Consider the following 72,089-nt stretch of genomic DNA (forward strand, 5'->3'; position numbering starts at 1 on the left):
GATCTTTTTTCTCCATTTGAAAATACCTCACTTAATTTACAGTACAATGCACATACCAGGCACCACCATGAAAATCATTCCTTATTACTTCTGTCTGCTACAACCAATACCGTTTAATTTCCTAACATCCTCTATCTGCAACTGACAAGCCATATCAGTACCCAAGAATCAAAATGTTGGAAAAGAAGCAGATAAACTAAGACAGATAAGGTTATTAATAACTGTAGAATTAGACATCCTTGCTGAATAAAAAGGATGGAGTTGGCAGTTTCGTAGGTGCCTCTGATTGATATGACAAATGTGACAACAGCAGATGATGTACAGCAGAGCTCCAAACAGCAGTAAGTTAAACATACATCAAAAGAGAGCAGCAGACAGTCGTTTGCATTCTTTTTAAATTTTAGCTTAATACTTGAAAGTTTATCTGATTTACTGACCTTAATGTCTGATTTTTCTTCTCTAGAACAGGAGTTTAGCTTGAGCTATGGGAGTCATGCAGGGCTGGAAAGAGGGTCTCTTGCCTAGAGCAGTGGGTGCTGTCATTGCCAAGAATCCCATGGGTTCAATAGTAAAAATATAAGGTGGACAGAGCCAAAGTTAATGACCTTATGAAAAGGGACCAAATGAATCCGTAACTCAATAGGAAATCTGTAGCAGAAGTTGGGACTTGGAGAACAGAATCAAGGGTTGAAGGGACAGGGAGATGAAGTAAGGAACCTTTAGTAAAGGCAAACCAGGAGTCAGGTAAGTGAATTCTGAAACAGGAGCCATTGGCCTCTGCTGTCTCAAAGGCCTAAGGCCATCATGGCAGGGCCTGGATGTTTAAAAAGCCAAAGAGCCAGAGGACACAAATTTGAACTAATGATATTCTGTAATGCCCAAATTGAAGTGCCAGTGGAAGATCCTTCGTAGGAGAGAAATTTTAAAATAATTACCAAAGTTAATTTCTCAATTACTCATCTATGAAATTTAAAATAGTGAATAAAGAATATGCTTTGGGGCCTCCCTGGTGGCGCAAGTGGTTGAGAGTCCGCCTGCCGATGCAGGGGATACGGGTTCGTGCCCCGGTCTGGGAGGATCCCATATGCCGCGGAGCGGCTGGGCCCGTGAGCCGTGGCCGCTGAGCCTGCGCGTCCGGAGCCTGCGCGTCCGGAGCCTGTGCTCCGCAACGGGGGAGGCCACAACAGTGAGGGGCCCGCATACCGCAAAAAAAAAAAAAAAAAAGAATATGCTTTGGAATTCTGCAGACTTGGTTTGAGGTTCAGGCTTTTTCTCTGACTTTGAGTGCTGTGGTTAGTAACTTTGCTTATCTAAAACTCAGCCCCCTGAGAATAATACTAGTGCTTACCTCATGAGGTTTTTTTAAAAAAAAAAAACAATCCACAGAAAGTGCTGAACATATTACCTATTTTATAAAAAGTGATATGTACTTTAAAAAAAAAAGACCAGCTTCCTTCAGGTATAACTGACCTGTGTAAACTACATATATTTAATTTGAACAATTTGGTAAGTTTTAACATATGCATACATTTACTGAACCATCTCCATAATTCGGAAAATGAACACACCCATCATCCACCAATGTTCTCTCATGCCCCTTTCTCTACTTCCTTCCTTCTGCTCTTCCCACCATCACCCCACTAACATTCCAAGAAACAACTGATATTTTTTCTGTCGCTATAGATTAGTTTTTATTCTTTAGAATTTTATACATATTTATATATATATAAATGAATATTTTTAGATATTTTAAATAAATATATGATAAATATCTATATCTATCTATATATATCTATATATCTATATATCTCTCTATATATAAAATTGTGTAGTATGTACTCTTCTGTTTGAGGGGGGAAAGACTAGCTTCTTTCACTCAGCCTAACATTTTTGAGATTTATTGTGTCAGGAGTCCCAGCGTCACCCTTAGGTTTGATGATTTGCTAGGTGCAATCACAGGATTCATCTAGTCATTCTGGTGGCTATGGTTTGCTGCAGGATAAAGGATACAAAGTATAATCAGCAAAGGGAAAGGAACATGAGATGAAGTCCAGAGGAAAACAGACACAAGGTTCCAAGAGTCCTCTCTCACTGAAGTCACAGAGGATACACTTAATTCTCACAGCAACAAGTTATGACAACACATGTGTAATGTTATCTATCAGGGAAGCTTATCAGATACTCAGTTCCTTAAGTTTTTACTGGGGGCTGGTCATGTAGGCAGTATCTGTCTGATATGAACCAATATTCCAGACTCTCAGAAGGAAGGCAGGTGTTCAACATAAACTATATTGTTTGCACAAACAGTTTAGGTACACTGAGTCATTTTTTTAACAGTTCTGAGAATGGTGGAAACCCTCTCAAAATTCAAGCTCCCAGTTACCAACCAAGGGCCAAAGATTTAAGCATGTCTTTTTAAGGACAGCAGTCTCAAGCCTGCTAGTGTTAACTCTTTTCTGAACATTTACTCATGTTGCTGCATGTGTAAGTAGTCCATTCATTTTCATTGCTGAGTAGCATTCCATTAGCAGATGTAAGCTTTTATATATAGAATGAATATCCATTCACCTCTTGGTAAGCAGGTAGAGTGTTTCCAGTTTGGGACTATTACAAATATAGCTGCTATGAACATCCATGACCTAGCCTTTGTCTGGACCTATGTTTTCACTACTCTTGGGTAAGTACCTAGGAGTGGAATGGCAGGGCCATTTGCTAGGTATATACTGAATGATGTAAGAAACTGTCAAACTGTTTTACAAACTGTCTGTACCATTTTACATTCCCACTAGCAGAGTATAAAGAGTTCCATTTGATCTACATCTTACCAACACTTGATATCTTCATTCTTCTTCATTTTGGACATTCTAATAGGTTTGTAGTGATATTTCATTGTACTTCTAATTGGCATTTTCCTAGTAACTCACAGTGTTGAGCACCTTTTTCGTGTTCATTTGCCTTCATATATTTATGCTTTGTCTATTCAAAGATTTTACCCATTTTTTGGAAAAAATGGTTGTTTCTTACTTGAATTTTGAGAATTTTTATATATTATGTATAAAAGTCCTTTGTCCTATATGTGACTTACACCAATATTCTTCCCAGTCTATGGGATGCCTCAACTTTGTAGATTGTCTTAACTTTGAACAAGACCAACTTCTCAAATTTTTTTCTGTAAACACCATGCTTCTGTATCCTAAGAGAGCTTTACCTAATCAAAAACTATACAGATTTCCTCCCATATTTGTTTATAGAAATTTTACTTTTGTTTCTGACTTAAATCTATACTCTAATTTTTTACTATTATGCAAGGTATGGCTGAAGGTTTTACTTTGGCAGCCTCATCTCTTGAAAAGGCTGTCCTATCTTTCTTGAATAACCTTTATAACTTTGACAAGAAACAATGGAGCATATAGGTGTAGGTCTATTTATCAATTTTGTGTCTGTTCTACTGATCTGGAATTTTTTTTCTAAGACTTCATTTAACATTTCTTATAGTCTGGGTCTGTTGGTCATGAATTACTTCTTTTCTTACATCTTAAAGTGTTTTTATTTTTCATTCACTTTTTTTAAGGATTTTTTTTTGATGTGGACCATTTTTAAAGTCTTTATTGAATTTGTTACAATATTGTTTCTGTTTTATGTTTTGGTTTTGGCTTCAAGGCATGTGGGATCTTAGCTCCCCAACAAGGGATTGAACCCACACCCCCTGCATTGGAAGGCTAATTCTTAACCACTGGACCACCAGGGAAGTCCCTTCATTCACTTTTGAAAGATTTTTCTGGGTATAGTATTATGTCTGTTTCTTCCTTTTCTTTCTTTCCATCCTTACCTTTCCTTCCTTTCTTTCCTTCTTTTCCTTGTTTCTTTCCCTTCATTTCCTTCTTTCCTTTCCTTCTTTCTTTCTTTCAGCTCTTTAAAGACATTGCTTTACTGTCTTCTGGCTTACATTGTTTCCAACAAGATGTCTGCTGTTTTGGCTTCACTGTATATAACATCTTTTTTCTAACTGCTTTATTTTTGTTTTCTCTTTGTCACTCATTTTAAACATTTTAATTATGATATGCTTAGGGTCTGCTGGGCTTTGAACTTCTTGTACTAGTGGGTTTACAGTTTTCCTCAAAGTGTGAAAATTATCTGATGTAATTAGCAAATTATCATACAAAATCATCAGAAAAAATTTATTTTAAAACATTCTGTCCCAATTCCTTCTCTCCTCTCTTTTGAGGACTTCAGTTACACATACATTAAGTCATTTAAAGTTGTCTCACAACTCATTTTCTGTTCTTTTTTTTTTTTTTTTTGGCTTCTTCTCTATGCATCTCATTTTGGAGAGCATCTATTGCTATATCTTCAGATTCCTTTATCTTTTTTCTGCAATGTCTAATCAGCTGTTAAGCACATCAAGAATAGCTTTTCATTTCAGACATTAGAGTTTTCATGTCCAGAAGTTTACTTTGAGTTTTTTTTACATGTTCTATGCCCCTACTTAACATGCTTAACCTTTCTTCTAGGTTCTTTAAAATATGGAATACAGAAAAATAAATGTTTTCATGTTCTTATCTACTAATTCAGTCTACTGTGACATTTTGTGTTTGATCTTGATTAATTTTTCTCTTTATTACGTGTTGTATTTTCTTGCTTCTTTGCATTCTTACTAATTTATTGAATTGTCGACATTGTAAATTTTATTTTGTTGAGTCCTGGATATTTTGGTTTTCCTGTAGATGTTTTTGAGCATTATTCTGGAACAAAGTTAAGTTACTTTGAAATAATTTTCTATTTTCAGGTCTTATTTTTAAGCTTTGTTATGTAGTAATACATCAGTATTTAGGCTAGGCCTAATTTTACCACACCACTGAAGCAAAACACTTCTGCTTATTCAATCCAATGTATTCATGAATTATGACATTTTCTACTGTAGCTAATGGAGCAGTTACTATTTCTGGCCATGTGTCAGTTCTGAGCCCTCTTCCCTCGAATCATTTTGGAAGGTTATTTACCCAGCCTTAGTAGTGCCTCACACATGCACTAATCAATACTCAAGGGAAGATCTGATGGAGACCTTCAGGTCTCTGAAGCTCCCGTCTCTGTAGATCTCTCCTTTCTATGGCTCTAGCTCCCTTGGCCTCCCCAGACTCCCAGCTCCATCTCTTTGACTCAGGGAGGGCACTATGCTCATTTGCATTTTCCTTCCCTGAACTGCAGCCTAGACAGTAATCAGGAACTTTTAGGGCTCATCTTATTTGTTATTTGTTGATCGGTATCTCAAGAATAGTCTTTCATAAATTTAATCTGGTTTTTAATTATTTCAGGTAGGAAACTAAATTTGGTCCCTATTTCTTCATGTTGCCTGGAAAGCCTATGTATTGGGTGGGTCAAAAGGTTCATTTGTTTTTTCCATAAGATGTCTCTAGTAGTACTTAGTTGTCTTTAACTTCATTTGAAACAATTTTGTTAGACTGTATGTGACAGCTGTCCTATCAGCATGCATTTAAAAAAAAGATATCAAAATTGGTGAATTTTTGTGTAGCCATTTTAATATTGAAGATGGAAGAAAAAAAGCAACATTTTCAGCATATTATGCTTTATTGTTTCAAGAAAGGTAAAAACACGACTGAAACACACAAAAAAAGATTTGTGCAGTGTTTGGAGAAGGTGCTGTGACTGATCGAATGTGTCAAAAGTGGTTTGCAATGTTTCATGCTGGAGATTTCTCACTGGGCTATGCTCCACGGTCAGGTACATCAGTTGAAGTTGATAGCAATCAAATCGAAACAATAATTGAGAAAATCAACATTATACCAGGTGGGAGATAGCTGACATACTCAAAATATCCAAATCAAGCACTGAAAATCACTTGCACCAGCTTGGTTATGTTGATCGTTTTGATGTTTGGGTTCCACATAAGTTAAGCAAAAAAAACCTTCTTGACCATATTTCCACATGTGATTCTTTAATGAAACATAACAAAAACGTTCCGTTTTTAAGACAAATTGTGATGGGCAATGAAAAGTGGATACTGTACAACAATGTGGAATAGAAGAGATCGTAGGGCAAGCAAAATGAACCACCATCAACCACACCAAAGGCTGGTCTTCATCCAAAGAAGGTGATGTTGTGTATATGGTGGGATTGGGAGGGAGTCCTCCATTATGAGCTTCTTCCAGAAAACCAAACGATTAATTCCAACAAGTACTGCTTCCAAGTAGACCAACTGAAAGCAGCACTCGACAAAAAGCATCCAGATTTAGTCAACAGAATACACATAATATTCTATCAGGATAACACAATATTGCATGTTTCTTTGATGACCAGGCAGAACCTGTTACAGCTTGGCTGGGAAGTTCTGATTCATCCACTGTATTCACCAGACATTGCACCTTCAGATTTCTATTTATTTCGGTCTTTACAAAATTCTCTTAATGGAAAAAATTTCAATTCCTTGCAAGACTGTAAAAGGCACCTGGAACAGTTCTTTGCTCAAAACGATTAAAAGTTTTGGGAAGATGGAATTATGAAGTTGCCTGAAAAGTGGCAGAAGGTACTGGAACAAAAGGGTGAATACGCTGTTCAATAAAGTCCTTGGTGAAAATGAAAGATGTGTTTTTTTCTGTAATTTATTGTAAGTATTTAATAAGCCATTCAGGGCTTGCCTGGTGGTGCAGTGGTTGAGAATCTGCCTGCCAATGCAGGGGACACGGGCTCGAGTCCTGGTTTGGGAAGATCCCACATGCCGCGGAGCAACTGGGCTCGTGAGCCACAACTACTGAGCCTGCGCATCTGGAGCCTGTGCTCTGCAACAAGAGAAGCCGCGATAGTGAGAGGCCAGTGCACCGCGATGAAGAATGGCCCCTGCTTGCCGCAACTAGAGAAAGCCCTCGCACAGAAACAAAGACCCAGCACAGCTATAAATAAATAAATAAATAAATAAATAAATAAATAAATAAATAAGTCATTCAAAGCAACCTATGTGTATATATTTATGTGTTTTAAAATGGAGATCTTAGAGAACCTCCAGTCCAAAGCCTTCAAAATTTGTGAGCGTTGTTTTTTTAACTGTAGGCTACATGATCAGAAATCCATGTACATGTGGGCTACATAAAGTTTATTTTGTTGATAAGAACAATAAGCAGAGAAAATTCATACCGAGCATACAAGAATAGGACTTAATAGATGAGTTAGTACATATCAAAGCTTTATTCATACTACTTTTCCTTTTTGTGAGTCATTTTTCAGAGTGCTCCAGTTTGATGCAATTTTGGTGAAATTAAACCTGGACAGCTCAAAATTATGTAATTAAATATATTCAGCTTCCATTAAAAATCATAATTGATTCAAAGTTAACATAATACCTGGTAGCAATAATACGAGAGCAGAAATAGCCTATTAGCTGATATGTACTAAACAGTTAGCTAATGTGTACCAGATAATTATTGAACACTATGGTAAGAAAAATGGGTAGGTTAAATATTTTTCATAGAATACATTTAGTCAGGAAGATATAAGGCAGGTGGCCTACATGTAATATAATATTCTCCTTTTACAAATGAGAAAACTCAAAATTAAATAACCAGAATCGCACATTTGATATGTGACAAAATATGAATATAAACTTAAACAATTTGACTCTCAGTATTGATTATTAATTTACCTGTAAGTTTGCTTAGCATGAAAATTCCTTCTTCAGTATGGAACATTTCTCTGTATCAGAATTTGGGACCCAAAGAGAAGCCAGTGTTGAATCCCAACTCATCAACTGTTCACATTGTCATGGGGCATCTAATCCATGATAGATGTTGTTTGGGTAATGTGAAAAACCTCATTAATGGATTCAAGTAATATTTTGAGCATCTTCTACATGCCATTCATTATCTTAAGTGCTAGAGATACAGAGATGAACAAAACAGACAAGATTCTGCTCACAAGGATTTTACCTTCTAGAGTAAGGACAAAAAATAAGTATAGAAAGAGGAGATAACCTCAAATAGTGACGAGTGATATAATGAACGTAATACAATGGTAGTTGTCATGAAGAATGATACCAATGGGGATTCCCTGGTGGCGCAGTGGTTGAGAGTCCACCTGCCGATGCAGGGGACACGGGTTCGTGCCCCGGTCTGGGAAGATCCCACATGCCATGGAGCGGCTGGGCCCGTGAGCCATGGCCGCTGAGCCTGCACATCCGGAGCCTGTGCTCCACAACGAGAGAGGCTGCAACAGTGAGAGGCCCGCATACCGCAAAAAAAAAAAACAAAAAATGATACCAATGGATGCCTTTGTAATATATATCAGAGATAGATCTTATAGGACTTTCTAATGGAGTGTATGAGAGGATTGAGGGAAGAAATAAATTGGGGTGGGAGGGGAGCAGGTATAGAAAAGAGCACCTGGGTAGGAAGTGCACAGAAAAAAGGAATCCAAAATTCTGTTTTGTCCTAATTAAGTGTGAGGTGCTTATTAGAACAGTCCTTCTCAGACTTTAATGTGCACGGGAATCACCTGGGGAATCTTGTTAAAATGCAGTTTCTGATTCAGTGGGTCTGAGGTGGGCCCAGGATCCAACATTTCTGACATTTCTTTTTTTTCTTTTTTTTTTTTTGTGGTACGCGGGCCTCTCACTGTTGTGGCCTCTCCCGTTGTGGAGCACAGGCTCCGGACGTGCAGGCTCAGCGGCCATGGCTCACGGGCCCAGACACTCCGCAGCATGTGGGATCCTCCCGAACCGGGGCATGAACCCATGTCCCCTGCATCGGCAGGCGGACTCTCAACCACTGCGCCACCAGGGAAGCCCCTGACATTTCTTGAATAATGCCAATGATACTGAAACATAGACCATGATTTGAGTAGCAAGACCTTAGATAACCAAGGTGAATACAGGTAGAATAGAGATCTGGAGCTCTGTAGAAAGAAAAGGAATTGAACTATAAAATTTGGGAATATTAAATGTATTTCTTGAGGAGAGCCCAAATTGAGAATATATAGAAGAATTAGCAAACCAGAAAATTTGAAGGAAAATACTATAAATTTAGTAAAGAATGTATAAGAAGCTGACATTTGTGTAACACAGAATGTGAGTGCAAAAGAAGTTAAGAAAGACAAAGGGATTAGTGTAGAGTTCAGGAAACAGTGATGGGATGTGGGCTGGTTATTGCACCACAGATCTATTAGACTGGTAAGAAGAAAAGGATCCCTCTGATTCCTTTTTGGCTAATATTACCCTGTTCCACCTTATAAGAATCATTTAGAATTTTAAAGAAAAAAAAAGAAACAAAGCTGTAAAGGCTTGGAGTAACAGACAGCAGGCAAAGCAAAAAAAGTAATCAGTCTTTACTGATGAATATTAAGCACAAAACTAACAGGTTAAAAATTAATCCTTATACTAATGGCTAACTGGACCATTTCGGGGGGGGGGGGAATGGAGAAATATGAGCACATCCAGCAAATGAAAAAGTTAAAACCATTGCTGAATTTTGACTATACTCTAAGTTAAAAAAGAGAAGGATGATCCCCTAAAGGGCTGTTCAAAGCATTAAAATTTGAGCTCACCAAAGCATGTACTAATGTTTTCACAGCTGGAGTGGTTAAGCATTCTTCTGTTTTAGCAGTTTTAATAGCTGATGACAAGAGGCCAAGGTTAGACACCCAGAGGGCTCAGCAGCCTCGCAGGCAACACCTGAAGTAAGTGAGAGTCTGTTTTGATGGGATGGAACAGTGTCTTCTGAAGAACAAAAATGCTTAATAGACTGTTCTATATATTTAAAGTAGATTTGCCCTTTACTTAAATTTAACCAACAGACTCCACAAAAGCTCTAAGCAACAGTATTGCAATTGCCGGGCAGATCATCATCAGTGAACACATATCTAGTGACCATAATATTGGAGCACATCTATTCTGTGTTCAGACAGACACTGCATAAAACAAAACTGTGTTTTGGCCATAAAGTGAAACAGGGATTTAGTAATCATCCGGTCCATTCAGTCAAAGCAGAAGGCAAATTGGAAAATTGAAAAACTGGATTAGGCTCTGTCCCCCTCTCTCTTTCTTACATCAGATCGGTACCCTATTATGCCCATTCATCTACAAACTTTTATGTTTCAATGTCTTTTACCTTTTATAGGGGCCTAAAAATCAAATATGACATAGACATCCTCCCAGAAGCACATTATCTAGTGGAGCAGATGTTACACATTCCCCATGTAAATATGAGACAGAATGCTAAATTTTAGAGCTTTTCAACTTTAGTGTATCAGAATCACCTGGAGGGCTTGTTAAATCACAGATTGCTGAGCCTCACCTCCAGAGTTTCTGACTCAGTAGGCTGGGGGAAAAACGGGGAAGAATTTGCATTTCCAATAAGTGCCCAGGTGTTGCTGATGCTGCTAGTCTAGTGACTACACTTTGAGAGCCACTGTTTTAGAGGACAGCCAATAGAAACAGGACTTTCAGCCAGGGCACTAAGAGATAGCTTCACTGAGAGAGTTAACTGTGAGGTGGGTCTTGAAGGACTGAAAATTGCAACATGGGGAATAAGAGAAAAGGGGTATTAGAAATGGAAATAATTTAGAAACAGAAGTAATTTACTAATAAGCTAAAACTACAAAGATTTTTCTCTGCTCCTACACTTTTGTGGTCCTTGAAGATCCAAGAATAAAAGACAGAAAATAAAGACAGTCCCATTTTCACAATGCTTAGAAATTTCAAAAAAGCACTTTCCAAGAAGTTGCTCCAGATCCTAATTTTGCAATATCTTACCTAATCTTCCTATCTCTTTTGCTGCTTTTACCACAACGAATATCCACACTCAGAAATGAACAAAGTCATCATTAATTCCAGGGCCTGATTTTCTTCTTAGACTTCCATGGTCACTATCTCTATTGCATTCTCCTCTGACCACATGTTAATTTAGGCTTTTGAATGTTTTTGCTATTGTCTAGGATACGTACATTTTTTAAAAGAGATATAAAAATACTTTAAAAATAAAATATGAAAAATTTTAATTAGAAGGCTATAAAGCAATAGAGATGACGACAATACAAAATAAACACAATGGTCCTTAAGACAGTTTGCTGGAAGAGCAAGAAGAGAACGAGGAAGAAAAAAAAAGACACTATTCGAATACTATTCAGGGCACTGCATCTTAAAAATAAATAAATAAATAAATAAATCTGACCTTTAGTTCAATTTTGGAAATAAATAAAAACAGATTTTTAAAAAATATTCTACTCTTTTAATTTATGAAAATTGTGGGATAGGCACGGGATAGGAAGAAGACACTGAAGTCATAAGGAAATAAGAATGAAAGAGAAGGAAGGAGGAGAGAGGAAGGGAGGGAAGGAGGAAGGAAAGAAGGAAGAAAGGAAGGAGGGAAAAGAAAAGAAAGAACAAATGCTGAACTGAAATCCAAGTCTCAAGTGTAATTACAGGCAGTGGCTGCTGAGGTGCCTTTTGTCTAAGGAGTCTGAATTTCTTCAGGGATTAACTGTTACATGCAAAGAATATTAGAGATAAAATGGTGCCACCAAATCTGTTTGCATGTTTACTAACACATATTTCAATTTGAAATGCTGATGATAATCAAACCAGACTGACCAACTGACCCCTTGTTCACAAAGTACACTTCTTACCACAAAGGATCCTAGTACGACTTCGGAGCAATATTTCCCACCCCTCCCCAAAACCATCCCTCAACTTTGCTCCCTCCCACCATCCTGTGACTGACCTTATATCAATTACAGTTCATATTAATTTCCCTTTCAACTTCTCTCCCACTTCCCTTGCAAGTCCAATAAACAGCAAGACTCCTTATCACAAAATATTTCAGCAAGAGAGCATGGCTCCATCAAGCCCTGAAAACCTTTCTTACCACAAGAATAATAGAATAGTGGCCTTCCTGGGCCACTTCCACCAATTTCTATTAATGTATCCTTCTAAACTATCAAGCCACTCATTTCTCCTTCCTCCTATAGAGATGCCAGTGGACTGGGGTCAGTGGGGAAAGAGTGTGGGGTAGATGGAGAGTGTGGAAGGGCCTGCAGATACAGGCTGACTGGGGGCAAGGGAATCAAACCCTACATGACCTGTGTGTGCCAACCACAATCACAGAAACTTCACTTAATCTCACCAAGGCTATTAGGAGCTGCATTTCCAGGTTATATCTAGCTGCTCAGAAAGATAACTGCTTTGCAGACTTCAATATACCTCGAGAGAATTAGATTTTTCTCAGCCAAGGATTAAATTTGTTCCTGCTTCCCTGTAACCAGGGCCTCATGCAAGCAATTTTATTTTCCTTGTACACCAGGCAGATGACATCCTGCTAAGTACGCCAGAAGCATGGAGACTGAAATATAAGATCTGTGACATCGTTTGCTAGCTGGCTTGCTTTGCTTACCTGTTCCACGGAAGGAGCCGATGGAGAAAGCCTTCATCAGAAAAAGTTAAAATTAAGTGTTCTCTGCAGCTACCAGGAGCTGACCCAAGTCAGCAAAGAGCAGCTTTTCCTTTTAACCCCGTACTATTTGCCTTGATGCATTTCAGCTGACTGTAATTGTTTGCTGGGTTATAGAGGGAGCACAGAGAAGGGGAAAGGTTTGTTGCCGGGCCCTCAAACAATCGAATGTCTTCTCAAGACATCAGAAATATAACGTGCAAATTACGTATTTCGACTTCACTATCACCAGATCACACATCCTCTGAAATTTCAGCTAATTTCCCAAACAGAGCCTGCCCCTCCCTCCTACACGTTTCCACGACACTCTATTGCCACCTCCACTGTATCATTTGTGTCTTCGTTTTACAATTACCTATCTGCATACCTATCTCCTTTCCACTATACTGAGTTTCTTAAAAGCGGAGGCTGTATTTTGTTTATCCTTATCTCCAACTCCTGCAAGAAGTCTGCATGTGGCTGATGCCCCACATATGGATGGATTAATGAGGAGACCTAAATCAATTTCTCATATAATCCTGGCTGAAGGACCATAAATTGGTTAGCAAAGATGTTTTTCCACCCAGGAACTAAATCAAACACATACACGTAAAATCAATTAATGCGTATAGGGCATGGATTCTTTTTAATATATGAATCATTTACAAAATAAAAATAGTAAAATAGTGGATGACATTCAGATCAGCATTGTCAGCTCAGAAGTTTAAAAAAAATGTTCTCTAGCAAATCCCAAAACATCCCTTTAGATTATGTGTGCCTCCTCCCTCCTCAACCCCCAGAGGGGCTGTGTGGTGGGAACCTACATAGTGCAAAGCCTTTGAAGGTCTGAGAATCAGCTGGTGCAATGAGGAAACACGGGGCTGTGGGGCTGTTCCCCAAATTCAAGAGCACCACTGACCAGAGTAAAGGGCCCGGGAGGAGACTACAGGCCAAATACACCATCCAAGCAGATGTGAGCTGTACCCTCCTTACTTGGCCCTCTTAAACCTGTCTCCACAGAGCCCAGCTTGCCACTTTTCCAATTTAGAACCCCCTTTTTTTAAACCTCTCAAACAAAGGAAATAAATATCTAAACACCCAAAACCCCATTACTTTATAGCTTAGGAAATGAGACCCAGGGTGGTATGACACTTGTCTCCTGGTACCGAGTCCACACACCATGGCAGCTGCACAGTCGAGATCAGTATTCAGCAGGCTGCCCCTGCCCTTTCCTGGTCCCTGCCACCTTCTACCTCGGTAGAGCCAGCTCTGCTCAAAAGTGGGTATCAGGCCACTTCTCTTCAGTTCTCCCAGAATGACCTCTCACATGGATCAGCCTCTGTTGTTCCTCATCCCCCATCTCTCTTAGTCCCGGGCATTCAGGGTCCCTGTATTCTTCTTCCTTCCTCAGGGACTGGTTCCTGATCTTTCACTGACACTAACACTAATAACATAAAATCTTAACCCAAGCTTGAGGCTCTAACTCTGAAATTCCCAGGAAATGCAAGAGGAGTAAAGGTTAATGGGACTTTCTCAGAATCCCTGAAATAGTAGCTCCGAGCCTCCAAGGATGTCACTAGATTTGGCCTCAGTCCTCCAGTCAGACTACTGTTCAAGATAACAGAAGAGAATTAAAACTGAAAATGTAGAACAGTAAGGCATGTACAGTAATATATAGGTCAAAGGTAAAGGAAAGCAGAAAGGGGGTGGAGGGATTAGGGACCTCAAGGAAATGTCAACTGCCTTAAAATGGGAAATGTCTCTTCTTCTGGACATCTCCTCTTTCTTTTGGTGTTATGGAGAGGTTGTGCTTTCTTATCAGGGAGACCTAGGCCTTTTCATTCATTTACACATTTATGCAAATATTCCTCAAGGGCCCACTAGGTACCAGGCACAGTGACAAGTTTGACTTCTGGTTTTTACTTTGTAAGATAATTTAATTTTTCAGAGGGCGTAAATGCTTGGGAGAAAAAGCAAATTAGAACTTTGAATTGAAGAAGCAATATAAGCTGTGGTTAATGTTTACATTCTGGAATGAGCCAAATCTCCATTCGAGTCCAAGCCCTGACACATCCTGTTAATCTTTTTCAGCCTCAGTCTCCTCTTCTGTAAAATGGAGACATCATGATCATTATAACCTCACAGCATCACTGCATGGATTAAAGGAGATAACACTTAGCACACTTTCAGGCACAGAACAAACATGAAAAACATATTAACAATTATTATTTCACAGAGGGGGGCAAAATCTGAACTGAAGGCAATCTTTTCTACTAAAAGGCAGGATTGGAAGAGAAGTGACAAATTTCAATGTCATTTTATAGCAGCAGGAAGGAACTAAAATTTAGTGAAAGAGAAAAGTGAGATGACAACATATATAATGAACATTTTAGATTATTTCTGGGTTCTGAATAACTATACTTCATTATCACAGAAAACTAGGAATTGTTAAAAGTGCTTCTCAAATTTAATGCATATGAATCACCTGGGAATCCTATTAGGATGCAGGTTGAGATTCAGTGGGTCTGGGGTAGAGCCTGAGATTATGCATCTCTAACAAGCTCCTGGTGATGGCAAGGCTGCAGGTTCACCGACCACATTTGGAGTCATAAGCGGTGAGATAAAACTAGAATTCAAGCTATATTTACATATACATATGTAAACGTGTGCAGCTACACATATGTAGGCATACATATATTATATGTACATTTATACATATATTCCCACATGTTAGCAAGAAACTTAAGTAGCTGAGCTTCCCGGTTTCCTGCTCTGGTTCTGCTACAAATTAGTTGTTGGCTTAGTTTCTTCTGGCTTAGTCTCTTCATTTTCAAAAATGAAGGGATTGAACTACATGTTTTCTAAGTTTCCTTCCAACTTTAACCTCCTATTTGAACATTTTTCCACTGAGAAAAAAAAATTACTTATAATTGTATGGGATTTAACAGACATAGAGAAAGTAATTTTTGATCCTCAGATATTTTGTTCACCTAGCCCTCAGAAAAATGCTGATGGAGACCACTGCTCCGGACTCATGTGAAATGCAGAAAATGTAACAAATTGTTTCTCATAACAAAAATATGAATGTCAATGAAGAGACCACACATAGCTATTATTTAGAAAAACAGCATTAGACTTTGATTTAAAAAAACTCAGTTCGATTCAATGTCATAAACAAAGCCAAGCGTTCAGCCTCATATCTTTACCAATTCCAAAGAATTTATAGGGAAGGGGGTGGGGACTGGGGGCGAGGGAAGTACAGCAAGGACCTTTAAAAACATCCTGGAGAGAAAAGTCACCTTGGCAAATAATCCAGCTGGAGCACCTCTTCAGCTAGTGGAAATACAGAGACACACATGTTCCTGCAACACAAGCTATGCAAACTATTCACATTTTCTTCTTATAATTCCTATCAATTTTATATTATTTATGAGCCAACCAACTTCATAGCTAGCCTTTAAACTTGTCATATTTTCCTGCATTCTCAGAGTGAATCCAGTCTGACTTAGACGTGTCCAGGCTACATTGTATAATATGAAAATGGAGCCATTAGAAGCAATATTTCTGATAGGAAGGGAATCCAGAACTAAGCAAAGGGATTATCCTAATGATGAGGGAATCAAGACCATTCTTAAATCATGGACCCTTCTGTGTTCTCTTTCAAAAACCTTTTCCTTTTTCAGACTCTGTACAAAGTATTTAGAGGCAACTACAAAATAACAAATGGTGTGAATATTTGGACTAATTTTTTAAATCAGAAAAAGCAACATAAAAGACACTTGAGGTGACCTGACCCAGGTTGTCTGTACAATCCTTTCTCATAACTAAAATGCTCCCTTCAGGCAGGCTACTGGAACTGACCTAAGCTATGAAGGGCCAGACAGGTGCATGGTATTGCATAATTTTGCATAGAGATGATATATTTATCCATTTCAGAGGGTATGTTAAGAATCAACATTCCCTTAATTTTGTTAAAAGGAATGTAAGTAGCTAAGCAAAGGATTTGATTTTTTTCTATTCTTCTCAAGAGCAGCACCACATTAATGGTAGATATTTATCTCAAAATTCAGATGAGCTCTTCTTCAAGAAGATAAAACACCTTGAACTATATCCATGCTTGAGATTTGAGTCTTTAAAAGCCTAATGATAAATGGGATGAAATGAAAACTGTGACTAAATTAGGCATATCTATACATGTGCACATAACTACACAGACTGTGTATGTATAATTGGCCTTTAATAGCATTTCCGTCTATACCTGAAATTCCCAGGTGTCCTCAAAAAAGCACAGCTTTATGATGTCACGTCTTTAATGGAGCCCTGTTACCATGGAGATATCAGAGTTCCCTCTCAGAACAGCACTGAGTTCTGACAATTGAAAAAGCTGGAGAATTTCAATGAAGCCCATCATCTTAGAACCTTCCAGCACCTACAAATTTGAAAGTTATCAAGTTCTGAAGTATTGTGTTTGCCTGAGAAGATGTTGACTTTGGGCCATGATTCAAAGTAGTGTATGTATATAAGGAAATATCTATTCAATGCTTTATCTTCCAATAACCTATAATATGGAAGTATATATTGCTAGGTCCTCTCAAGAGCAGCTGAGTAGGACCCAGTAATTAATTAATTAATTTATATATATATATACATACACATATAGAGAGAGATAGAGAGAGAGAGAGAGAGTCTTGTAGATATCTTCAGTGCCCAGCATAACCCATGGCATCTATGAGGCTATACACATACATATTTCTTACCTTCAGTGACCTTGAAGTATAGTGGATAATTATTATAAGTGTTAAAAAATGGACACAAGGATGTAATATGAAGAGAAGTAGAAATCAGAGGATCAACTGGGTACAAAGAAAGATCTTGGAAGGTCAAGTGAGTTAGAAAATGTCTCTGTCAAGACTTCAGAAGCAAAGAGGAGAAGATGGTCCATCATGAGCCAAAGCAATTAAATGCCCCTCCCTCTGGCCACTAAAAAGACTTAGCATGCGTGAGGGTCTCAGGTCAAGAGTATATTAAATAGCCAACAGCTGTGTGGCCAGCAGCTCCCCAGAAGGTAGGGTATGTTGCAATCACAGCTTAAGCAACCACAGAATCAAGGCCAGAGCCATCAGAAGTGCAACCAGAGAGGGAAGAGCCAATGGTTCACCTAAGACAAAGATGAGAGGGATTTCCTGGTCTTCCCAATATTCAGTGCTTGCCGTAGAGGCCAAGAAGCTACATAGAAACTAGCATCCCTCAGCATTTCCCACCTGTCTCACTGCCCAATGGAAAGAAATAGAATGAACTTAGTAGACTGAGGTCACCTTGGAATTCTCAGTGCCCATGTGCCCACTTAATGTTTCATATGGAGCATTTTCTATTAGCTAAATTTCCTCATATACCTTATGGTAAGAGTGCTTTTCCTGTATTATGGACACTTTCTAGAACTGCTGGGACAGGAGAAAGCAAGTCAGGATAGTGTTGAGAAGGAAGAGAAATAACAAAAGATCCCTTCTCTGACATTCAAAACCCTGGTGGTTTTAGCAAAGTTAAGTGGTTGAAAGTAAGTCCCACCAAAGTCCTGGCCCTACAGTGTAAGTGGGCAAATTTAAAAATGATTAGATTGTTAGGCCACTTAGAAAAAGGTTTTAACTGCATTTCTCACTTGATTGTCCTTTGCCAGAGTCAATACAGTGTAAAGATTAAGTCCTTGGGGCTTCCCTGGTGGCGCAGTGGTTGAGAGTCCGCCTGCCGATGCAGGTGACACAGGTACGTGCCCCGGTCCGGGAAAATCCCACATGCCATGGAGTGGCTGGGCCCGTGAGTCATGGCCGCTGAGCCTGCGCGTCCGGAGCCTGTGCTCCGCAACGGGAGAGGCCACAACAGTGAGAGGCCCGCGTACCACAGAAAAAAAAAAAAGATTAAGTCCTTGGTTTCTGCAAATGAAGAACCCTCTTCACACCCAACAAGGAAGATACTATTCTTTTCCTACAATTTCTGTTTTTTAGTATTGGCAATCTCTTTATTCTTTGATTATTTTATTTTTAATAAAATAATGAATAGAAAATGATAAGGATACTATTATTGTTTTCAATTTTCACATGGAAAAACTTATGTCAAGAAAGATCGAGAACTTGCCCAGGGTCACATAAGTAGAAAGTGGTAGAGTTAGGATTTGAGGTCAGATAGTTGGGCTCTAAAACCACCTGTACTGTTAATCGCTAGCCTTAATTCCTAAAATAATACCACCGGCCTCAGTAAGAAGCTTATTTGAGCTAATTACATGTGTTAGTCAGAGAGGGATACCATAACAAAATTTCACAGACTGGGTGACTTTAACAACAGAAATTTATTTTCTCACAGTTTTGGAGGCCATTAGTCTAGGATCTAAGTGCGTCCTAATATGGTCTTTCCTCCATGTGCATGTGTGCCAAAGACACCTCTAGCGTCCCTTCTCTTCTTATAAGGACACCAGCTCTAAAGTATTAGGGCCCTACCTTATGACCTCATTTAACTTTAATTATCTCCCTAAAGGCCTCATCTCCAGATACAGTCACATTGTGGTTTGGAGTTTCAACACACGAATTTTAGGGGGGACACAATTCAGTCCATACACTATAGAAAGAACTTAGCATAGTAACTGACACATGATAAGTATTCACATTATTGGTGTTTCAGGGACTTATTTGGTCAACTCTAGAAATTACCAGGTTTAGTGGAAAGATGGAATTAGAAATTTAAAGTTTGCTAATGTCATGTGAGTTAGTCACTTCATTTGTGTCCATTTCTCTTTTTCTTAAGCTGTGAATTAAAATGTGCCCATCATCCAACATTAGTGTGACCATGTGTTTACAATTATATTCTTACCAAAATTAATAGAGTCTGAGAAAGAGGGCTTCTGTAGGAACTAGTTATGTCTTGGGGGCTTTAGTGCTTCCTGTAATCTACATGGGTTGCAGACACCGACAGTCCTGATTCATGGAAACTTAGGCTCTCTTCTCTGAATGACTGTCTGAAGTTGACCAGGCTGCATATTTGTATACCAGCACTCCCCTCTGATGTTTTCCACTTCCAGTGGAAAGCTTATTATAAACTGGCCTCTTGTGAACCTTGTTAGATCCACCACAAGCTCATAATCTATGTGGTCCTCATTGTTGCTGTTCTTTTCTCCCTTCATATAGAGATGAACCTTACCCTAACCTCAAAGACTTCAGAATATTATGAGAAACTGATGAAGTGAAAATATTTTTCCAAGAGGTCTTTAAAAGTGGATTAACTTCTATTGTGGGGTAGACACGATGTTATATTCCCTGAACGTGGGGAGGAGGACTAGGTGACTTTTAAGGGTGCTATTCTACCCCAAGATTGCCATAAAGAGCATCCAGCTGAAAGGTTTGATAAATGACACTGAAATCCAGCCAGGGCTTCACTCACCAAGCTGTGCACCCTGACTTAGGGCTGTGTGCACCTGGAAGAAAAGCATTTTGCCTAATTTGTACAAAGGTACCATAGGGGCTAAGGAGATCTTGCTCCAACCCTACAAATCTGAGGTGATTTTGTTCACCCATTTTTTGTTATACAACCCTTCTATTCCACAACAATTTAATGAGCATCAGTTATGTGCCATGGCCAGTATCCCCCATTCTTCTTTTTCTTTTTAATTTTTTTAAAATTTTATTTTATTTTTGGCTGTGTTGGGTCTTCATTGCTGCATGCAGGCTTTCTCTTGTTGCAGCGAGCAGGGGCTACTCTTTGTTGCTGTGTGCGGGCTTCTCATTCTGGTGGCTTCCCTTGTTGTGGAGCACGGGCTCTAGGCACGCAGGCTTCAGTAGTTTTGGCACACAGGCTCTAGAGCACAGGCTCAGTAGTTGTGGCACATGGGCTTAGTTGCTCCGTGCCACATGGGATCTTCCTGGACCAGGACTCGAACCTGTGTACACTGCATGGGCAGGCAGATTCTTAACCACTGCATCACCAGTGAAGTCCCTCGAAAGCATTTTTTTACATCTGTGAACTAAGGAACATTTCCAGATCTGAACCTCAATATATCATGTCTTTATCATATATTTTAAGTTCTCCCATCTATGTTTCTTCCCCAAATACTATCATCTTAAAGCAGCCACTAGGTGAGAAGCCAGAAGCCTGAATTCAAGCATTGGCTTTACAACTTGACTCATTTTTTGACCTTGAATACAAGTCACTTGAGTTCTTAGTGCATTGCCTTTCCTCCGGACAGTAAAAGAAAAACTAGCCTCTGACTCCACAGGGATGTCGTGAAAATAAATGAGATGTAGGTCTACAGAGTCACTTTAAGTTCTTAGGAATGAAAGAGCTTAAAGAGATATGAGATTTCAGTAGTTATTCTTTAATTTTTTTTCAGCCTTACAAGTGAGAGAGGAAGGTTCCACCTTGGTAAATTTGGAAGAAAATGACCTCACTGACTACTCCGCCTGATCTGTACCTTTTTCTCTTCTGCATTCACAAAGTCTATTGCAATTCTGGCTGTTGACTCGGTGAAATTAATAAGGATCTGTCATATCCTCAGGCAACAAAGAAAAGTGGTCACGCTCTGTAGGGCGAATTATCTGCTACCAGTGGAGCATCATACAATACATGCCCCTACAGGGGCTGTGAAAAAACTCTAATGAAACAAGGCAAGTGTTACATTGCAGAAAAGAGGAAGTTGCTAGGATAGAGTTCCCGGCTAGGATATTGATCTGACAGAGTCTAGAAGCCCAAAGGTAGAAAATTTCTTTTAGGAGAACTAAAACTACATTTGCCAGTGCCAGAGCTACTCTCTTCTAATGCCAAGGTAGTTCTGAAAGAGGATCACAAATAACCAGCTAAAACTCGTGATACTCTCTCCTGCTCCAGGATGAAGAGTCCCTGATAGCTGACACAGATAAGTGCTGTATAACCTGTCACTTTATCTCCCTTAAGAGAGTGGAATAATCCATGGAGCTCACATAAACTCTTCTCTAGCTTTGATCCCATTCTGACATTCAAGAGAAAAGTTGACAGTCACAGATTAAAGGAAAACATTAGAGTGAAATGACACTTACAATAGGTGGCTATGACTAAAGATGTGTTTTTGCAAGAATTAGCTGGAAAGACGTATTGGCACGTTGACATAGGTCTCTAAGCTAGTGGATCAAGCTAACAGCTTTGTCTTGGTCTCATTGGGGCTCATGGGTACTTACAGGCTTTGATTTCCTTCATTTACTCATTCAATAAGTGTTCACTGAACACTGTAATGGAAATTTCTGGTGGTGCCCACAAATCTATTCTCCTCCCCTTCCTGAGAAAGTAGCTGTCCAACTAGAATCTAAATTTTCGGACCCATCTTATAGGGAGGGGTGGTGACCTAAGTTTGCATTAATGGAGAGTGAATGGAAGTGAAAAGAGCAATTTTGGCATCACTTGCTTAAAAAATCCTTGACCTGGACTTTTGCTGTTACTTGTCTGCTTGTTGAAAATGGAAAAGTCGAGCCTACCTACCTGCCATGGACTCATATGTGAGAAGGAAATAAACATCTGTGTTTTGGAGTTTCTTTGTTACATCAGCTTAGCCTACACTTTTACAAATATAAGTGCCTTCTGGGTATCAAGTCCTATGTGACAAGCTGGGGATTCAGCTTAGCAAAATACACATGGTGCATGTCCACATAAAATGTATAGTTTAATGTCTACCCTAGTCTCCTACCTGGGAATCAAAACCCATGAGACAAATGTCTACCATACTCAATAATCGAAATAAAACAGGGCAAGAAGCAAGAGTATAGGAGGAGATAAAGACCTGGGCTTCATGCTAAGCAGATCTAAGTTCAACCCCTTGTTCTCTCTCTTATAAACCATATCCTTGGGGCAAATCATTTAACTTCTGTAGACCTCACTTTCCTCCTTGTGAAGCAGGGATAATAGAAATAATAATATATACCTAACAGAGTCGTGGTGACAATCAAAAGGATTAGACATGTAAATAGCTTAAACCAGGGCTTGAGCATTACCAAGTGTGATAATCAGAGTTCAGTCTTGTTATCATTAATGTGTATGGGGAGGGGCTTAAAGAAAAGATATGAACCTCATTATCTTATTCAAATCATATTTTGTTATGCAGGTATCATCATTCTCATTTTGTAGATGAAAAAATTGAATCTCAAGTAGAACACCACTTAGGAAACAGCTGGGCCAGAATTTGTTTCCAGGTCTCTCTGATTCCAAAGCCCATACAACTGCACAGATGTATCACAATGAGGGCCAGTAAACACTGCTCAGTTATAAGTCCATTAGGGCAAGTCTTCAAGGTCATACCATAGAGTTTCCAGCTCTGGACCCCAGTGGATAAGTTGGTACCTTTTCCTATGTTCCCATGACACTTTGTACCTCTGTCATAATTCAATTAACTGAGTTAATTCACTCCCACAATTATGTTTGCTCATCTGGCAATCCCTATTACAGCGTGAGCACCTTGAGATAAAGACTATTCTTTAAATATCTCTGTCACAGGATTTAGTACAACGCCTGGTATGTACTAGGCACTCTATTGATAATTGTCATGAATAATTGCCATGTGAATAAATGAAGGAATATTAAAAACTGGAGTGTGACTAGATAAAAACCTACTAAGGTGGTTATTTGTTTGATGCAAAGAAAATGTAGGCATTCAGTTTTGAAAATAAATGGATGACAATGAAATATTTAACAAAATCCATCAAGCATAAGAAATTAATACAGAGAGGCCCCATGATGGAAATAAATATTTTCCAGAAGTTATATACCTATTGCTTGGACCTCAAAAACATAATGAAATGTTATATATCATCTGTAAAGGTCCAGTTCACAAAAGCTTTTTTAACCTCAGCTGAAACTGAAATATGGTACAATTGCATTAGAAAAAAAATGTAGCAAACAATATGATTGAAATGCCAAAAAAAAGGGAAAACAAAACAGAAAAAAAAAGATTTTGTTCTTTGATGAAAGTAAATTTAACTAAAGATAAGGAAGAAAATGTTGACTCTTAAAGGTACTGAATGCATTTTCAGTGGGTTTAAAAGTTCAAGGCACTGGTTCTTTATTCTCCCTAATTCCACATCAAAGTTTCTAGCTTTCATTCCCTTTACTATAGAGATATTGCCAGCAATACTGTTACACTGAAAAGTCTGGATTAGCCCCTTTTTTTCCTCACAAGTGGGACAAAGGGAGGGAGACAAATCTTTCTAAGATAACTGGAAAAGAATTTGGGGGGGAAAAAAGAACTGTGAGTTGCATAAGGAAGGTTAAAAGGGGAATAAATAGACTAGTCTGAAAGATAGTACCTGGTGTGAAATATGCTGACATGTGATCAGTGAAATGATCAGAAAATGGAGAGATGAGGCAAAATCTTCATAATTCTTTTTTTTTTAAAAAAAGAAAGAAAAAAGAAAAAGACGGCAAGAACGATAATGGCTCTCAGTAGTCTTCCATGCTTTTCAACAAATAATATCATCAGCCCAAGGAATCTGGTTGTTATTAAGAACAAACAGGAGGAGAAGATATCCTGCAGGGGAGGAAAGGAGGCACAGTATTTTCCAGTTACATAAATAGGTTAATCGCAACTTGATTTATTTTTAAGTTCACAGAAACTGAACTGATGTCTTCCATGTCTGTGAAGAGGAGAACACAAAGAATACTGTCAAATGGGTATTTAAGTTTGCTGAAAATATAAGGAAGGAACTCCCTGACACAATACGCATACAAAGGCCATTGTACGGCAAACTGGGAAATCAACATGGAAGATGAAAAGCTAAGGGGGAACCACTCTTAACCCCTTATGTAAAAATTCAGTCACAGTTTAAAAAGATATAGATCAAACAATGAAGAATCCCAGAAAATCTTTGAAGCTCCCTAGATGAGTTTAGCGGAGTAAAAGCGATGCTTCCTGGTTAAACGAGTGAGAGACATTTTTTTCTGTGTCCTGGATAACTCCCCCTCTGTCCCCACCCACCTCTCGCTCTCTCCCCACCCCCCACTCTCTCTTTCACACACACACACACTTGCTCAAGAAGATCAATGTAAACATCACTGTCAGCACCAAGGACAGCAGCCCTCACTTTGAAATCGGTGTCAGTAACCACACTTAAAAACCAGAGATGCTAGGGACTTCCCTGGTAGTCCAGTGGTTAAGAATTCTCCTTCCAATGCAGGGGGTGCAGGTTCAATCCCTGGTTGGGGAGCTAAGATCCCACATGCCTCAGGGCCAAAAAACCAAAACATAAATCAGAAGCAATATTGTAACAAATTCAAAAAGACTTTAAAAATGGTCCACATCCAAAAAAAAAATCTTAAAAAAAAAACAGGTATACTGATCTCAGGAGCTCATTTGAATTCAGATTAGAAGTGCTCGGAGTTTAGCTCAAAGTTGCAAGCACCTGACTTATAATAGTACTTTTCCTTTCAGAATATGATTATCTATATTTATTAAAACAGTGGACATTTTACTACGTTCTCAGAGTAAATCACGGACAAAACTGAGGATCAGAGTCTGCTAGAGCTGGAAATATCCTTCAGGAGTCTTCAACCCAACTTCTCCTTTGTAGAGGTGAAAAGAATGAGGACAAGAGGTCATGCAGATAGTTTCTAAACAGACTTCAGTCTGGATATTATAGAAATGGTAATGTTTCTACATACTTAAAAAATTAAACAAAATTGAGGGGGGCTTTCAAGTTCATATTACTTGAGGACTTAGAGTTTTTATTCAACCAGACTCCAATAATCATTTGTCACATGAAAAATGCCAAATCAAAAATTTTAAATCTAGCCCTTGACCCTAACATGATACCATTTCTTAACAGTAATTTGGCAATGGTATATCAGCTTACAGAACTGTTTTTTACAAAGAATAACCAATAGCTCCACACCTCATCTGCCACATGCTAAATGTTTCAAAAATATGACTGCAGTTTAATTTTTTGTCATGAAGAAGATTACATTACTTGAATTTCACCTAGATACACATTTAGTGCAAATGCATCTAAGAAGTTAGTGTGTTCATATTCAATTCAGGCATTACTTCTTTTAGGAAACCAAGCACTTGAAGTCTGGGCTATACGTCCCTCCTCCTCACTTCATAGTAACCTGTGCCGAGCTATAATAGTGCATTTATCTCATTATATCAAAATTCTCCTTTTAGGTGTCTGCCCTCTAGTTCTATGAGCAACTTAAGGATAGGTGCAAAGGCCTCCCCATCCATTCTCTGCATTCTCAAAATGCATTGCATGAAAGGCAGTGTACTATGTACTGGAGCTGTAACTATGATTAAAACGTTATTCCTAACCTTGGAAAGTTTAAAATTAAATAAGTGAGAGACAGACAGAAGGAACTTATTATACTGTGTCTTAAGAGAGAGAAAAATAGACTCTGGTGTCTTACAGATCAGGGTTTAAATCTTAGTTCTGCTATTCTAAACACCTGAGGAAATTAATTAAATGTAGCTGAAAATGAGATGATGGCAGTAATAACTACTACTTAGAGTTGTTTTAAAGATTAAATAATGATAAGTGAAAAACTATTCTTTGCCACCGTAAATGCTAAATAAGTATGAGAACATGCACATAGCTATAATGTTGATGGTGTGTGCACAAGACACTGAGAAAACAAAGGGTAGGAGTGCATAGATTTGTTATATTTTAATCAAAGACTTAACTACTCTAGAGAGATGTAAAGGAGTGATAAATGTACCAGTGAGTGATAAAATAAATCATTTAACCAACAAGAGATGGTTACTTGATTAAGCTAATGGTGCTGCAGCAGTCTAGAAGGAAGGTTATGGTAAGCTCCCCAAAGGAAGTGGCATTTCAATGAAGGTAGGAAAGATGAGTAGGCATTGACCACACGCAGAGGGGCAGAAGGTAATCCAGGTTGAGGGAACACTTTTTGCAAAGACCTAGAGTTAAGAAAGCACATGGTGCTTTCAGGTAATTGAAAGTAGTTCTGTGTAACTGTGCTCAGTTAAACACGCCTCAGAGGCGTGATGAGGGTGGCCAAAGGTGGGAGGGCAAGCAGTAGCAGGCTCATCAGAATCTCAGGTGTCCTGCCAAAGAGCTAGGACTGTATCCTGAGGGCAACTGATAACAACTAAAGAATTTAATTCATGGAAGTAATGTGATAGAATTTACATTTTAGAAAGATGACTCAATCTGTATTTTGAAGAGCAAGTTGGGAGAAAGTGTAATGGTGAAGTGGTGAGACCAGAAACAAGATCCCTGAATAAGAGACTGGTGCAGTAATCTGGGAAATAGCTAAAAGTGGCCTAAATATTTTGTATCCCAAGTGCTTAGCACACAGTGTCTGACACCAAATGGGATCCTAATAAACTTTTGTGGAACTAACTGAATAGTAGGAAAAGGAGTTAACATGCCATAGTGGGAAAGAAGCAGTATCTCTCCTGGCTACATAGAGTCATCTATATCTATTCCTCACTTCTGCATCTTATGCAGTCCCATATAAATAAAAGTTTTGGGAGCCCTTTATGAGAGGAAGGTAAGGAGATAAAATAAGAGAGGTGTGAGCACAAAGTGTAATCACTTTATATTTCACAGTTAGGATTAACATCCACTTTTACGCTAATTGTGATGTCAGGTTTTATATGTGCTTACAACTGACACTTCTTGGGCCATGATTTGACTTACAATCTGTCCCAATCCATTAAATAGCAGAAGATACTAGTGTGTATAAGTCTATTTATTTATACCAACGCAATGCATTTCTATCTCCATATTTGTACATCACCCCTAATTTAAAAAGAAAAAGTTGCAATAAAAATAAAACTTACCAGTAATGTAAATCCACTGTCTTTTTCATGGTGTCTATTTCTGGCTCCTTAAATCTTCTTTTTCCTTCAGTGTTCAGTTTGTTCAGATTGGTGCTTGACATGGGATTCTCAATGCTCATGACCACAGCCAAATACATCTACATAGGCCATCCCCTCCTTGTCGAATCTATTATAATTCCAAAGGACTTTCAAAGGGCCCTGTGACTTCTGTGGCTTCCCAAAGGCTCTGTGTGTCTAATTCCTCCTGACCCCCCATTTCTTGGCACCCGTGTTGGAACAGGTGTGAGCAGACACAGGCAGGTCCATGGAGCCCACAGTTCGGTGCTGGCACATGATGAGGGTTATCTTCCTGCAGGAGATGACTGTGACATGATTTCCAGGATGCCAACTTCCAATTAGTGTCATCTTTTGCTCCACATCCTAGGGCAAATGTCCAGTTTATTGTGAGCAGACTCAGCCTGTTCTGAGAGATGGCACTAATTCCAGAAAAGAGATGCATTTCAGCTTTTTCTCCATAGTCAAGGAAGACCGGTCTATCAACTGAAGACATGGTCGCTGATTTCCAGTGCAAGGTCAGCCCCTTGTTCGTGATCTGGGATGCTAATTTATTTTCCAACAATGAAGTCAAATGTGCTTCCAGATGTTGAGCTATGAAGCAATTGAAATTGCTGCAAGCACATGAGAAAAAGAAATCTCACAGCTAAGACCTAGAAATTGTCCTTGGGAGACCATTTGTACTAAGGCAGTGTGTTGATGCAAACAATGAGGCAAAATCTTTTGTCAACCAGACCCAGAATCGTCTTTTAACAGCTACCCCACTGTTAACAAAAAACAAAAATTCTTATAATAACTTTCTTAAAGACCATAGATTTCTCTATAGCTAATGTGGAGGAAAAAAAAAAGTAGGGGATAGGAGGTGAATCCCTATAAGCCTATGTTCACATGATGCCATAACACAGTTGGTTGGGTCAAGTCAATGTCAAATATGTTAAAAGATAATTGGATCAGGTCAACTACATTTTGTTTTGTTATTGTTTGTTTGATTTTACTGAATGAATGGGGTAGGCAATCATTAAAGGGTGACCCTGTGTAGGCAGAGAGCCTTCACAAAACCTTCTGTTTAAAACTGCTGGCAGGCTTCCCTGGTGGCGCAGTGGTTGAGAGTCTAGATGTGAGAGAATAGATGTGCTAATATCACTGCTTGGGAACTCAGCTTCCTCATTAATAATTTAAAAAGGAGGGGGCTTCCCTGGTGGCACAGTGGTTGAGAGTCCTCCTGCTGATGCAGGGGACGCGGGTTCGTGTCCCAGTCCGGGAGGATCCCACATGCCGCGGAGCGGCTGGGCCCGTGAGCCCTGGCCGCTGAGCCTGCGCATCTGGAGCCTGTGCTCCACAACAGGAGAGGCCACAACGGGAGAGGCCACAACAGTGAGAGGCCCACATACCTCTAAAAAAGAAAAAAAAAAGTTTGAAAAAACTGCTGGCAATCTAGCATGCATACCTGAAACATAAATTTGGTAGAAGAACCTAATCCAGGGACAAACAAAGACACTCTTGCCTGCTCCATTCTCTTACATGGGCCTGGCCCACAAACACAGAAGCCCAACCTCAGGCAACAACTGCTTGACTCCTTTTTAGTCCAGACCACTGGCCAGCTTTGGTCTACTCTTCTGTGTTCTCACATCAGACTCTAATGACACTTTATACACTTATTCATCATTAACCCTTGGAGAACTGCCTCATAAATTTTTACTCACGTTATGGTTGTACATACCATCAGCTATGAATCAGAGACATGCTTCAGCATTTTCCCCAGTCCTTAGGTACCAATAACAGCCAGCCTATCGTTCTGCTTTTCCTTCTCCAGGGCAAGAGAAAAAATGGCTATTAACAATCAACACTTGCTGACTAATTTTCAAAGACTAATTTTAGATATGGAGTCACTTCAGGTGTTAAACTATCTGGCAACTCTTCTCCCTTTTAAGATCCACCTAAAATATCATCTGAATTTACCCTCTTTCAACAACAACAAAAATAAAGCTAAAACATGAGAACAAGAGTTTTATGTGTGAAGCACTATGGGGTAGCAGAAGAGACATGGGCTTTGTAACTAGACAGCCTTGATTCTGAAGTCCACTTTCCATCACACACTTGCCTGCTATGAGAACTTATGCAAGGTACTTGAACTCCTCCTACTTCCATTTCCTCATTGGTAAAAATGAAGATTAAATGAAATAAGACATATAGGGATATTAAGCAGAGACTCTGGGATATAGAATCACTCTTTTTTATTTCCTTTTTTTTTTTTTTTTTTTTTTTTTTGCGGTACGCGGGCCTCTCACTGTTGTGGCCTCTCCCGTTGTGGAGCATAGGCTCCGGACGCGCAGGCTCAGCGGCCATGGCTCACAGGCCTAGACGCTCTGCGGCATGTGGTATCTTCCCGGACCAGGGCATGAACCCGTGCCCCCTGCATTGGCAGGCGGACTCTCAACCACTGCACCACCAGGGAAGCCCCCTCCTTTTTAAATTATTAATGAGGAAGCTGAGTTCCCAAGCAGTGATATGCACATCTATTCCATAGCAGTTCTATTCAAATATAAGCCCTTGTTATAACCTGAATGTGGCAGATTATATTTTCCAAAACTGGCCACGGAAATATTTCCAGTCCCACCAGCTCTTCCAGCACCTTGCCACACCCTTATCCATTTTTCCTTTCCCCTTGAACTGGGCAGACCTTTATGACTTTCTTGACAAATAGAATGTGGTGAGAGAGACTCTGCACAACTTCTAAGATTAGCTCGTAAAAGCAACACAGCTTCCTCCTGGCTCCCTCAATCTAGATGCTTGCCCTGGAAACCCAGCCACCATGTTGTAAGGAGGCTCAGGACACATGAAAATGCCACCTACAGAGGTTCCAGCTGGCAGTTCCAGGTTAAGTTCCAGCTAACAGCAAACATCAACTGCCAAGTACATGAGTCAACAAGGCTTCAGATGATTCCAACCCCCAGCCTTTGAGCTGCCTTAGCTGATGCTGAGTGGGGTAGAGATGACTGCCTGACAGATTCTGACCCAAATTGCAGATTTGTGAGAAAAATATATGCTGTTTTTTTAAGCCATAAAATTTGGGGGTGGGTTGTTACAAAAGAGATAACTAGATCACTGAACCTCATAATTAAATTCACTGCTATTAAGTTTAGAGTCAAAAAAGAATTTTCAAAATACATCATCTGAGATTCTTGGAATATAAAACTGAAACATATCCTCAAAATCTTCCCAATCCATCTTCCTTATTTTGTAAACATTTGAGGACCCGAGATATTTCATGTCTTGCTTGAGATTCTATCTATGCCTACTGTTAGGGGTGTGGCCGAAACCAAGTCCAATTCAATACTGTGGTTTCCACAATATGACGAGTACCAAGCAAGTTTGTTAGGTTCAAGGTTCAAGGGATCAATTTGGGGCAAATATTCTCCAAGCCTACCAGAGGTCAGTATAATGTTTCTATGCCCCTCTGTGCTTCTTCCTTCCTTCCCGCTTAGCAGAGAGCCTGATCTGAGCTTGGTTGATTTAGTGTGTAAGGCTGGGAGGCCAGATGGGCTCCAACAGGCTCAAGAGAGCTAACAAGAATAAAAAAGAAAAGTATCAAACCATGAAATCAGCAGATGTGACTTGAAGCAAGGAGGAGAGAGGGCCAATGTGCTGAATGTGAGGCTGCTGTTTTTCTACAGTCACTTTTCTGAGTATAAATGCTTAGATATTCTATAACACTGATCAGATGGTTTGGCAGAAGCCAGCATTTGGCAGGCAGAGTTTTCCACATGATGATTTTATCTTAATAGGAGCTAATCTATTATAATAGCCTCACATACACATATAGCCCATCAATTAGACAACGCTGTGTCACATAATTGATTGCAGGCTCTTCAGTCATTTAAGTGGTGGTAGAGTATATGAGTCAGCATGTTGACATGAAGATCTGTCTTTCTTCATTGCCAGTAGACATGCAAACTGTGTAAACTGGCTAGCAAACTTTGTTTCTTGAGACTAAAGTGTTCTGCCACTCCCATTCTACATGAAAATCAAGCTGGGACTAAATGCCATCCATCAAAATAGCTCAAGCATTCTTATGGAATGGATATGTCAATGTGATATGTACACAAGTCTAAACGTTTACAGAAAACAATAAAGGAGAAAATTGGAATGAGAAGGAAAAGGAAGAAAGGCGAAAAAGAGCAGAAGAAAGGATTAGAGAATTAAGTTAACTACACTTATCATTATTGTGGTTCAGTGCCTTTCTCTTATTCCAAAAGGCACACCTCAATGAAGAATAATATAGGGGAAGACGGCGGAAGAGGAAGACAAGGAGATCACCTTCCTCCCCACAGATACATCAGAAATACATCTACACGTGGAACTGCTCCTATAGAACACCCACTGAATGCTGGCAGACGACCTCAGACCTCCCAAAAGGCAAGAAACTCCCCACGTACCTGGGTAGGGCAAAAGAAAAAAGAATAAACAGAGACAAAAGAATAGGGACGGGACCTGCACCAGTGGGAGGGACGTGTGAAGGAGGAAAGGTTTCCACACACTAGGAGCCCCTTCATGGGCGGAAACTGCAGGTGGCAGAGCAGGGAAGCTTCAGAGCCGCGGAGGAGAGCGCAGCCACAGGGGTGCGGAGGGCAAAGGGGAGAGATTCCCGCACAGAGGATCTGTGCCGACCAGCACTCACCAGCCCGAGAGGCTTGTCTGCTCGGCCCCCGGGGCAGGCGGGGCTGGGAGCTGAGGCTCGGGTTTCAGGTTTCGGTCGGAGCACAGGGAGGCGACTGGGGTTGGCGGCGTGAACACAGCCTGAAGGGGTTAGTGCACCACGGCTAGCCGGGAGGGAGTCTGGGAAAAAGTCTGGAGCTGCCGAAGAGACAAGAGACTTTTTCTTCCCTCTTTGTTTCCTGGTGCGTGAGGAGAGGGGATAAAGAGCGCCGCTTAAAGGAGCTCCAGAGACGGGCGTGAGCCGCGGCTATCAGCGCGGACCGAAGAGGCGGGCCTGAGACGCTAAGGCTGCTGCTGCTGCCACCAAGAAGCCTGTGTGAGAGCAAGGTCACTCTCCACATCTCCCCTCCCAGGAGCCTGTGCAGCCCACCACTTCCAGGGTCCCGTGATCCAGGGATGGCTTCCCCGGAGCTAACGGGGCACCGCAGGCTGGTGCAACGTACGCCGGCCTCTGCCGCCACAGGCTCGCCCCACATCGTGCCCCTCCCTCCCCGCGGCCTGAGTGAGCCAGAGCCCCCGCGTCAGCTGCTCTTTTAACCCCGTCCTGTCTGGGTGAAGAACAGACGCCCTCAGGCGACCTACACGCAGAGGTGGGGCCAAATCCAAAACTGAGCCCTGGGAGCTGTGCAAACAAAGGAGAGAAAGGGAAATCTCTCCCAGCAGCCTCAGGAGCAGTGGATTAAATCTCGACAATCAACTCGATGTACCCTGCATCTGTGGAATACCTGAATAGACAACAAATCATCCCAAATTGAGGAGGTGGACTTTGGGAGCAAGATATATTACATTTTCCCCTTTTCCTCTTTTTGTGAGTGTGTACGTGTATGCTTCTGTGTGAGATTTTGTCTGTATAGCTTTGCTTTCACCGTTTGTCCTAGGGTTCTGTCTATCCGGTTTTGTGTGTGTGTGTGTGTGTTTACTTAAAAAAGTTATTTTTTCCTAATAATAATTTTTTATTTTAATAACTTTATTTTATTTTATCTTACATTATTTTATCCTCATTCTTTCTTTCCTTCTACTTTTTCTCCCTTTTATTCTGAGCTGTGTGGATGAAAGGCTCTTGGTGCTCCAGCCAGGAGTCAGTGCTGTGCCTCTGAGATGGGAGAGTCAATTTCAGGACACTGGTCCACAAGAGACCTCCCAGCTCCACATAATATCAAAGGGCAAAAATCTCCCAGAGATCTCCATCTCAACACCAAGACCAAGCTTCACTCAACGACCAGCTAGCTACAGTGCTGGACATCCTATGCCAAACAACTAGCAAGACAGGAACACAACACCACCCATTAGCAGAGAGGCTGCCTAAAATCATAATAAGGCCACAGACACCCCAAAACACACCACCAGAAGTGGACCTGCCCACCAGAAAGACAAGATCCAGCCTCATCCACCAGAACACAGGCACTAATCCCCTCCACCAGGAAGCCTACACAACCCACTGAACGAACTTTAGCCACTGGGGACAGACACCAAAAACAATGGGAACTACAAACCTGCAGCCTGCAAAAAGGAGACCCCAAACACAGTAAGGTAAGCAAAATGAGAAGACAGAAAAACACACAGCAGGAGAAGGAGCAAGATAAAAACCCACCAGATCTAACAAATGAAGAGGTAATAGGCTGTCTACCTGAAAAAGAATTCAGAATAATGATAGTAAAGATGATCCAAGATTCTATTTCCAAGATCCAAAATCTTGGAAATAGAATAGACAAAATGCAAGAAACAGTTAACAAGGACCTAAAAGAACTAAAGATGAATCAAGCATCGATTAAAAACACAATAAATGAAATGAAAAATACTCTAGATGGGATCAATAGCAGAATAACTGAGGCAGAAGAACGGATAAGTGAGGTGGAAGATAAAATAGTGGAAATAACTGCTGCAGAGCAAAATAAAGAAAAAAGAATGAAAAGAACAGAGGACAGTCTCAGAGACCTCTGGGACAACATTAAACGCACCAACATTCAAATTATAGGGGTTCCAGAAGAAGAAGAGAAAAAGAAAGAAACTGAGAAAATATTTGAAGAGATTATAGTTGAAAACTTCCCTAATATAGAAAAGGAAATAGTTAATCAAGTCCAGGAGGCACAGAGAGTCCCATACAGAATAAATCCAAGGAGAAATACGCCAAGACACATATTAATCAAACTGTCAAAAATTAAACACAAAGAAATCATATTAAAAGCAGCAAGGGAAAAACAACAAATAACACACAAGGGAATCCCCATCAGGTTAACAGCTGATCTCTCAGCAGAAACTCTACAAGCCAAAAGGGAGTGGCAGGACATAATTAAAGTGATGAAGGAGAAAAACCTGCAACCAAGACTACTCTACCCAGCAAGGATCTCATTTGGCTTTGATGGAGAAATTAAAACCTTTACAGACAAGCAAAAGCTGAGAGGGTTCAGCACCACCAAACCAGCTTTACAACAAATGCTAAAGGAACTTCTCTAGGCAAGAAACACAACAGAAGGAGTATACCTACAATAACGAACACAAAACAATTAAGGAAATGGGAATAGGAACATACACATCATTACCTTAAATGTAAATGGACTAAATGCTCCCACCAAAAGACACAGATTGGCTGAATGGATACAAAAACAAGACTCATATATATGCTGTCTATAAGAGACACACTTCAGACCTAGAGACACATACAGATTGAAAGTAAAGGGATGGAAAAAGATATTCCATGCAAATGGAAATCAAAAGAAAGCTGGAGTAGCAATTCTTATATCAGACAAAATAGACTTTAAAATAAAGACTCTTAGAAGAGACAAAGAAGGACACTACATAATGATAAACAGATCAATCCAAGAAGAAGATATAACAATTGTAAATATTTATGCACCCAACATAGGAGCACCTCAATACATAAGGCAAATACTAACAGCCATAAAAGGGGAAATCGATAGTAACACACTCATAGTAGGGGACTTTAACACCCCACTTTCACCAATGGACAGATCATCCAAAATGAAAATAAATAAGGAAACACAAGCTTTAAATGATACATTAAACAAGATGGACTTAATTGATATTTATAGGACATTCCATTCAAAAACAACAGAATACCCATTTTTCTCAAGTGCTCATGGAACATTCTCCAGGATAGATCATATCTTGGGTCACAACTCAAGCCTTGGTAAATTTAAGAAAATTGAAATTGTATCAAGCATCTTTTCCGACCACAATGCTATGAGACTAGACATCAATTACAGGAAAAGATCTGTAAAACATACAAACACATGGAGGCTAAACAATACACTACTCAATAACGAAGTGATCACTGAAGAAACCAAAGGGGAAATAAAAAAATACCTAGAAACAAATGACAATGGAGACACGATGACCCAAAACCTATGGGATGCAGCAAAAGCAGTTCTAAGAGGGAAGTTTATAGCAATACAATCCCACCTTAAGAAACAGGAAACATCCCAAATAAACAACCTAACCCTGCACCTAAAGCAATTAGAGAAAGAAGAAAAAAAAAACCCCAAAGTTAGCAGAAGGAAAGAAATCATAAAGATCAAATCAGAAATAAATGAAAAAGAAATGAAGGAAACGATAGCAAAGATCAATAAAACTAAAAGCTGGTTCTTTGAGAAGATAAACAAAATTGATAAACCATTTGCCAGACTCATCAAGCATCAAGCATTATAGCATCATTATAGCATGCAAGAGGCACGTATGTTCTCATAATTCACAGGCAGTTACTCTGTACTTGTCTATAGATGGTGAACTTCCATCACGTTTAATTGCCAATTTTGTCAACCCCGGGTGGTTACATTCCCAGATGTTGACTAACTGTAAGAGCTGACTGTCTTCTAGATGTGTTAAGTTTTCACACATCTCTGTCAACTCCAAAACAGTATGTGAATACTTTTTTGAATCTGTGACCACTGATGGATCTCTCCCAGATGTCTTCTTGGCAAAAGTGCCCCCTTTTCTGGAGAAATCAAGTTGAGCAGTGGCTTCTATAAACGTTAAAATACATTAACCACAATCCACCCCCCAATGTCACCAGTTGGTTTTAGAAAAATGAAAAACAGATTAAAATTAGCAACGGGTAATATCTGGCCCCACCATTTTGGTATCTCATATAAATGAAGACTTGGTGATGTTATAAACTAAAAAATTATCAGACCTCAGACTTAAATCCAAATGAAGTAATATCATCATCAGGAATAGGCACAGCAAATCAAATAAAATGTTTCCCAAAACTGTGGAAGTAGTTAACATCATGAAATGTTGATTGTATTTTGTTTAATAATCACTTTTTATTTCTGTTTGCCTTTGAATTTTTTGATTTTGGGTAAAAGTGCCAAGTACCTTAATAGATGAGGCTTGCAAAGTCCCAAACCAGACAAAACGTTTGGACAAGTTTCAGTAAAGCATCCAAGCTTCTGAGTATTTATTAAAACTTGGTTGGAACTCTGGGCTTTTGCAAATCCTCCATGTTTGACAAATATGCTAATGTCCCAACAAGACAATAAATAAATAAATAAATAATCTAATTATTCAGCAAAACTTGGGATAATCCTAAAGCAGGCTTTCAAGAGTTTTTCTTTTCCAAAATAGGAAGGCATTTGTCTTTTTTTTCTCTTCTGTAGAGTCTTCATTTCAACCAATGATGAAAATGAAGATACTAAAATGTTATAAGCAATTACAGTTACAGATCATTAATATGGATTCAAGTAATTATACTACAACCAGTTTGCCACTTAACAAATGAACTACATTTACTCTGTGATGCAGAACATCTGGATGGACAACGAACAGTTCAGTCAGTTTTTTTTGTTTGTTTGTTTTTTGGGTTTTTTTTTGCGGTACGCAGGCCTCTCACTGTTGTGGCCTCTCCCGTTGCAGAGCACAGGCTCCGGACGCGCAGGCTCAGTGGCCATGGCTCACGGGCCCAGCCTCTCCGTGGCATGTGGGATCTTCCCGGACCGGGACACGAACCCGTGTCCCCTGCATCGGCAGGCGGACTCCCAACCACTGCGCCACCAGGGAAGCCCTCAATCAGTTTTAAGCCTTTCCTAACATTCTGGATATCTGGATGAATTGATCAATTTTTCCCTTTTCTTTAAGACATTAAGCATCTTAAAGATGCTTTAAGGAATAGATAATGCCTTACTGTGAACTAATCGCAGATAGCCATCAAAGAAAGCTTCCAGACTCTGCTATGCTTTTGACCCAAAGCTTTCTTCTCACTCTAATATATACTGAAAACAGAGCAGTCTTCAGAATAATTTATGATAGAGGGCTAACACCTGTAGATCTCATATAAAAAATGCCAAACTTAATTGAATAAAGCATCAAAAAGCAAGGTTGTGGAGAAAGATGTCCAAGAACAAACCTAATCACCACATTAATTTTTTAAAAAAAAAAGGAGAAATCAAAACGTAAGCCCACAAATTCTTTGCCAAAACTTTTGCCCACTAATTTACAGGGCTCTTCTAGAATCACTTGACTGGCTTCTTCATCAAACAACTTGATTTAATAGAGAGAGAGCAAGAAAGAGGAAGAAGGGGAGAGAGGGAGATGCCACAGAGAAAAATACAAAACTGTGGAACCAGATTTTCCCCTAGATTTATAATTTCCATGTTTCAGAAGCTACCACTGTGGAGAGCACAGGCTGGGGAGAAAGTCAGGGTTCCTTGCAGCCATCTCCACTTTTGTTTATTTTATATATGAACACTCCAGATAAGATTTCAGATGGAAAAAAAAAGGAAGGGGGGATCTGCAACTAAAAACATTTTGAAAGTGGTCCTCAGAATATGGTCCCCAGACCAAGAGCACGGCATCACCCTGGAACTTGTCAGAAATGCCAATTTTCAGGTCCCATCTCAGATCTATGGAAGAAGAAACTGTGGAGGTAGGGCCCAGGATTCTGTGTTTTGTTTTGTTTTGCGGTACGTGGGCCTCTCACTGTTGTGGCCTCTCCTGTTGTGGAGCACAGGCTCTGGACACACAGGCTCAGTGGCCATGGCTCATGGGCCCAGCCGCTCCACAGCATGTGGGATCTTCCCGGACCAGGACATGAACCCGTGTCCCCTGCATCGGCAGGCAGACTCTCAACCACTGCGCCACCAGGGAAGCCCGGATTCTGTGTTTTAACAACCCCTCCAGTCAATAAGGTTTGACAACCACTGCATTATATGACTCCCAAGCACCACTTCCTACAAGAAGCCTTCTGTAACCAAATCCTTTACCCCTTACCCCACCCTCACACCCCACACACTTACCCTACATGCTCACACAGATTCTGGGTTGGGTGTCTGTTTTAGTCTATGTGAGCTGCTATAACAAAAATACCATAGACTGGGTGGCTTAAACAACAAGCATTTATATCTCACAGTTCTGCTGATGGAGGAGTCTAAGATCAAGGCCCTGACAGATACTGTGTCTGGTGAGTCTCCTTCCTGGTCCATAGATACCATTTTCTTCTTGTATCCTCACATGGCAGAAAGAGAGATCTCTGGGGGTCTCTTTTATAAGAGCACTAATTCCATTCACCTCATAACCTAATCACCTCCCAAAGTTATCATCTCCAAATACCATCATTTGGGGATTAGGTATCAACATATGAATTTAACAAGGACACAACCATTCAGTCCGTAGCAGTGCCATTCTGGATTTACATCAACCAAAGCATGCATCCCATTTTTTGTGTTATTATTTCTTTATGTGTCTACAGCCATATAAACTCATTAAGAACGGTGAACATAGGGTATACTTTTTCCCATTTCTGGCACTTAGCATAGTGACTAGCACAAATAGGTGCTCAATTATACATTTATTAAATGAATAATGGATACATTGATATTTGTGTATTTGGTTTATTTGTTTATATTATACCCTCTTCAAATAAACCATTCGAGGTCTTACATATGCACACTCACATAAACACAATGTGACCAAAATTAAACCAAGTAACCAAGACAAAGACAATCAAGGTCAGAGGGTTTGATCAATCAAACTAGGAGTCATCCTTCTATCTCTATTAATGTTTGTAGCACCCAATGGTCACTGCTCATGACTGTTTAGTTCCTCCCAAGAAGTTCTCTGAACCCTAAGATTCAGTGGGCTATGCTTCTGGCTACTATACCACAGCACACCTGGGGAGAGTCATTTCATTAGCAGTAGTAATTTCTAGAAGGAAGGACTGGGGTATGTATTTCTAAAAATGGATATGTGAGAGTCAGTGTTATTAAGGAAATCCTGTAAGTATTTTTCTTACTCTTTTCACCATAACCCATAATACATTTTCCTTCTTGTCTCAATACACACATACTTACACACACATGTTTTCAGAAGCCACTCATCCTTACTTCATGTGTTGTCTTCTGGTATTTTCTCTTCTATTTAATTTTACTCTATCTCACTAAAAGTAAACTGTTTGATATATAATAAATTTCATGACACATTACTGGATTGCAAACTACAGCTTTAAAAGTACTATATTAGGGCCTCCCTGGTGGCGCAGTGGTTGAGAGTCCGCCTGCCGATGCAGGGGATACGGGTTCGTGCCCCGGTCTGGGAGGATCCCATATGCCGCGGAGCGGCTGGGCCCGTGAGCCATGGCCGCTGGGCCTGTGCATCCGGAGCCTGTGCTCCGCAACGGGAGAGGCCACAACAGTGAGAGGCCCGCATACCGCAAAAAGAAAAAAAAAAAAACAAAAAACAAAGTACTATATTATATAATGTATTGGATGATTTTAATGCAATTAAGTGGGTATAGTTTTTTGTTTTTCTTTATTTGTTTTTAACTAAATCATCATTTTTCAAATTCTCTCTTCTCAAACTTAATCTCCCCTTTATCTTCCAAATGTAGAGAGCACTAGTTAATCCCCCACCACTACCAATTCTGCAGTTGAATTTTCCAGAAATCCCAGTTCTACAGCTTAGTAGCTATGTGACTTTGGACAAGTTATTTGTCCATCCTGAGTGTTGCTTTCCTTAGCTGTAAAACAAAAGTCCTAATATCCCTCTTGTAGGATTATGATGAGGATTAGAGAAAATGCACTAAAAGCATCTTGCCATAGGTATTTGATCAATAGTAACTTCTATTATCATCCCAGAGCCCTGAGAAAACCAACAGTTAATATTTTTAAGGCATTCTCAGATATCCATGCAAAAAGGGGCATCAAAATTCTATGCTACAGATAAAACGGTGCAGAAACAGAAGTTCCTACCCAAACTATTATTCTATCCCTTAGGAACAATCCCTACCGCCCAAAACAAGTCACACCTACTGGGAGGTGGCAAGGTTTCTTTCATGAGGAATAGAATTTGGATCCTCTAAGCCTTTCCATCCAGCACCTTGCACCACCAATAAATATACCACCTCTTCTCTCCCAAGAGATTCTTTGGAATTTAAAGACTCATGTGCTGCCTAATCATTTGCTACAGCTACTGGGTCAAAATTCCATGTCCTCATTGGGCTTATCAAACATGCTGCCTGAGGATTACTATTACATTTCATTTGCAGAAAGATAGCTCTGGAAAAGAAAAACATTAATAAAAATGTTGAGGTTATATCTGCTCGTGCAATCCTGAGATACTGGATATTTAATAACTGAGCTGAATTTAAAATGTCCTCTGTTAAAGCAGATAAAAATAAACAAACTGCAATCCAGGCAGGCCCTTTACTTAAAAACTCAGGACCTACAATATCCCTAACCATCAGATGCCTACCACCACTCCAGTCCCAGATGCTAAATATCCCATCCATCCCAACTTCCCCAGAGCATTGGAGCCCCTTTGAGAATACTGAATTAGACAAAATGAGTGTTCAAAAGTTGGAGGAATGGAAAACGCTGAAAGGAAAGAATAGTTTAGAGCAACCCATTGCTGGAGCTAGAGCCTTAGGCAAAAATACACCCAGTAATCTGGCAAACATATTGCCCAAATAGATTTTCCCCTATATTTCCAAATTATGTTCATCTCCCTTTATCACTCCTCTTGACATTTCAACATTCAAAGATTTTATTAGTTTAATGAGCAGCATTTATAGATAAAAATGGAGGGTTGTGGAGCCATCAGATAGGGACACACCAGGGCAAATAAATTAACTGAGACAATTTTCCTCACAATGCCAGGATAAAATCAGAATATGGATTTAGGGAATTAGAGAGCATTCTGCTTCCTAAGAGCTCCTAGAATTAAAATTCCCACAAGATTGAAAGCCTAAAAATGACCCTTTCTTCCCTATCCCAAAATGCTGGACTTGGGGCATATTGATGAAGTGGTGTCAGTCTGAACACACTGGTTCTCTTGAGTTAGGGTGATGGGAGAAAAAGTCAGCCAGTGGAAATCAGTTTTCATGAAAACCAAGAACCTCCCAAACCAAAACCAAGACAAAGCTGAGTTCTCAGTACAGTTCAGGTTTTTGGAGACCTTCCTCCTCTCTGCCTGTATCCCTTCCTGGCATCCTAATAATAATTAGAACAATAACACAAATAATAAACAACATTAATTGAGCATACTCTATGTGCAAGACTCTCCTGAAGTAAGAACTCTGTACATGGTCCCTTATTTAACCCTCACCACAGCTCTATGTATAGGCATCTTTATTATCTCTACCTTACAGATGAGGAAACTGAGGCTTTGAAGGTTAAATAACTAGACCATTGTTACACTGGAGGTTTAATCTAGAACCAGTGAGCTATACTGCTCCCATTCTACATTCCCTGTGGAAGGATCCGGACCAGATAGTGTGGCGGAGAGACCTAGGAGAGGGTCAACTCTCAGAAGAACATTTGGGTACTACTGTAAGTTGAATAATGGCCTTCTAAAGAGAATGGACTCTGCAGATGTGATTAAATTAAGAATCTTGAGATAGGGAAACTATTCATATTATCAAGGTGGGCTCAGTGTAATTACAAGGGTCCTCATAAGAGGAAGGCAGGAGGGTCGGAGACAGAGACAGAGACTGGAAGATGCTACACTGCTGGCTTTGAAGACAGAGGAAAGGAGCCATGAGTCAAGGGAAGCAAACCGCCTCCAGAAACTAGAAAAGGCAAGGCAACAGATTCTCCTCTAGAGCCTCCAGAAGGAGCTCAGCTCTGCTGATACCTTAATTTGGGGACTTCTGACATCCAGAACTATGATAATACATGTGTTGTTTTAAGCCATGAAGTTTGGGGTAATTTGTTACAAAAGCAACAGGAAACTAATACAGAAATGCAGGGTCTCTTTTTTCCATGCAGATAACATGCATGTTTGTTTCTCTTCCAGTCCCTGGAGGAAACCTCTCAAAGCAGTGTACCTCAGATTCTAGGTGAGGTGCACTACGCCTGGCTCACACAGCAATTGCGTCTTTGCATCCTCTACCACACTTAGCATGGGTTTGGCACCCAGAAGTCTTTCCCTATTTGCTGAGGCCCTTAATCCCTTGGAGCTCCAAGCTTTCACAGCAATTATTTATTCACATCTATGTAGTGTCAAGGCATTGTAATTTTTCTGATTTTACGGCCCCCCTCTTCCACTGACCCAGTCTCCTCAAGAGGAGATATCATATCTATTCCACACTTCTGTCTCTCCAGCACCCAGCACATCACCTACCACCATGGTGGTATCTAAGCACGGAGAAAAAGCACAGAGAAAAGAGGATGTGGAGGGAGAAAACGAGCACAGGAAGATGGCCCAAAGCCAATAAACACTGAATGGATAAACTGGGGCCAAGTGTGTGCTTCGCTCTCATATAATCTGCCCTGAGAAATACACCTGTCTATACCCCAATGTGGGAAGTGTTTGCTGCTTTCCCCCCACAGTCCTCAGATTTACATCTTCTAAGTCTCACTGTGACCCCTTCTGTACAACAAACTAAGCCCTGAATTATGATACTTATTGTATGAAAAAACAGTCAAGCAAGATTTGTGCTTTCCTTTTGTCTAAGCTTGGAGACTGATTTCTTCTACAGGCTCCAAAATGAATCTGATGCCTGGATTTTAGCCACTGAAGTTAAATCTCCCTCTCCATGGAAAATATCACGCCATTTCTGCCCAAAGAGAGCCACCTTCTCAAAAGTTCTATAACTTGCACTATGATCACTGATTTGGTACCAATGACTTGCATTGTTGGGCACCTTTTATCAACGCCTTATCTCTCTAACTAGATACAAAGTAATATTCCTTCGTCAGCCAACTGACATCTCTGGAGGCACTTCTGCATGTCAGGTACTGTGACAGACCCTGGGGACACAGTGATTTGAAAAAGTCACAGTGCGACCTCACATGGGACTGTCAGAAAACAAGAACCAGGTTTTTTAACTCCTTATACCCTCGCCATCCCTTCCACAGTGCCTAGCACAGAGAAAGTGCATGTGTTCATTGACTGACTTCTTGATGAAAATCAATAATAGGAGGTCTAATCATAGACATACCACACCTCACACAGTTAGTTAGAACCTCGGGGATTACAGGTCATCCAGCCCAGATCTTTGGTTTTACAGATAATGACACTGAGGCACAGATCAGTGACATTATACAACAAATTATACAACCAGGGACAGAGTGAATGTTACATCCCTGTTTTCTGGCTCCTAATCCCGTGCACCTTCTAGCTGGACCCTGAGGTGACAGCTCAACTAAATTCTAGGGCCAGCTCCGTTCAACTCAGCCTGAACTTGCTACAAATGTCCAGGCTTACTAAGCTGTACACGTGTCTGATTTTACTCCCACATCCATACCCATCTCATCCTTCCTTACTGTCATTCTCTCTTGGCCTTACGAAGCCGCAGCTGGTGCTAATGACCTTCAGGGTCACTGGACAGCCATTTAGTTCCTTTTTTTAAAAAAAAAGTAAATGTTAATATCACAAGATCACTGTCTAAAATGCCCCTGGGTGAGGTTCCTCTCTGACTGTATTCTCTGTCATTTTCAACTTCCCTTTTTTACCCTTTCTCCATGTCAAGTTGTCAGGATGACTTTTATATTGGAGACATGCTTCTTCTCCTTCCCTGACTCTGACAGAGCTCCCACCTGCCGCTGGGAGACAATTCCACAGAAACCCATGAATTCTTTCAAGTCTAAGATCAGTCCCTGTGCTCTGTCCACAGGAGCAAGGAGGGTCCCCAGCTCAAAAGATAGATGTAACTCAAAAGAAAAGTGTAAGTGTGCACACATATCAGTGGGTCCCTAAAACCTAAAGCAGTTTATCTTCATTCAACCCAAAGATGACAGTTTCCCAGACTTTATTTTGAGAAAACCTCTGGAAACCAACTTTTGTATCAAACTAAAAACATACAGCAAATAGAGCTCTATGAGTTATTCAAAACAGTAGCTGCACACTTGAGCTGTGGCCCAATTACTTCCAGTTGATAAGAACTGCATTTCAAACAAAGAGATAATTTCGGCTTAGGGAAGCCCTTTGGTTACAGAAAAATAAAACAACTCACAGGGAAATTTCTCTTTCCACCTTCCATTTTCATAAATATTATAGATAATTCTGGGTAATAAAAACGTGAAGTTTGGGGGCTTCCCTGGTGGCACAGTGATTGAGAGTCCGCCTGCCGATTCAGGGGACATGGGTTCGTGCCCCGGTCCGGGAGGATCCCTCATGCCAAGGAGCGGCTGGGCCCGTGAGCCATGGCCGCTGAGCATGCGCATCCGGAGCCTGTGTTCTGCAACGGGAGAGGCCACAACAGTGAGAGGCCCACGTACGGGAAAAAAAAAACAAAAACAAAAAAAATGTGAAGTTTAATCAATAGCAAACAAACATTTTGGCAGGAAACTGAAAATGGTTTATTGGAGAGAAACAAACAAAAGGGCACTATCCATTTGACAGCCAAACTGGTGCCAATTTTTCTTTGTACCTTTGTTTTTACCTCTCCTCCACCCCAACACATCTGTTCCAAAGGACACATGAGGACAAGAGAGAAAAAACAAATAGAGAGATGGACAGAGAACTAAAGAACTGGATGACTGACTGCCTTACAAATAAAAAAACCTCTATTTGTAAATTATTTACTTTTGGGGAAAATTCATTTCATTTAAAATGTTAATAGATGGGAAGAGCTCTGATTTCTATAGAATAAAAGCAACTAAGTTAAAAAACATCTCTGAAAATAAACAAGAAAGGGGAAACATCCATCACATCCCTGCCCTTTCCATCTTCCAAGAAGTAGCAATCTTAGACCCTTGGAGAGGGAACCGTAATTTTTATTTGAAAACCTCTCAGAGCGGTCCTTTTGTATTTCTCTTTCTTTCTTCACAGATCACAGAAGCAATTTTCTTTTATCTCAGCTATTTATAGTTTTCTTTTCTCAAAACCTTGGCCAGAAAGATACTGGACAAAAAGCATTTCTTTCAAAAGCCACGTCTTTTGTAGCACTCTTTAAAACTATTAACTACGATCAAAAAAACACAAAAAATACATATAGCCCCCCAAATTGTTCAACTCATTTTTTGCCACTTGCTCTGTTCTACCCAAAGACATGAAAGCCAAATAAACATTCTCCTCCTGCCTCCTGGCTAGAGATGTGTGAAGAAGCTCCATTCAAACACTATCTTTCCTATTCAGAAACGAAAATGCAGCAGTAACGGAAGACACTTGGTATAACAGGATTGGCACAATTCTCAGTCCTGTTTCCTGGCACAAATCTCAGTCCTGATTCCTATGTCTCAGATGTATCACAGAGGCCTCAACAATCTCGGGAGAGATTGGGGTGTGTAGAGTCAAGATTTAGAGACCTGTCAGCTACCACCAACCCCCTGGCATATAGTCATTTCTTTTGTGCCCATAGAAGAGTGGTTAAAAGCATGATTTGTAGTCAGACATAATATGACTCCCAATTCTGGCTCTACCTCTTGATAATTTTGTGACCTTGGGAAAAATACTTGGCCGCTCTCAGCCTCAGGTGCCTTCTTGATAAAATAGGGATAATTTAAACCTTAGCAAATAGATAAGGCTTGACACATTGTGACCACTTGAAGCACAGACAGTGCTTATTCCCTGCAATACTGCCTCATTCTGGGCTTGTACACAAGAAGATGACACTTCACAAGTTACTCTTAAGTGGGACCACGTGATTAAGTTCTGGACAATGTGATGTGGGCAGAGGTAATTTAAGTCACATCCAGACATAGCCATAAAAGTTCTCCCTTTCTCCAGATCTCTTCGTGGCAATCCTTGAAGTCAGGTATAGGCCTGAGCCCCTGTCGGCTTAGATACCTGAGGAACAGAGCTCCAACCTGCACTGGATACAGAGCATGGGAGAAATCAAGCTTTTTGTGTTAAGTTATTGAGATTCAGAGGTTAATCTGTTACTGCAGCGTAATCAAGCCTATCCTGACTAGCACTCCCTGAGTCACTTCAGGTCCCCCAAAAAGCAGATGCCAAGACAGTTAGAAGTGCAAGACATTTATTGGAGGAACACCTTGTGATAGATAAAGAGGAGAGGGAGCAGAAGTAAGCAGGGTGAGCCTTCAGACTACGATGCAGGTCAGATCTAACACCCACAGAAGAAGGAAGGAAGGAAGGAAGGAAGGGAGGGAGGGAGGGAAGGAAGGAAGGGAGGGAGGGAGGGAGGAAGGAGGGAAGGGAGGAGGGAAGGGAGGAAGGAAGGGAGGGAGGGAGGGAGGAGGGAAGGAAGGGAGGAGGGAAGGAAGGAGGGGAGGAAGGGAGGGAGGGAGGAAGGAAGGGAAGGAAGGAAGGGAGGAAGGGAGGGAGGAAGGAGGGAAGGAAGGGAGGAGGGAAGGAAGGAAGGGAGGAAGGGAAGGAGGGAGGAAGGAAGGAAGGGAAGGAGGGAAGGAAGGAAGGGAGGAAGGGAGGGAAGAAGGAGGGAAGGAAAGAAGGAAGGGAGGAGGGAACGAAGGAAGGGAGGGAGGGAGGGAGGGAGGAGGGAGGGAAGGAAGGAAGGGAGGAAGGGAGGGAGGGAGGAAGGAAGGAAGGGAGGGAGGGAGGGAGGAAGGAAGGAAGGAAGTTAATGTTGAGAGGAACTAATCCTTAACATAGTGGGCTACTTCATTCAGACTGAGGTTACCCCCCTTACATACCTAAAGTCATAATTTCAGGGCTGGACAGTGAGAGAAGTTTGTATGCTCCAGATTGCCTCAGATTACTTTAAAAAGAAAGTGCAATGACAGTTTCCATCTCTTCATTCTGAGAAGCTCTACGCAGCTCTCTTGAGGTTTTAGACCTGCTGCATTAGGTTAGGGAAGATGGCATAAAATCAGAGGCAAGAAGAGGGAAGATAAGGAAACAGGATAAAATGGCAGAACACAGACTAGGAGAGTAAGGAAGGCTACAGGGTACTCCAAGGGCTTAGTGTCCTGAACAGATGTGCAGGGGTATTTGGCAGGTGCCTAGATGCCCTGCAACATGTGACTTTTTTGAAAGACTTCAGTCCAAACCTCCAACCCAGAATAGCTATATGACCTTAGACAATTCACTTAACCTCTCTAGCACTAAGGAGTACATTCCATGAAGGTCAGGATCATGTCTGCCTTGTTTGTCCTCTGCCCCAGTGCTCAGCATGGTTCTGGGAGCATGACTGACACTTAAGTTATGTCATAGTGAAGGTCTCAGAGTTCAAGTCAGACTGTCTGGATTTGAACCCTGGTTCTGACATTGACTAACTATGTGGCCTGAGGCAAGGTTACTTACACTTTTTCTGCTGGCTTCTCCATCTTAAAGTGGTTACATAAATGGTAATTATTTCATAGGGTTGTTATGAAGATGGAGATGAAATAATTCAGCTAAGCACTTAGAACAGTGTCTGGCACATAGCATATACCCAATAAATGTTTACTATTATTATAAGTACTGTTTGTTGAATGAGTGAATCTCTCTGACCTTCAGTTTTCTTACCTGTAGAAGAAGACTAAACAGCTACCTTGTACATTTGTTCTGAGGATTAAATGAGATAATGTAGGTAAAACACCTTAGTTCATTGTCTGGCACAAAGCTGGTCTCAAAAAGTGATAATTGGGACAGGGGTTCGTGCCCTGGTCCGGGAGGATCTCACGTGCCACGGAGCGGCTGGGCCCGTGAGCCATGGCCGCTGAGCCTGCACGTCCGGAGCCTGTACTCCGCAACGGGAGAGGCCACTGCAAGTGAGAGGCCCGTGTACCACAAAAAAAAAAAAAAAAAAAAAAAAGTGATAATTATTCCCCATTCTCCCAAAATTTAACCCAAGCATCACTCTGTATGGAATTACTCCCCTCAAGGTTCTTGTTCAAGGCTGCCATAGGCCTTCCTAGGCTTGTACACAAGACGTTCCTCCAAATATCCTCTGGATATTCCTGAAATGCATTTCTGGGTCTCTGTAGTGAAGTCACTGGGAAGACCTAAGCCCCGAGCCAGGATGCTCTTGAGCTCAGGATCAGAGTCCCGTCCCCTTCACTATATCTACCAGCTACCCTGAGGTCTACACAGCCATCAGAACTTCCCTGTATAGCTCTCTCCTCACGTCGGGGCTGCTGGCTGTCACTAGCTCTTTTTCCCAAAGGATTAAAAAAGTCTCAGCAAACACATCTTTCTCCCTGGCTGAGGCTCTTCAATTGTTCTCTTCAGCTTCCACCTTTATAGATGCCCCAATCAAGCTGCCTTCTGTAATGCAGTCTCCATCGGGTCTCTGCTTACAGCTGAAGAATTTTGTGATGCAGCTTCTAGGAAGAATATTATGCAAACTAATACCGCATTCTTTCTCTATTCTAAATCTTAATATAGGGACATGTTTCTAGAAGTTTAGACGTCCCAAAGTCAATGGAGATTACAGCAATCAAAAGTACAGTCATCTGTTTTCCATTGCAGAGGATGCAAACCCTTGCCAATGCAGTGCTTCTATTATAGATGAGTTTAATGTTTCAGTGAATGCTAGAGGGAAAGAACAAGGATGAGACAAGATGTGACTCAAATCACTGGCACCAAGGGTGACAGAGCATCAGGACCATCAACCTTGCCTCTCTGGAAGGAAACCCCTTCCTCTCTTCTTATGGAAACCATGTTATACAAAAAAAATAAATAAATAAAAATAAAATCAGGACACACAATCTTACAGGTACAAATGCATTTCACAGGACACAGAATATGTGGAGTTTGAGTTGGATATTGATTAACCAGCCACGCAAAAAGCAGCCCCGTTTCAGGGCCTGCCTGGTAGGAAAGAACACAATGCGAACCTGGCAGTGGGTCTGAGAGACATGTAATAGCTGCTTCTTCTTACTTTCACCCTTTTATTGATCAGTTACTTGATGGATTTTCCCAGATACATGTCTTCAAAGAGGAATTTGAAGGATAACAGGCAGTGATTTCTCTCCTCTGAGTCTAATGAGGAGATGAACAAATAAAAAGAAAGATAGGGCTTCCCTGGTGGCGCAGTGGTTGAGAATCTGCCTGCCAATGCAGGGGACATCAGTTCGAGCCCTGGTCTGGGAAAATCCCACGTGCCGCGGGATCAACTAAGCCCATGAGCCACAACTACTGAGCCTGCGCGTCTGGAGCCTGTGCTCCGCAACAAGAGAAGTCCGCGACACTGAGAGGCCCGCGCACCGCAATGAAGAGTGGCCCCCGCTCACCACAACTAGAGAAAGCCCTCGCACAGAAACGAAGACCCAACACAGCCAAAAATAAATAAATTCATTTTAAAAAAAAAAAGAAAGATAAAATTTTAAATGATCAGGAAAGCAAGACTTGTAAATGGGCATGGCCTATTTATACACATATGGGTGGGGGGACTAGGGGTGTGTCATTTGCTCTCCCTGACAGAACACCCTCCAAAGAGGCCAGCCTTTTCTATCATTAAATCCAGTGGGTGTTATCAGCCCTCATTTTACTTGTCTTCCCAGCAGCTTCAAAAAGGCTGCAATCTAATATGGTACTTTTTCTTCTTTACTATGCCAAAATGATTTTGTCCTTTTTCATGACTTTAAACACCATACGCCAATGAAAACCAGAAGTTACAGCCCAGTCCAGACTTCTCCCCTAAGCCCAGACTTACTTATCCCTTCACCTGGTGTCTCAAGAAAAGGCTCCTCATGTTCAGTATATCCTACACTAAACTCATGATCTTCAATATGTTGCTTCCTACCACTCATTTCATTCTCCTTCTGCCTTCCATCCAGCTGCATGAAGCCACAAAACTTCCCTTGTCACTATGTAGATATGTATACCTATATACGTGTGTGATATTGCAACTTATAATGAGGACATATATTTGGTCTTCCTTCCCATTTCTGGCACAGAGCTCCTAAAACCCTTGGAACTGCCTAAGTGTTGAGAGTGATAAAGGTGTCTTTTGTTACGTTAATGAGATGACTTTGGGAAAGCACCTAAGGAAGAGGGCTAGTTGCTTGTGGAGACAACCAGGTAATTACAAGGTTGAAACTTCTAGTCCCCTCCCCCTCCCCCAACCTCCAGGAAAGGGTGGGAGGCTGGAGATATTGAATCAATCACCAACTGCCAGTGATTTAATCAACCATGCCTTTGTAATGAACCCTCCATAAAAACCCAAAAGGTCAGGGTTATTTCAGAGCGCTTCCAGGTTGGTGAACACATGGAGATTCAGGGAGAATGATGATCTGGGAGAGGGCATGGATGCTCTGTGCCCTTCCCCTTACCTTGCCCTAAGCACCTCTTCCATTTGGCTGTTTCTAAGTTATATCCTTTTATAATAAACTGGAAAAATCTAGTGGGTAAAGTGTTTCTCTGAGTCTTGTGTGCTGCTCTAGCAAATTAACTGAACCCAAGGAGGGAGCCGTGGGAACATCTGGTTTATAGCCATTCCAGCAGAAGCACAGGTAACAACTTGGACTTGTGATTGGCACCTGAAGTGGGCAGTCTTGTGGGACTGCGCCCTTAACCTGTGGAATCTGATGTTATCTCTGGGTAGAGAGTGTGAGAATTGAGTTGAATTATAGGACACCCAGTTGGCATCAGAGAATTGCTTGGTGGTGTGGGAAACCACAAAAGACACATACACACACACACACACACACAGGAACTGGAACCAGAATCTTAGCATGTATATCTTGGTTTAATTTATATCTATTTCCCCTATTCCACTCACAAATGCATGAACTATGGGCTTTATATCAAGAGACTTGTGGGACTTCCCTGGTGCTGCAATGGTTAAGAATCCACCTGCCAGTGCAGGGGACACGGGCTCATCCCCTGGTCCAGGAAGATCCCACATGCCACAGAGCAACTAAGTGCCACAACTACTGAGCCTGTGCTCTAGAGCCCGCATGCCACAACTACTGAGCCTGCATGTTGCACCTACTGAAGCCCGCACACCTAGAGCCCGTGCTCCGCAACAAGAGAAGCCACTGCAATGAGAAGCCCATGCACCACAACGAAGAGTAGCCCCTGCTCGCCGTAACTAGAGAAAGCCCACGCGCAGCAACAAAGACCCAACGCAGCCAAGAAACAAAAAAATATATATATTAAAAAAAAAAGACTTGTTGGTGTAGCACAGTGCCAGATACATAGTAGTTCTCAATCAATAGTCAATGAATAACATAAGCAAATGAAATAATAGATGCAAAACATGTGGCACATGTGTGCCACTATCAAACCGTTCTCTTCTTCCTCTGGGCTCAGTGATCCACACTACAGGAAAGAAGCAGAAGCACGGGTGAAATAAAACAATAAAAATCCCACAAATATTTATATCTGGTGCTGGAATATTCTTACTGAGAGAATTCCTTTCAAAGACAGCAATGAAGCAACACCATGACCATCTGCCTTTAGACCCCAAGTCTTGCTCCCCATATGTCCTGAGAAAAGACAGTTCTTTGCTTCTAAATCTAAGAAAATACAAGCAATGCCTCTGCCCTGGTTCTGATACAAATCCTTTTCTAACCTCCAGGTTTTCCACTGTTCTCTGATCTTCTGTGTTCCCATCTACGCAGGAGCCTTCAGAGTTCACAGACGCTTTGCAGAGAATACAATTACTGTATGTGATTGTTCACAAGCCAGACTTTGCATAGAGCCCCTATGCAACCAAAAAAGGGTAAAAGTATGTGAAACATCTATGTAGTTAATATCTCCCTCACTGGTGAGAAATCATGTCTTCTGTGCCCTTTGCGTGTTGCCCAAGCAGAGGCCCTAACCCAACCCAACAGTAGTTTAACTGTTTCATTCGCACTTGTCTGTATGCTGTGGCAACCTCTCAATAAACTTGGGAAAGATTCTTCCCCTGGCTACACTGCAATTACTCTTACCTGATTGTGACACAGACCATGAACTGGATTTTTCCTCAAGAGAGGAAGAAAATTCTTGGTTTGACTCAAGACTCTCGTTTTGCTTCAAAAGCAAAGTAAAGAATGAAAACAGAAACTAAAGATAACTTTTTCTATTCCCAATTCCCTTAAGCCCAGGCACCTGATACCCAAGTATGGTTCAGAGTTCATCCCACCCACAGACCTCCCATGCTCAGAGCTTTGCTGTGCTTTTGATGATTACTGACTGCAAAATAAATCTGGGAGACGTGTGGTTCTTGTCCTTGGGGTGGTCTCACTGCTCCTTTATATGCACTGCCTTTCTCCTTCTATTGTGTGAAGCCATTGACCAGTATAAGCATTATTCACTCCTGCAACCCCCAGCCCCTGCAGTAGGCCACCAAATATTATTTCAGGTGCTCTGAGAGTCATGCAGGAGCTCCTACATGTTGTAAATGACACAGAAGAAACAGATGCTGAAACTACAAATGGCTGTTATTCACTAAACCAGGGATCTGGCCTCAAAAACTCACAGATGTTGTCACCCTCAGACAACATTTTTCTCCCATTTTTTTTAGGCAAAGCAGATCTCTATTTCAACTCTACACATTCTTGTCTTCTACTTCTTTCCTTTATCTGTGGATGAAATATAATTCTTCGGGAAATTTAAGTTCATATTTAATGAGGATTCATAAATTCATACTTAAAGAGAATTAATGCTTTGTGGAAAGGGGAGCAGGTGAACAGAAGCCTAGATTTGGATCCCAACATGTAAATTCCAGGACTGGCTCCGACAATAACTTGCTAGGCTAACTGGGCAAATCACTCAGCAAGTTTGAGTTTAATTAATCTCACCTTACAACATGGAAATAAGACTTTCCCCTTCCCCACCTCCCATGTATATTGTGAGGATCAATGGGAAAACAGCAATAAAATTACACTGGAATAAAGGTAGTATGTAAATCCAAGGTTATATGCCTCACTCATCATCATCGTGATCATCATGATCATCATCATCATCATCATCATCGCCATTATCTTTACTCCATTTATTGCCTTAAAAATAAATGGAGTACTGCTGCCCCCTAATGGCAGAGCTGAATGAACTTGAAGTTTTCTTAAAGTTGCACAGTCCTGTTTTGCATTGCTTAAATTTGTATTCACCCAGACTAAAGTCAGAAAATGTGCAGGCTCAAAAAAAAAACGAAGAAAAAATTAAACAGAAATGATTGCACTTGTTATACTTGGCAAATGGAATTCAGTCCCAACCTTGAATAAATGGGGCAGAAATGAGCCCAAGGTCTAGATTAAAGGGAAGGACCACCAGGTGGTCTTATTCATTTTTTATTAGTCCAAATGTGTTTTGCATGTAACAAACCATGCTCCTATTAACTGCCAGACATAAAATGAAAACATTTAGGGCAAGCTGTGGACTGACTGTCAGAATAGGCAGGAACATGGCGCTTTAAAACTCTTGAGACAGAAAACTGGGTCGGTCGGTGTAAGAAGTTGTTAGAAGCAAATGGTTGCAGCAGTTGAGTGGATGGCCTGGCAGAACATCTTTCTGAGGAGTTCCAGACTCTACTGTCACTCCCAAAGGGGCAAGAACTTCTCCTCCCAGACTTTATGAAGAGACAAATGTTCTGACTCCTCTTTAGTCCCTTCTCAAAACATTCTAGTTAGACATTCCAAAGGGCAATAAAAGCTAATAACCAGCCAATTGCACTTTTCATTTCCATGGTAACTTCCCTATGGAGGTATTCAAAAGTGCTTACAAAAACAGGGAGTGCTGATTGAGCTACATCCAGGAAATGAGGCGATGGCTTTATTTCAGGCCCAAAAGCAGAAAACTGTGTCTGCAGAAAGTCAGTGGAGCTCCAAGTGCAAGGAAAATGTGCCTCACATTTGGACAGAAATAAGTCTCGTCAAGACAGACAAGAGAGACTGCTTAACTCAGGCTTTGCTCCAAAAGTGAGGGAAGCCCAACCCAGCACAGTAAGAGAATCCTTCTATCACAATGTAACTTGGGATTTATGAAGATGGCAGAAGATTCTGGAGAATGACTAGATTTATTATCCTTTGAAACAAGAAGTAGGTATTTTTTATTATACGTTAAACTAAGAATAAATTTTCAATACAATAGAAAGTCTTAGTGAAAAATGAAAACCACACTAAAAGAAGAGACAGAAATATAAATTGTTAAATTGGACGAATCAATAAGCAAGAAATATATTTTCCAGCTCTGTCAATGATTCAAAAGCAGCAGCTTCACCTTTTTCCAACATTCAGGCATAATTCTGGTCTGTACAACCAACTGGTCAACAGCTCAGACAAGTCATCTTGGCTAGTCAGGAAGGTATTATTTTTCAGTTGAGTCTGGTAAGATTATCACAAGCATAGGATGAAAATAGAGTATACCGCATGTCTACTGTAAGTTTAGAAAGGTAACCCTGGGAAAGAATCAAAATAAGGGTAAAAATAAGAGTAGAAAAAAATAATTAGAATAGAAATTAAAAATAAGATTAGGAGCAGGAAATATAACAAATATGAGAATGAGAATAGAGACAAGAAAAAGTACATTTCAATTTATGCTATTTGCGTTGTGGTACTAAGTTTTATTGTAAGTATAATAACTTGGTAACCACTGAGATATTCTGTGTGTGTTATCTCTGCATCCTAGTATGTTTAAGCACTTTTAAAATCTCCTGAAGATCTGTGCTTTTAATTAAATCATAGGAGAGCTTCAAGAAACAAGTTTAAGTTTGCAGTCAATGTCTAAGTATTTGGGGAAATATATTTTGTTAAACCCATAAGTTTTTATTTATCATGATCTAATAGTATGTGAATATTTAGAATGTCTATTATTTATTGCTTTAAAAATCACTGTTAGGGGCTTCCCTGGTGGCGCAGTGGTTGACAGTCCACCTGCCGATGCAGGGGACACAGGTTTGTGCCCCGGTCCGGGAGGATCCCACATGCCGCAGAGCGGCTGGGCCCGTGAGCCATGGCCACTGAGCCTGCGCGTCCAGAGCCTGTGCTCCGCAATGGGAGAGGCCACAACAGTGACAGGCCCGCGTACCGCAGGAAAAAAAAAATCACTGTTAATTCATAATAGCAATAACTTAGACATTAAATAAATACCAAAGAGATAACAAAAAGGCTTTTCTATATGTAAGTCATTTGGTATTAAGAATCTTTTTACAGACAGTTATACAAACGCCCTAATATACAGTGGGTTGTGTAAATGCTCAGCTCCTCTTCTCAGTGGGATTTGTAGGAACCTTATTTAGCCCATGTATCTCAGTAAGTGGTCCCCAGTTTTTACCAACCCTCTTCTGAGAATCCTTATCATCTCTGGGGAGATGTTACATTCTCATCTCTAGGCCCTTATTATTTTGTAAGGTGGCTACAGTTTTGTATCTATGTTTCTAACTGGGTCAGTGTTTCACTTCCTCTATCCTAATCAACATGTTTTCCTCCAGGCTGACTTCATGGGAAGGATATGACAACCCTTGTCCCTTTGGTGAGAATTAGGGTCTATGTTAATGAAGGACTTCTTGGTTATTTGTCAGAAGTCCTCACTCAAACTGCCTTAAACAAAGTAAACAAACAAACAGTATTTGCTCATGCGCCCTGCACATGCAAGGGTGTGGCTGGGATGAGCAGACCAGGCACTCAAGTGCTTCTGGATCTCTTGTCTCTGTTTCTTCCTGAATAAGGCTTTATTTTCTCTTCTTGTAAATAGACTTCCTTCTGAATGTGGTAAATGCGGCTGCCTGGATCAAGGGACTCACATTCTAACAGGTGCTTGACTCAAAGACAAAAGCGTTTTCTCTTTCAGCTTGAGTCTGAAAGATCCCATGGAAGGGCTAATATCAGCCAGACAATGCTCATGTCCAGCCTAAAGAAGGCTGAGTGCTATTACTGGCTCACTTTGGCTCATGTATTGATGCCTATCATCTAATGGTTGAGGTCTGCTTCCAAAAGAAATAGAAGAGTGTACCAAATATAGAGTGTGCAGACACAAGGCAGCACCGTGACACTGTTAAAGATCCCATCACTGACAGCAACTGCTAATGGAAATTACGTCTCAATCACTTAAATGCTCAGCACCTCCAGCCTGCAAACGAATATGCTGATGGGAAGCTAATAATAATCCAAATACTATGATTGGGATTGACAAATATACACTAATATGTATAAAATAGGTAACTAATAAGAACCTGCTGTGTTAAAAAAAATAAAAGAAAATTCAAATACTATGATATCTATTTGAGTTCATCTTAATAAGCAAAACAACAGTCCTCTTAAGTGTACTTATATGACTCATCTAAAAGACTTTTCTTATGTGTGAATAAACAAAGTTCTATTTCTGAGCTTCAATTTACGTAGCCAAGGTAGGCTTATAAGTGTCTGAAGGACTAAGAGGTTAGAACAAATTTTTTGAGCTTCTGACACTGCCAAGGCCTAAAGATGAATTGCAATGAATCAAAGTAAGTCCTTTAGCCATATCTTTTTCTCCCGTGCCATAATAAAACCTGAAATTACATTTAAATGTAATCATATAAAGATAAAACTTAAGTAGCATTAAGACTTCAGGCTCCTTTTTGATTGAGACTGAGAGAGACAATTAAGAGAAAACATAAATATATCTGGATGCAAATTAAAATTCTGAGTGAGTGCTGAGAAGCCCCAGAAGCACCAATGAAACAACTATAAAGTCTTAGTTAACCACTTGATTGGAAACTAAGTGGATGCCTTGCAGATATTTTTGTATAACAGAGCTGGCAAGCCTTAGTGGAACTAAAACAAAAACTTGTCCTTTTCATAGGAAAATGGTGTGACTGGTCCCCCTCAGTGTATTGGGAGCTTTGATGTGTTCTTCTTGCCCTCTGAATTGTTTTTCCAACAGAAGGAATAAATTCCCACTGAGCCTTCTATATTTTTCTCAATCTCTGCTTTTGATCAAGATCACATGTTTTTTAAAACATGGCTAGGACTTCTAAATGCCTTCATTCTAAGCCTGACTCGGATTCTGGGGGAGAAATACAGTTGTCGCTCAGTGTCTGCAGGGGATTGGCTCCAGGACCCCTTCCGATACCGATATCCGTAGATGCTCAAATCCCTTATAAAAAATGGCATAGTATTTGCAAATAACCCTCACGCATACTCCCATATACAGTCGTCCTTCAGCAGATGTGATCCCGCATTCACAGATTCAACCAGCCTCAGATGGTGTAGTACTGTAGTGTTAATGAAAGAAATCCACGTATAATTGGACCTGAACACTTTAAAACTGTGTTGTTCGTGTCAACTGCTTTAAACCATCTCTAGATTACTTGTAATACCTCATACAATGTAAATGCAACGTAAAGAGTTGTAAACACAATGTAAATGCTATATAAGCGGTCCCCAGAACATGGCAAATTCAAGTTTTGCTTTTTAAAACTTTCTGGAAGGTTTTTTTTTTTTTTTTTTTTTTTACACTCCATGATTGGTTGAATCCACAGATACAGAACACATGCACACGGAGGGCGAACTGTATTACTTGTAAACATTAGCACTTAATTCTACAAGTCCATATGCCTAAAGCTAAATATTCAGCCTCACAAAAACCCAAATGCCTAGCTACCTTATTCCTATAAATTTCCCCACCTCCCACTGGGAAGCCATAGGAAACAGGGCAATAAAAGATGGATTTCCATGAAACTTTATCAAGGGCCACCATTTGGTGTCTAGATCATTTCCCTACCAGGAATTGGCTTCGGGTCCAGGAACAAGGACTCAGACATTTAAAACTCACATGGAGATGGTATTAAAAGGATATTTAAATACAGTTTTCTGAAGCCAGGTTGAGGGGTACAAAGTCAGAAACCACCTTGTGAATCTCCCATGACCTTAGCATCTTGCATTAGACTCAGGAGCCCATGATGGCATCCATGTAGGGCAGTAGGCTGTTAATTACAGCAGCAGCAGCAGCAGCAAAATGCAGACCCACCACTACTAAACCCTTCTGTTTGAAATCTCTGCCTTGTATCTCCCTACCACTGCTCATTCCCCCAAATATTTACTGAACATGCTCTCCGTTGCTGTCATTGTTGAGAATACAGCTCATTCTCAACCACATTGAGAATACAGCGACGACCAAAACCAGATATGATCTCTGTCCTCATGGCATTTACATCCTGATGGGGAGCACCAGAAAATAAACATTTAAGCCAACAAATTAGGTAATCGCAGAGAATTTCTATAAAATAAACAAAACTGAGTGAAAAAATTGGAGGTAAAGGGATAGGGTTACTTTATTTTTTTAATGAATTTTTATTGGAGTACAGTTGCTTTACAATGTTGTGTTAGTTTCTTGCTGTACAGTAAAATGAACCAGTCATATGTATACATATATCCACTCTTTTTTAGGGGACCGGGTTACTTTAGATTGGATGGTTATGGAAAACCTCTCTAATGGGTGACATTTTAGCTGAAACCTAAATGATGAGAAAGAGCCAGCATGTAAGGACCTGGAAGAAGAGCTTTGCAGGAAGAGGAAACAAGGGACAAATGCAAAGAGACTGAGAAGGGGAGAGGTTGGGTGGCTGAAGCATACTGGAAGTTGGAGGGAGGGGTGAGTAAGTAGTGGGAGACAGAAAGGTGGGCAGAAGAGAGAACATGGAAAGCCCTAGAGACTACTCCATTACCACCTATATCTTTCCATTATTATACATAGAACAATATACCATAAAAGTACTCTTCTCTCTCTTTGAGTAGATGGTAACTTCCTTAAGTACACTATATTTTATTCATGATAATAATTATACCTCCCGTTTATCGAGGTACACCAGCCACTAAGCTAGCTACTTTGCATACATTATCTCCAATCTTCACAGCAACCCTGCAAGGTAAGTATTATTAGCAGAATTTTAACAGATGAAAAAAAACAGCTAAGTGATTTGCCCAAGCAAACAGATAGCATGGAGCAAAGCAGGGATTTAAATCTATGTCTTGTCCAGCTCTGAAATCTGGCCACTTCTTACTCTCCCACTTTGTTTTGACCTCATTGCACTTAATCGTTTTGTAGTCCCAGCTCCTAGCACACTGCCTGGCACATTAGGTAGACTCAGATGCTCTATAAACATGTACAGCATTGAATTGGAGTGAACCGAACGTAAGCCCACACATGAGGAGACTGAACTCATGAGGCCATACACCTGGGGAGAGAAACAAGACCACATGAGGTGGTGAAGGTAGCCGTCCATCTCAGGATGAATTCAAAACATGGTAGAGGGCTTCCCTGGTGGCGCAGTCGTTGAGAGTCTGCCTGCCGATGCAGGGGACACGGGTTCGTGCCCTGGTCCAGGAAGATCCCACATGCCGCGGAGTGGCTGGGCCCGTGAGCCATGGCCGCTGAGCCTGCGCGTCCGGAGCCTGTGCTCCGCAACGGGAGAGGCCACAACAGTGAGAGGCCCGCGCACCGCAAAAAAAAGAAGAAAAAAAAACATGGTAGAAACTGGCAGAGAGGAGACTCTACTTAATAAAACTAAAGGAAAGCTATGCGGTTTCCGGAGAGCTAATGTATGACACACTGACACAGCTGCATATCGTGTTCTGAAAAAATTAATGGGATTTTAAAGAGAGAGGTTGCTCAATGTGCTTGCAAAATGGAGATACATAAGAATGAGCTCCAATGATGAGGAGAAAAGAGCAGTGAGAGAGGAGGATGGCACTGTTGTAATTGCCTGTAATTCCCACCCCCCTCCCCCTGCTCCCCTGACTTTAATTAGGACACTTGCAAGACACACACATTTGTAAGAGTGACAGAGCTAATTGAAGAAAACCACATGTCTCATCCACAACCAAATCAGGAATAATAATCAAAGCAGCAGAAGCAAAATTGGAAGGCATGGAGCTGTCAAAAGCAGGAGGAACTCAAATACAATGAGGCATGTAATTTAGAAAAAGCAAGAGGGCTACATGGAAGCATTAAAAATGGGACACGAAATACAACAGATAACTTGACTCAAACTGAAACTTTCACTCCCACAATCTGGTGGTCACAATTAAATCTGGTCAGAATGCATCTAATCTTTTCAGCCAGTGTTCTGGGGATGGCTGTGTTCTACCACTTCACTGCCTGGAATAGTCCAGTCAAGTAAAAGTCCCCCACTCTTTCCCTAAGCTCTTCATTACTTCACATTGCTCTCCTGTCATCACTGTGGTCAGTTCTGTCCTAAGTGAACATAGAAAATGACAGGCCCTCATCTTTAATTTTTAATATTGCTTACATTCAGAGGTCATTATTAAGTTATTCCTCGATCCTCTGTTTGCAAACGCACAGTAAAAGATGAACGAGTAGGTTCAACCGGGGAAGAATTCTCCTACTGACACTGTTTCTTAACTGACTGGACATCTGTTGCTTACCTCCCCAGCATCCATTCTCCCTTTCCTCAATAGCTCTGTCTCTCTCTTAGCCAACACGGTCAAGGCAAGGCTCCATCCCAGGCCTAATCCAGTGCATGAGAGTATTGTTTGCTTAGGGGGGTGGGGAGGAGTGGCACAAGCTGGCCAATCAGAATCTCAACAACTTCCTAGGCCTGTTGGGACAATGATGCTCAGTCTTTCCCTGCTCTGACTCCTAGAGCTGTTTAAACAACTTGCAGGGGAGGAAAGTTCTCCTGTACCCTCTTAGGTTCTCCAGGTGGGTCTGGGAAATAAACTGACAACAGACAGATTAACAGGAGAAAAGGCTCACAAATATATTAGATGTTAAAGGTTTTATGTGGCACAACGGGACTTCATGGAAAGAAGAGAAAATCCCCAAAGAAAGAGCTAAGCTTGGAGGCTTTTATGCCATTTGGACAAAAGAGGATACATTTAAAGAGAGGTGACAGGACAAAGGAAAGGGTCTTTGAGCTTCTAGGGGCAGCAAATTGTTGGAAGGCAAATATATGGGGAAACTAATAATAGATAAAGGCTAGTAGTAAGGTTTGCTTGTGTAGGCTGTTTCTCAGTGCCATCTTGGAATTCAGCAGAACCCTTCACCTCCCACCCAAGTACAAAAGCCCTAAAGGCCTCTCCACATCTCCTGCCTTTTGTTTATAGAAAAACTGAAGTCATGACTTCCCTGCTGGCGCAGTGCCTGAGAATCTGCCTGACAATGCAAGGGACATGGGTTCAAGCCCTGATCCAGGAAGATCCCACATGCCGTGGAGCAACTAAGCCTGTGCGCCACAACTACCGAGCCTATGCTCTAGAGCCCGTGAGCCACAATTACTGAGCCTGCGTGCCACAACTACTGAAGCCCATGCACCTAGCGCCCGTGCCCTGCAACAAGAGAAGCCACCGCAATGAGAAACCGGCACACTGCAGTGAAGAGTAGCGCCCGCTCGCCGCAACTAGAGAAAGCCCACGTGCAGCAACAAAGACCCAACATGGCCAGAAAGAAAGAAAGAAAGAAAGAAAAGCTGCAGTCTCCCAGACCTCCCTGAGTCACAAAAGAGCAGGCTCAAACAGCTAATGATTAGGACAATAGAGTCACAAACTCAGTGCCTGATGCACACTTCTGAGTTGTTTTACAGATACCATAATTGCCACCAGAGGGAAAAAGCTAACTGCATGATGACCAGACTGAAGCCATGACATAAACTGCTCCATCTTAAGCAGTACTGAGTCTATTGCTAGCACAATTCTAAGAACTGGCCTTAAGAGGATGGGATTAACACTATTGCTCATAATAATCTATATCTTTGTGAGCATCAAAATAATTGTAGCTTGTTCTGCCCATATATGTAAATGGGCAACTACAACGGTCAGCAAAGAGATGCTACAGACCCATGTCAACATCTTCCACTCTGAGAATATGGTGCCCTATGTCAGCATGAAGAAGTTACAGAAGACCAACCTTCACCCATAATCCCATAGAAAGGGAAAGATGTTCTGACAAATGGGGATCTGTAATCAGCACTTTTCAGGAAACTGCCCTCAGCAAGAAGCCCCTTTTCTTGTCACTTTAGCAAAGCTATATTGTAACTAACTTTTTTTTTTTTTTTTTTTGCAGTACATGGGTCTCGCACTGTTGTGGCCTCTCCCGTTGCGGAGCACAGGCTCCGGACGCGCAGGCTCAGCGGCCATGGCTCACGGGCCCAGCTGCTCCGCAGCATGTGGGATCTTCCCAGACCAGGGCATGAACCCACATCCCCCGCATCGGCAGGAGGACTCCCAACCACCGCGCCACCAGGGAAGCCCTGTAACGAACTTTTAAACCAGGCACCAGCATGCTCTACTTCTCTCCAGACCGAGCACATGTTTCAAATCTTTTAATCACACAGTACCTTGCCTAACTTTTTGGTTCTTTCCATAGATCAAAGAAGGAGAAATGATTCACTCTGCTGTACAGCAGAAACTAACACAACACTGTAAATCAACCATAATCCAAAAAAAATAATTTTAAGAAATAAATAAAAATAAGGGATTCTGAAGTGTGGACTTTAGCTAATAATAACATATCAATATGGGTTCGCCATTTGTGAAAGATATATCACACTAACATAAGATGTTCATAATAGGCACAGGTTCATGGAATTCTATGTGCTATCCTTGTAATAATTCTGTAAATCTAAAAATTTCTAGATTAAAAGTTTATTGAGGAAAAAAAGAGAAGTAGAAATGAAGAATAAGTAATTAACAGACGACCAGATCTCTTTCCTAGCTTCCCCTTCAGTAATCTCGAGAACAAACTGTGTGACCAAACTGTGTGAACAAGATAACATCTAGAGGAAGGTCACAAGAAGTCCACGAGCCTGTACACAGTGAGGAATGGTGACGACTCTGACCCCCTATTTTAACTGAGATTACTTCACTTCTTCCCTTTAAAACCTTCATGGCCAAGCAGAATCTCCAGAGGTGGTTTTGAGGGACACTGAGTCCACCATCTTCCCAGATTGCTGGCATTCTGATTAAAACACCTTTCCTTTCTACCAACATTTGTCTCTCTTGAATATTGATTTTTGAGCAGTGCCTAGCAGCCAGACCTGATTCAGCAACAACCTCATCTCCAGTGATAAGGTTATCATCCTTTTCCTGATATGAGAAGCGGACAGGGGATGGTGGGGACACCTTCATAAAGAGAATTTATGATAAATTTTCAGGCAGATGGGGGGCAAGCAGAGAGTTCATCCTGTGTCTGCTTTTTCTCAATTGCCTTTAGCTCAAAATAATCCTTATGCCAGTGGCATATTTTGCAGTGGTATATTCTGATCTACACAATCCTCCCACCACGTGGAGACTGAGAATGAAGTAATTATATCTCAGAAAAAGACGGTGGGGGGGGGGACATCTTGTCACATTTTATAAATCCTGAATCAGCTATTCCTGAAGTCTGATCTACTCCTCAACTTTTTAGTTTTTTATATATGTGTGTGTGTGTATATATATATATATATATTTATAGTCTAATAAATTTTCCTTTTTTTGCTTAAACCATGTGAATTTTGGTTTTCACTGTTTGCAGACAAGAATTCTAACCATAATTTATTAATGTAACAGTAAACATAGCAATAAAAGAGAAATAAAAATAATAGCTGGTACTCTTAAGTGAACTTTATATGCCAGACACAGGATCCTCTTAATTATTTTAATATCCAGTACATATTATTATTCCCATTTTATCAGCATAGAAATTAATATTAAAGAGGTGTACAATTTTCTGTAGAGTAATAGAGATGAAATTAGGACCCAAGATTTCCTTTGGAACCCCATGTTCTCAAAATCCACTGCAATGGCAAAAAAAAAAAAAAAAAAAAAAGAACAGAATGGGTCATAATCTCAATTAACTTCCTATATTCATCAGTGAATAAGTAGAGAAAAATGTCCTGCCTGTTTTCTTCATTTTTCTTGGGATATCTCTAAACATACCTGATAAATTCCTTTAGACTTTTTCATCATACCTCTTTCTTCACATATACTATCACAGATTTGCAGATGTTTTTCTTAAGCACAATTTCACAACAGAAGCACACTGCAGAAACTGAAACGCTTGTCATGATTCAGGTTCTCAACCACCCAAACAGATGTGTACAAGCAGAGGTCACAGTCCCAGAGAGAGAGCCATAGAATTTTAGAGGCTGCTCAATAGAAGGAGAGAAATTGGTCATTACAGTGTATAAAAGTTACCTGAAACTAACCATGCGAAGTCAGAAGAGAGCACTATATTCTGGGTCAGGTACCATAACCAGTGCTAAATAGTCATTCTAATTCTATTACTACAGTCTGAAGGTACCAGGGGGTTCCTAAGCTTTCTTTACTGACTTAAAAGTAACCATCTGTAAATCTGAACTTATACCTAATTCCAAATCTACATCACTATAGCTCACCACCATTTAGAGTTGCTGTGAGGTGGGCTTTACCCAGTTTACTGCCAACAGAGGTACTGATGACACTTGTGTGATCTACTTCCCTGACCAGGGATCAAACCCAGGCCCCCTGCATTGGGAGTGCAGAGTGTTAACCACTGGACCAGCAGGGAAATCCCTCACAACATTCTAATGGATAATAAACAGTACTTTTTAAAAGAAAATGCCAGACCTGAATATAACATATTCATTCTATGAATATGAACAAAATTAAAATATATATATATAATAGAAACATTCTATAACACGAAGAAAAGGGAATATGCACTCAAAAGGCAGAGGCAAAATATGTGTTTGAAAAATATTTATCACAGGAAGTGTAAATAAAACTTAGCCTTATTTTATGCTTGTAATAAAATAGTATAAAATATGTATACTCTATGAAACAAAAGATGAAACATTAATATCCTCAACAGAGAAGAAAATGGAGCTGAATGAGAGGCAGGAAGTAATAAAAATGAGAGCCAAATGAGATAAAATAGAATACTGACAAAATGAAAATTATAGTAGAATTTGAAATCTATTAGAAATAGTAAGCTGACACTACAGAAAATCAGCAAAATAGAAGACAAATTTGCTTGCCCAAATGCAAAGAGAAAAGGACAAAGAAGTAAAAAGGACAAGAAAGGTGATGATATAGCTTTGGGCAGAGAACAAAGATGCAACTAAGAATTCACTGGAGAAAAGAATTTTACTGAAAGAAAATAAAAAATCAAAAATATCATGGGACAAAACTTTCCTGAGATGAAAGATCTGAATCTGCAAATTCACCAGATATCAGATAACACTGATGAAAGGAGACCAAAATCTAAATATATCCCATGAAACTCCTAATTTTCAAGCATAAAGAAAAAAAAATCCAATAGCATTCAGCACAGGAGTGAAATGTTGACCATCAAGAAACCAAAATCATATTGGCCTCAGACCTCTCCTTCACAAGATAAAATGCCATAAACAGAGGCAGGTGGCCATGAAGTTAATAAAGTTTAAGCTTCAAGACCCCACATTTGCATGGTGCCTTTCTAAATAAATCTTAACTTTCATAACTAGCTTTATGTTATTGATTTTGTATTCTTTCTCTGAAAGAGTTTCCCTCAAATTGTGTATGCTTCAGACTCCACAAAACCTAGATCTGCCCCTGGTCAAAGTACAAGAGGACAACATCTACAACATTTTGTTGACAATAGATTGTGACCCAAGAATTAAAACCACAAAAAGTTATAATTCTTGTATGAAAAGTAAGGAATAAAGGAAGGTAGGAAAGGAGTGAAGATGTTTTAAAATTTGCAGTGCCTAACAAAGATTAAGACCTATGATCACACTTGTATTTCAAAAGATTTACCAATTTAAGAGATTAACCAAAATAAAGATTTCAAGGATTTTTTTTTTTTTTTTTTGCGGTATGCGGGCCTCTCACTGTAGTGGCCTCTCCCATTGTGGAGCACAGGCTCCGGACACGCAGGCTCAGCGGCCATGGCTCACGGGCCCAGCCGCTCCGCGGCATGTGGGATCTTCCCAGACCGGGGCACGAACCCATGTCCCCTGCATCGGCAGGTGGACTCTCAACCACTGCACCACCACGGAAGCCCAGATTTCAAGGATTTTTTAACTGTCATTTTAAAAAGCAGGAGGTAAGGTTGCTGATGACTGGCATTGAAACTATTAATGTACAAAATTAAATCTAAATAATTGCTATAAATGTGGGATAAAATATAAGACAAATGTCATAAATGCTGAAAAGAATACATAATTACTATTCTAATATAATTATAAGAAAGTAGAAAGATTTGACACAGGTTGAGATGAAAGCTTTCAGATACAGCAGGTGGTCTTAAAATGAATTCCAGCCATTTTTCTTCCCAGCTTCAACCTAACTATAGTCTATCTCTCTTTAAAAAAACAACAGCTAAGGTGTTTGATCATAGAAAGAAGATGATTGATCATAGAAAGAGGATTAGTGGGGGGACCTTCAAGATGACAGAGGAGTAAGACATGGAGATCACCTTCCTCCCCACAAATACATCAAAAATACATCTACAGGTGGAACAACTCCTACAGAATACCTACTGAACACTGGCAGAAGACCTCAGACTTCCCAAAAGAAAAGAAACTCCCCATGTACCTGGGGTCTTGGTGCTCCAGCCGGGTGTCAGGCCTGAGCCTCTGAGGTGGGAGAGCCAATTTCAGGACATTGGATCACCAGAGACCTCCCACCCCCACAAAACATCAAATGGCAAAAGCTCTCCCAGAGATCTCCATCTCATTGCTAAGACCCAGCTCCACTCAACGACCAGCAAGCTACAGTGCTGGACCAGCAAGCTGGACCAGCAAGCTACAGCTACATGAACACAAACCCATGAATTAGTATAGAGGCTGCCTAAAATCATAATAAGTTCACAGACACCCCAAAACACACCACTGGACGTGGACCTGCCCACCAGAAAAACAAGATCCAGCATCATCCACCACAACACAGGCATCAGTACCCTCCACCAGGAAGCCTACACAACCCACTGAACCAACCTTACCCACTGGGGGCAGACACCAAAAACAACAGGAACTATGAACCTACAGCCTGCGAAACAGAGACCCCAAACACAGTAAGTTAAGCAAAATGAGAAGACAGAGAAATACACAGCAGATGAAAGAGCAAGGTAAAAAAAAAAAAAATGAAGAGGAAATAGGCAGTCTACCTGAAAAATAATTAAGAGGAACGATAGTAAAGATGATCCAAAATCTTGGAAATGGAAGAGAGAAAATACAAGAAACGTTTAAACAGACCTAGAAGAACAAAAGGGCAAACAAACAATGATGAACAACATATTAAATGAAATTAACTATTCTCTGGAAAGAATCAACAGCAGAATAACTGAGGCAGAAGAACGGATAAGTGCCCTGGAAGAATAAAAGTGTGGAAATAACTATTGCAGAGCAGAAAAAAGAAAAGAGAATGAAAAGATTTGAGAACGGTCATGGAGACTTCTGGAGCAACATTAAACGCACCACCATTCGAATTATAGGGGACCCAGAAGAAGAAGAGAAAAAGAAAGGGACTGAGAAAATATTTGAAGAGATTATAGTTCAAAATTTCCCTAATATGGGAAGGGAAATAGTCAATCAAGTCCAGGAAGCAGAGAGAGTCCCATACAGGATAAATCCAAGGAGAAACACACCAAGACACATATTAATCAAACTATCAAAAATTAAATACAAAGAAAACATATTAAAAGCAGCAAGGGAAAAACAACAAATAACACATAAGGGAATTCCCGTAAGGTTAACAGCAGATCTTTCAGCAGAAACTCTGCAAGCCAGAAGGGAGTGGCAGGACATATTTAAAGTGATGAAGGAGAAAAACCTACAACCAAGATTACTCTACCCAGCAAGGATCTCATTCATATTTGATGGAGAAATTAAAACCTTTACACACAAGCAAAAGCTAAGAGAATTCAGAACCACCAAACCAGCTTTACAACAAATGCTAAAGGAACTTCTCTAGGCAAGAAACACAAGAGAAGGTAAGGACCTACAGTAATAAACCCAAAACAATTAAGAAAATGGGAATAGGAACATACATATTGATAATTACTTTAAATGTAAATGGATTAAATGCTCCACCCAAAAGACACAGACTGGCTGAATGGATACAAAAACAAGACCCGTATATATGGTGTCTACAAGAGACCCACTTCAGACTTAGGGACACATACAGACTGAAAGTGAGGGGATGGAAAAAGATATTCCATGCAAATGGAAATCAAAAGAAGGCTGGAGTAGCAATTCTCATATCAGACAAAATATACTTTAAAACAAGATTATTACAAGAGACAAAGAAGGACACTACATAATGATCAAGGGATCAATCCAAGAAGAATATACAACAATTGTAAATATTTATGCACCCAACATAGAAGCACCTCAATACATAAGGCAAATACTAACAGCCATAAAAGGGGAAATAGACAGTAACACAATCATAGAATCACAATCATAGAATCACAAATTCTATCAAACATTTAGAGAACAGCTAACACCTATCCTTCTCAAACTCTTCCAAAATGTAGTAGAGGAAGGAACACACCCAAACTCGTTCTACAAGGACACCATCACCCTGATACCAAAACCAGACAAAGATGTCACAAAGAAAGAAAACTACAGGCCAATATCACTGATGAACATAGATGCAAAAATCCTCAACAAAATACTAGCAAACAGAATCCAACAGCACATTAAAAGGATCATACACTATGATCTAGTGGGGTTTATCCCAGGAAGGCAAGGATTCTTCAATATATGCAAATCTATCAATGTGATGCACCATATTAACAAACTGAAGGAGAAAAACCATGTGATCATCTCAATAAATGCAGAGAAAGCTTTCAACAAAATTCAACATCCATTTATGATGAAAACCATCCAGAATGTAGGTATAAAGGGAACTTTCCTCAACATCATAAAGGCCATATATGACAAACCCACAGGCAACATCGTCCTCAATGGTGAAAAACTGAAACCATTTCCAATAAGATCAGGAACAAGACAAGGTTGCCCACTCTCAGCACTCTTATTCAACATAGTTTTGGAAGTTTTAGCCACAGCAATCAGAGAAGAAAAAGAAATAAAAGGAATCCAAATTGGAAAATAAGAAGTAAAGCTGTCGCTGTTTGCAGATAACATGATACTATACATAGAGAATCCTAAAAATGCTACCAGAAAACTACTAGAGCTAATCAATGAATTTGGTAAAGTAGAGGGATATAAAATTAATGAACAGAAATCTCTTGCATTCTTATACACTAATGATGAAAACTCTGAAAGTGAAATTAAGAAAACACTCCCATTTACCATTGCAACATAAAGAATAAAATATCTAGGAATAAACCTACCTAAGGAGACAAAAGGCCTGTATGCAGATAATTATAAGACACTGATGAAAGAAATTCAAGATGATACAAACAGATGGAGAGATATACCATGTTCTTGTATTGGAAGAACCAACATTGTGAAAATGACTCTACTACCAAAAGCAATCTACAGATTCAATGCAATCCCTATCAAACTACCACTGGCATTTTTCACAGAACTAGAACAAAAGTTTTCACAATTTGTATGGAAACACAAAAGACCCCGAATACCCAAAGCAATCTTGAGAATGAAAAAAGGAGCTGGAGGAATCAGGCTCCCTGACTTCAGACAATACTACAAAGCCACAGTAATCAAGACAGTATGGTACTGGCACAGAAACAGAAATATAGATCAATGGAACAGGATAGAAAGCCCAGATATAAACCCATGCACATATGGTCAACTAATATGACAAAGGAGGCAAGGATATACAGTGGAGAAAAGACAGTCTCTTCAATAAGCGGTGCTGGGAAAACTGGACAGATATGTGTAAAAGAATGAAATTAGAACACTCCCTAACACCACCCACAAAAATAAACTCAAAATGGATTAAAGACCTTTATGTAAGGCCAGATACCATCAAACTCCTAGAGGAAAACATAGGCAGAACACTCTATGACATAAATCACAGTCAGATCCTTTTTGACTCACCTCCTAGAGAAATGGAAATAAAAACAAAAATAAACAAATGGGACCTAATGAAATTTAAAAGCTTTTGCACAGCAAAGGAAGCCATAAACAAGATGAAAAGACAACCCTGAGAATGGGAGAAAATATTTGCAAATGAAGCAACTGACAAAGCATTAATCTCCAAAATTTACAGGCAGTTCATGCAGCTCAATATTAAAAAACAAACAACCCAATCCGAAAATGGGCAGAAGAACTAAATAGACATTTCTCCAAAGAAGATATACAGATTGCCAACAAACACATGAAAGAATGCTCAACATCATTAATCATTAGAGAAATGCAAATCAAAACTACAATGAGATATCATCTCACACTGGTCAGAATGGCCATCATCAAAAAATCTACAAACAAAAAATGCTGGAGAGGGTGTGGAGAAAGGGAACCCTCTTGCACTGTTGGTGGGAATGTAAATTGATACAGCCACTATGGAGAACACTACGGACGTTCCTTAAAAAACTACAAATAGAACTACCATACGACCCAGCAATCCCACTACTGGGCAATATACCCCGAGAAAACCATAATTCAAAAAGTGTCATGTACCACAATGTTCATTGCAGCTCTATTTACAATAGCCAAGACATGGAAGCAACCTAAGTGTCCATCGACAGATGAATGCATAAAGAAGATGTGGTACATATATAAAATGGAATATTACTCAGCCATAAAAAGAAATGAAATTGTTATTTGTAGTGAGGTGGATGGACCTAGAGTCTGTCTTTCAGGGTGAAGTAAGTCAGAAAGAGAAAAACAAATACCATATGCTAATACATATATATGGAATCTAAAAAAAAATGAAAAAAAAATGTTCTGAAGTACCTAGGGGCAAGATGGGAATAAAGAAGCAGACCTACTAGAGAATGGACTTGAGGATACGGGGAGGGGGAAGGGTAAGCTGGGACAAAGTGAGGGAGTGGCATGGACATATATACAGTGCCAAACGTAAAACAGATAGCTAGTGGGAAGCAGCCACATAGCACAGGGAGATCAGCTCGGTGCTTTGTGACCACCTAGAGGTGTGGGATAGGGAGGGTGGGAGAGAGGGAGATGCAAGAGGGAAGAGATATGGGGACATATGGATATGTATAACTGATTCACTTTGTTATAAAGCAGAAACTAACACACCAATGTAAAGCAATTATACTCCAATAAAGATGTTAAAAAAAGAAAAAGAAAGAGGATTTGAAGCCTGGGGTTCTGATGAGGTCTCCAAAGAGAGCAGAGGTACAGGACACTTTCCCTCATGATTCCAAGGGAATCCTGCAAACCTGAAGCCAAGAGACCTGGAGCAAGTTTCTGGACCTGATGTTCCTTGCCAGAGCATGAACTGAAGAAATCCACAGAATCCAAAGGGAAAAGGGGTTTCCAACCCCTGTGTGTGGTCTTGAGGAAATCTGAAGATCTCCCTGTTCCATGAAGAGCTGTAGAGGCACTACACAGGAGGACTGTGTTCCTCCTTGACTCTGAGACTTGCAATGGTTGTAACCCATGAAATCAGAGAATGAAGAAGCTTTCTCCTCGTTTCTGCCAGAGGACTAACAGCTTACCACTTGCTACACCCTTGACCCACAGGGAAGGGACAGGTGCTGCCGTGCCAGCCATCACCCATGGGCTTGCCACCTCTCAAAGTCCTCATTAGAAAGCAAAGCAGAGCATAGGCAAAAGAAGTTAACAATGCACCAAAGGAAACCCAGCAATCCAAAAGCAGAAGAAACCAAGTTCTTAATTATGTACCTTCAAGGGAGATATGATTCCTGGATGACATGACTTTCATATTTATAAAGTGAATATGTTGATCTGAGAAAAGGATTGTCATTATTGAAAACTAGATTAGTGACCTGGAAGGTCAGTTGGAAGAAATATCTCACAACCTAGAGGAAATATACTTAGAGATAGAAATAATAAAGGAAAGATAAGATTTTTA

The sequence above is a fragment of the Mesoplodon densirostris genome, chromosome 4, assembly GCF_025265405.1.
Source record: "Mesoplodon densirostris isolate mMesDen1 chromosome 4, mMesDen1 primary haplotype, whole genome shotgun sequence".
In the NCBI taxonomy this organism is placed as follows: Eukaryota; Metazoa; Chordata; class Mammalia; order Artiodactyla; family Ziphiidae; genus Mesoplodon; species Mesoplodon densirostris.